Genomic DNA, 72,089 nt, shown 5'->3' with positions numbered 1-72,089 from the left:
TTAGAGCTGAAAGAGTTCTTAAAGATCATCTATTCCAACACTCTTATTTGACAGAGGTGGCAACTATGACTTGATCCAAGTGATAGGTTGAAGATCACCCAGATAAGTAGAAGTACAGCCTGGAGGGAATACAATTCTTCAGACCTCCCACTTAATGTTATTTTCTTACACTACTGACCTGTCACAATTGAAAAGTTAAAAATAATACATTCTCATAATAATAACAACAGCTAGTATTTATAAAGCACCCACCATGTGCTAGACCCCATGTACTTTATTATTTCTTTTTATTCATACAATAACCCTGAGAAAAAGGTTCTTTTATTATCCTCATTTTACATATGAGGAAATTGGGGCAATTAGGGTTAAGTGAATTGTGCAAGGTCACAGAGTTAGTAAAGTGTCAAAGGCTAGAATTGAACTCAAGTCTGCTTGACTACAAGCCTGGAGTTCTTTCTACTATAGAATAAATAGTATACATAATAAATACTATTTAGATATAGGATACATCACACACATATCTGTAGAAAGAAACACATAAATGCATATATATATATACATATATATATGTATATATATATATGGAAGGAGAGAGAGAGAGAAGATAGACAACCTAGATAGAATCAAAATAAGACAATTTTACCCTTTTAAAAATTTATACAGATAAGAAAATGCATATCACTTCCCTTGTATATTTTTACTTATAGCATTTGTAAATAGAATAAAATTTAAAATTGGAAAAGGTTTCAGAAATCAATATTACAGCCTAAAACTTACTAGGCCTCCCCCTCTAAACCATTCCTGAGAAATAGTTTTTCAGCACTAAAAATATACAATGATGAAAAATTTGTAAGGGAAGCCTATTCTGCTTTTGGACAATTCCAATAATTTTTAAAAAATATTTTTATCCCTTCTTTTCAGTCTTAAATATTTTCTTCTTTGTAGCTTTCATGTTTGGCTCTTATTTCTGCTTATTGGTGTTAAAGGTGGAGGGTTGGAGTCTAAGTCATTTTCTCCCTGTCAGAGCTTCAACTAATTCGTAGAATATTAGAATTACTGAGGTAGAAGGAATCATAGTGGCTGTCTACTTTAAAATGTTCATGAAATAGAGTCCCCTTTACAATGAACTTGCTAATTCATTATTCTGTGTTTGCTTAGAGAATTTCAGTGATGGGGGGAGCAGCTCATTATATTAGAAAGCTCTAAGAAGACATTGTCTTTCTTCTTTTAACCAAGATTAGATTTGCCCATTTGTAATATCTGTATCTTGCTGCTAGTTTGGTTCTCTTTGACAAAATGGAAAATGACAAATCTTTCTTCAAAGAGTTCCTACAAATTCTTTTTCGCTGTTGTTGTTGTTTTGCAAGGCGGTGGGGTTAAGTGACTTGCTGGAGATCACACAGTTAGGTAATCATTAAGCATCCTAAGTTATATTTGAACTCGGGTCCTCTTGAAGATAATTAGCTCTCTCAAGGCTCTTCTTCTTAGGGCCAAAGATCCCTATTTTATTTATTTTTAAAAGGTATTTATCTTTCCAATTACATGTAAGAATAACTGTCAACATTCATTGTAAGATTTTGCTTCATATTTTTCTCTCTTCTTCCCTTTCCTCCACCCTTCCTAAGACAGTATGTGATCTGATATAGGTTATAGATGTGCATTCATTTAAAATGTATTTCCATAATATTCATTCTGTGAAAGAAGGATCAGAAAAAAAGGAAATATCACAGGGAAAAAAGCAAAAAATAAGTTTTAAAAAAAGTAAAAATGGTATGCTTTAGTTTGCTTTTGAATTTCATAGCTCTTTTATTTATCTTTGGCCACTGTATTGTTGAAAAGAACTAAGTTGGGGGTGGTTAGGTAGCACAGTGGATAGTGCACCAGCCCTGGAGTCAGGAGTACCTGAGTTCAAATCCTGTCTCAGACACTTAATAATTACCTAGCTGTGTGGCCTTGGGCAAGCCACTTAACCCCATTTGCCTTGCAAAAACCTAAAAAAAAATGAAAAGAAAAGAGCTAGGTCTATCAGTATTGATCATCACACAACATTAAAGTTTCTCTGTGCAATTTTCTTCTGGTATTATTCACTTCATTTCCCATCATTTCATGTAAATATCTCCATTTTTTCCCTGAAATCCACCTGGTCTTGATTTCTTACAAAGTAATAGTATTCTATCACATTCATATACCACATCTTGTTTAGTCATTCCCTAACTGATGGGAATCCTCTCAATTTCTAATTCTTTGCCACAACAAAGAGCTGCTATAAATATCTTTGTAGATGTGGGTCCTTTTCCCTATTGCATGATACAGTACATGATAGTGGTATTGCTGGATCAGAGGGTTTGCATAGTTTTATAACTGTTTGGGCATAGTTCCAAATTGCTCTCCAGAATGTTGGATTAATTCACAACTCAGTGCATTAGTATCCAGTTTTCTTGTATCTCTTCAACAACTATCATTTTCTTTTTTTTTCATATTAACCAGTTTCATAGGTATAAGGTGTTACTTCACAGTTATTTTGATTTCCACTTCTCTAAGAGTGATTTAGAACATTTTTATATGATGATAGATAATCTTAACTCCTTCATCTGAAAATTATCTATTTATATCCTTTGACCATTTATCAATTGGAAATTGACTTGTATTCTTATAAATCTGATTGAGTTCTCCATATATTTTAGAAATAAGGATTTTATCAGGAACAGTAGGTATTAAAATTGTTTCCCAGTTTTCTGTTTTCCTACTAATCTTGATTGGATTGGTTTTGTTTGTCCAAAACCTTTTAAATTTAATGCAATCAAAATTATTCATTTTGCATTTCATAGCTTTCTCTGTCTCTTTTTTGGTCATAAATTCTTCCCCTCTCCATAGTTCCAACAGGTAATTGTTCTCCTAAGTGGCTTGAGATACCATTATTTATCGGGAAAATATGTACCCATTTTGACTTTATCTTGGCATAGGGTGTGAGATGTTGGTCTATGCCAAGTTTCTGCCATATTATTTTCAAGTTTTTCCAACATTTTTGGTTAAATAGTGAATTCTTAGCCCAGAAGTTGAAGTTTTTGATTTGATTAAACAATAGATTACTTTAGTCATTTCCTATTGTTCTTTTGTTCCTAACCTATTCCACTGATACACTACTCTATTACTTATTTAATACCAAATAGTTTTGATGACTGCATTTAATAATATAGTTTTGAATCTGGTATGTCAAAAACACCTTCCTTTATATTTACTTTTATTAATTTCCTTGATGTAACCTTCTATTCCTACAGGTGAATTTTGTTACCATTTTTCAAGCTCTATAAAATAACTTTTAGACGTTTGATTTGTATGGCACTGAATAAGTAGGTTAATTTAGATGGAATTCTCATTTTTAGTATATATTAGTTCAATGTACACAAGAACAATTGACAGTTTTCCAATTTTTTAGATCTGAGTATTTGTGTAAAAATTCTTTTGTAATTATGTTTCCAAAGTTCCTGGGTTTGTCTTGAATGGTCAATTCTCAAGTAATTTATGTGAACTATAGTTATTTTAAATGAAATTTCTCTTTCTATTGCTTACTATTAGACTGTTGGTAATATATAGTAATGCTGATGATTTATGTGATTTTGTTTTAAATCCTGCTACTTTGCTGAGGTTGTTTGTTGTTTCAAATTATTTTCAGTTGATTTTCTAGGATTCCCTATGTGCCATTATATCAGCTGCAAAGACTGATTGTTTTATTTCTTCATTGCCTATTCTAATTTCTTCAATTTCTTTTTTCCTCTACTATTGCTAAAGTTAACATTGTTAATACAATATGGAATAATAGTGGAGATAATGGGCATTCTTATTTCAACCCGACCTCATTAGGAATGCTTCTGCTTGTTTCCACTGCATATAATTCTTGCTGGTTTTAGATAGATATTGCTTACTATTTTAAGGAAAACTCCTTTATTCCTATGTTTTCTAGTCTTTTTAATAGGAATTGGTGCTATATTTTGTCAAAAGTTTTTTCAGCATCTATTGAAATAATTGTAGGAGGCCGCCCCACAGCATACCTACTGGCCTTGCAGGACATGAGATGAAGTCCCGTAGAGCAAACTCCAGGATACAGGCTAAGCCAAACCTTGGTTGCCTCAAATCCTCGGCCACAAAGAAACTTGGAGGCGCCCCCATATCTACCCCCCCATATCTACCCATCTACTTCCCTATTCCACCCATCCCTCGCTTGACAAATTTCCGCATAGAGACAGTCGACTAAGGCAACGCAAGAGGCTCAGTCCAATCTGATATAGGCCCCAGGAGATCCTCCCATATCCTGCTTCCACATATAGAATATAATATATAAGCTTACAGAAGCAGAAATAAATTTGACTTTGCCCCCTGATTGCCTGTGTGAGTTGTCTTTCTTCGGCAGTCCCTGAGGTTCCGCAGAGGGAAGAGCCCCGCCCGACAACAATAATCATATACTTTCTATTAATTTTCTTTTTTTTTAGGTTTTTGCAAGGCAAATGGGGTTAAGTGGCTTGCCCAAGGCCACACAGCTAGGTAATTATTAAATGTCTGAGACCGGATTTGAACCCAGGTACCCCTGACTACAAGACTGGTGCTTTATCCACTACACCACCTAGCCACCCTCTATTAATTTTCTTAATGATGATCAATCATGATGATTGTTTTCCTAATATTGAACCACATTGAATTTCATTTTCTTTAAACATTATTTCACATTTTGAATTTGGGATTCTTTAGTATCTTGGTTGTGCTAATCTGCATATTCTAGATCATCAATAGTCTTCATAAAATGTGGATCTATAATTAAACAGAATACTCCCAATGCATTTTTGCCAAAGAATAAAAAAGAAAGACTATTACCTTCTCAATCTTGGTAGGTTTACCTCTCTTAATGTAGTCATGTTGTTTTAAACTATTTTTGCTGCTGTGTAACTCAAACTGACAAGGACACCCAGTACAGTACATCTAAAGTTCAATATCTTAGTTACTCAACCATCTAGCTAGTTCCTTCAATTAATACTTTTATATTAATGACATGTAATGTCATTAATTATGTAATATATGACTTCAGGCTTCCCAATGTCTTGGCTAACCTTTCCTAGATGTAATTCAGTTTATCAACATCTATAGCTAAAATATGTCTTTAACAATTAATTGTAATATTCTATATAGTCTGAATTTAGCCTGTTTTCTGTTGTTCTGTATCTCTATTATTATAGTTTAATATTTCTTTTATTTTTTAAAAAAGTACTCATATTGTCAATTCTAATGATATTTGTAAAAGAAACATTGCTAAGTTCAATTTTAGGTATCCTGTGACTTTTTAAATGGGTTGTCCAAATTTGTATATATGATAATGTATATGTTTTAAAAAAACAGCAGAGTAGAGTACAAAGAATTATTGGATTTGGAGTTAAAAGACATGAAACAAATCTGAATGTCTATGTCTATGTCATTTCAACTTACAGAATGTAAACCTCTTGAAGGCATGAGTTGTTTACTTTTTCTCTTTCAATCCCTAGTACCTGGTACATAGTTAATACCTTTTGATTAATGTATAGAAATTGTAATGCATGGAGATCATAAACAATGAAATATTTCTAAAACTTAAAAAAAGATACTAATACCTTGGAATAGGTAAATTGTGCTATGTACCTCCTTCCCCCTTTTCCATTTATCTTCAATGAAAATATATAACCACATGTAATCTTTCCTTTTCTAGTGAACATTGGTGCCATACATAAATACATATACATTCATATGTACACACATGCATGCACTTAAATACATTTGTATACTTATATAACATGCAAATTCATCCATTCTTTCATCCATAGGAGTTTTCAGGCATTGGATCCTATAGGTCAGGGCTGTTGATTGTCTCCAAACCCTCTGTTGCACTTAGATCAATTATATTGTGATCAATAAACGCACTTTACACGAATAGTGATCATATTGCCTTCTGCCTAATGGCATCTGCATCCCATTTAGGATGCAGTTAAGGGTAAACTAATGATATCACTTTGAGGAATAGGAACCAATAACCTTGGAAAACATATCTGAGCAAGACAATCAGGTTTCAGTAAGACTGAAGAGATAGACAGCTTGAGAAATCAAGATAAGCTTTTTACCTTTGGGGAGACAAAGGAACTAGTGCAATTCAAGTAGGCAGGAAGACACTAAAACAAAAAAAACGAAAAGTAAATATAGATATAGGAAATAATTTTGTTTCTCCAGTATTTCAAATAGTATCCTAAAACAAATGCCCAAGATTCCAAAGAGCACAGACGAACCACAAGGAAAATTTAGATTAATAATGTCCAATTTTTTTTTAACAAAAAAATGATAATTTTAATGACAAAATAGTAATGAAAATATTGTATATATATGCACATATGATTGTATATATATATGTGTATATATGTATTTGTAAATATATATAGATAAATGTTTATATAAACAAATTTTTTTATTCTTATAATTTTACACATTCTGGTTTATCTGCTTTTCAGCAGAGGAACAACTATTCTATGAAGTTACAAAAGAATTATTTTCAGTGACAAATTCTGGCATTTGACATCCAGTCAATTATCAATTTCTTTTGATTTTATTGTATTTTTCTTTTAAGTCTCAATTTTTTTCATTTAACTAGACAGCACTTAGTTTAGTTTCTTATAGCCTCTTGCTTAGAATATTAAAATTCTTTCACTGTTTCCATTCTCCTTCTTCCTCAATCCTTCCTCTATATCACTATAAAATAATCTATCTAAAAATCTAAACCATAATACTCCTATGACTGAAGATCTTAAATGAAGATCCCTATTGAAACTTGGATAAAATACAAATTTTTTGACTGACATTTATAAGCCTTCACAAATCTGACTCCATCCTATAGTACCTGACTTATTATAATGACCCTAATTTACAGACCTTAAATTGTAACCAATCTGATCCACTTACTGATTTCTGTATTAGATATTCCATTGCTTTTGTATATAATATTATACAGGTTGTCACCAATGCTGAGATATTCTCTTACTCTGCCTTTCATATCACTTAGCTTACTTCAAGGTTCAGTGCCACTTAATATACAAAACTTCTATAACCTGCAATTTTCAGAAATGGTGATGATCATGAGCTTTTTTTATGGGGGCAAAATTCATTAAGACTATCACCTATTTCAAGAATCTATCTATCTATCTATCTATCTATCTATCTATCTATATGTATGTATATATATATATATATATATATATATATATATACTCCTTTTAATTTAAATCTAGATTACATTAATTTTTCTTGGTTATCGTATTACACTACTGAGTTATATTGGGCTTGGAGTTCATTAAAAAGTGTTTCACTTTTCAAAATAAACTGCCATCAAAAATTCCTTTGCCCATCTTTCACTTAGGAAGTTTTAAAAAATGAGCATAGTGTGCATTCAGATTCTGTGTTTTTTTTCCTCTGGAGGTGTGGATATGTATGACATTGTCCATAGAAGGTCTCTCAGGGTTGTCGTTGATCTTTGAACTGTTGAGAGGAATTGTATTCCATTTTACCCTGTCCCTGTTCAGAAGTGTGTTATATCTGAATACCATTTCCCATGATCTTCCCTCTCTTCTATCATCTACTCCCCCCCCATTACCCCTTATTCCATCCCTTTCCTCTTGCTTTTCTCTAGAGTAGGATAGATTTCTATACCCTATTAAGTGTGTATGTTATTTACTCTCTGAGCCATTTCTTTTTTTTTCTAAGCCATTTCTAATGAAAATGAAGGCTCACTCACTCATTCCCCCTCATCTTCCCCCTTCCACTCCATTATAAATGCGTCCTCTTGACTGCTATGTGAACTAACTTAGCCCCTTTGGTTTTTCTGTACTTCTCTTCTACTACCAATCACTCCTTTATTGAGTAACTAAAATTCCTATCTACAATTTTTTTATTGTATTTATTGAAATTTTATTTTTTCAATTACATGCAAAGAGAATTTTCAACATTTATCCATTTTCAAGTTTATGAGTTCCACATTTTTCTACTATCCTTCTTTATGCATCCTCATGGCAACCTCATGAAAGTTTCATCATGTTTAACATGCTTCCACATTAGTTTTCTTGTAAAAGAGGAATTAGAACTGAAGAAAAAAATGAGAAAGAAAGGTAAAACATTAAAGAAGTTTTTAAAAAGTGAATATAGTTTGCTTTTTTCTTCATTGAGATATCATAATTTTTTTTTCCCTGGGATGTATATGACATTGTCTATATCAGGTCTCTCAGAATTGTCCATGATTGCTGAATTGCTAACATCTCACAATGTTGTTGTTAATGTGTAAAATGATCTTTTGTTCTACTCCCTTCCCTAAACATTAGTTAAAGCAAGTCTTTCCATGATTCTCTAATCTCTGGTCTTCATTATTTCTATTATAATTATAGTACTCCATAATATACAGTACAATAATGTGTTCAGCCATTTGCCGATTGATAGACATTCCCTCAATTTCCAATATTTGCCACTAAAAAAGAGCTCCAAGAAACATTTTTGAACATATATGACTTTCCATTTTTTCATGATCACTTTGAGATAAATGTAATATTGATATTGCTGAACCAAAGATTATGCATACTTTTATTGCCCTTTCCAGAAGTACCAGATTGCTTTCCAGAATAACTGGATCTTAACTACAATTTTCTGATGTGGATTTTATACCATATTATTTTGTATCAAAGTTTTATAAATATGTCATTTATCTCCCATTCAAATCTCCTAAATAATAAACACTATGTCTTTATCATCTTTCTAGTGTTCTGCATGTAACACAGTCTAACATATAAACAAACCCCAACAGATGCTGAATCATTGGTTTGTCCTATTTAATAAAAATATAGGGTAGAATTAATTCTACTACTTCTTAAAATTTCAAAACTCATAAGTATTTTTTAAAATACTGTATCAATTGGGTACATATTTAGCTAAATGAAAATTTTAAATGCTTGATATATTCAAATAGAGGATATTTCATGTCACCTACACAGTTACTAAATGCTCTCTATATAGTTGTAATTTTTAATTTTTAAAATGTTTTCCAATTGCATGTATGTATATTTAGTATCTATTTTTTGAAATTTTTAATTCAAATTATCTCCTTTACTCTCTACTCTTTTCCCTCAGTGAGACAATTACCAATTTGATATAGGTTATACATAATGAGTCATTTAAAATATAGTGTCAGATTAGTTATGTGTTAAAAGAAAATAGAATTTTAAAAAAAATACAAGAAAGGGGAAAAACGTATGTTTGGACAGACATTCTTTCTTTAGAAATAGTTAACATTTTCATCAAGAATCTTTGTTATTCTCATCCAGCCTTTCTGGAGAGCAATTTGGAACTATGCCCAAAGGGCAACAAAAATGTGCATACCCTTTGTTCCAGCAATACCTCTACTGGGTCTATACCCTGAAGAGATTATGAAAAAGGGTCAAAACAGCACTTGTACAAAAATATTCATAGCAGCCCTGTTTGTGGTGGCAAAGAATTGGAAATCAAGTAAATGTCCTTCATTTGGGGAACGGCTTAGAAAACTGTGGTATATGTATGACGTGGAACACTATTGTCCTATTGGAAACCAGGAGGGATGGGAATTCAGGGAAGCCTGGAGGAATTTGCATGAACTGATGCTGAGTGAAATGAGTAGAACCAGAAAAACACTCTACACCTTAACAACAACATGAAGTGATGATCAACCTTGATGGACTCACTCATTTCATCAGTGCAACAATAGGGAACAATTTGGGGCTGTCTGCAATGGAGAATACCATCAATATCCAGAGAAAGAACTGTGGAGTTTAGACAAAGACCAAGGACTATTATCTTTTAGAAAAAAAAAAAAAAAAACTGATGTCTTCTTGTGTGATCTTGCTATCTCTTATACTATATAAGGATATTATTTCTCTTTTATCACATTCAGTTTAGTCAATGTATACCATGGAACCAATGTAAAGACTGGCAGTTTGCCTTCTGTGGGTGGGAGAGGGGAGAGAGGTAAGATTGGGGGGAAATTATAAAAGTCAAAGTAAATAAAATCTTAAAGCAAAAAAGAAGAATCTTTGTTATTCTATATCACTATATGGCTAAGAATGCCTAAGTTGATCATCATGAAATATTACTGTTACTCTCTATGATATAACAGCAGTTAGGTGGTGAAATGGATAAAGTACCAGCCTTGGAGTTTGAATCAAAACTCAGACACTTGCCACTTACCAGCTGTGTTACCTGGGGTAAGTCATGTAGCCCTGACTATTTTGCATCCAGGAATATCACCAGTCCTCCTGATTCATATCTGGACATTTTACCTGGATAGCTCTGGGAGAGAAAGTGAGGCTAGTGTCTTAGCATAGCAGCCCCTCACTGTGCTGGTCATGGCACCACCTCCCCTGATGTCATGTTCTTCTTTGACAATGAAGAACAAACAACTTCCATAAAATATATCCTGATTCTGTTCACTTGGCATCATTTCATACAAGTCAAGTAAGCATTTTCTGAAAAAATAATATTTATTATCTCATAATAGAATATTGTTTTATCACAATCATCTGCCACAATTTGTTCATTCCCTCAATTCTTTGTCATGACAAAAAGTTGTTATAAATATTTTTACATATAGATATTTTCCTTTTTTAAAAAAAATCTCGAGGGGCAGAGCCAAGATGGTGACATGAAGGGATCCAGTCTTAGGAGCTCTCTGATAAAAACTCATAAACTAAGGACTCTAACTAAACTTTCGAGAGACAGAACCCACAAAGGGACCCAGTGAGGCAGTTCTCCTACTCAGGGTAACCTGGAAAAAAGCAGAAAGGCTCTGCTCCCCAGGGCCGGAGGGGCGGCCGGCCAGAGGGGTGACCCACCAGAGCCAAAGAACTTCAGCCTCCTGGAGGCAGCCCCAGGGCACTGGGAGCCTCAGCTCACAGCAGCAGGGCAGTCACCTGAGCTGCACCCCAGGGAGCACCAGCACAAAGTGGGGGAACAGAGGGGACCTCTGCCAGAGCAAGCATGTGGAGTCTAGCCCTCAGGGCACAGAGCCAGCAGCCTTGTCTTTCCACAGCCTAGACCAGGAAACAGAAACAGGCAGAGCTGGTAAGCAGGAGCCCCCAGGGCATGAGCCCATTCAGCTGAGGGAGGGGAGTGAAGAGAGACTGCAGAACTCTGTCTTCTGCCACTGGAACAGGACTCTGGAGCCCTGACCACATTCAGATCCTGATCCCAGTCTAGGCCCCCCCCATAGAACAGCAGGGCCCCCACCCCACCTCAGCCCCATGGCAGAGGGGGGCGCTTATGGTCATTCACAGACCAGGAGGGAGGACAGAACCTCACACACTGAGACCCTTGTGGGAGTGTCCCAAAAGCTCAGGAAGCACCCCCAAAAAACAGGCTTAGGCTGGGAAAATTAACAAACAAAGAAACAAGAGGAAGACCATTGAGAAATATTTTGCAAATGAGCCCAAGAAGGATCAAAATACTCTGAAGATGAGGAAGCACAAGCTCCTGCATCTAAAGACTCCAAGAAAAAACAGAAATTGGGCTCAGGCTATGACAGAGCTCAAAAAAGACTTTGAAAATCAAATGAGGGAGTTAGAAGAAAAACTGAGAAAAGAAAGGAGAGAGATGCAGGAAAAACATGAAAATGAAGTCAGCAGCTTATTCAAGGAAATCCAAAAAAATGCTAAAGAAAATAGCATGCTAATAAACAGCTTAGGTCAAATGGATAAAACAGTTCAAAAAGTTATTGAGGAGAAGAATGCTTTAAAAAGCAAAATTGGCCAGATGGAAAAAGAGATAAGGAAACTCTCTGAGGAGAATAAATCCTTCAGACAAAGAACAGAATTCAGGGAGATTGATGAATTTACCAGAAATCAGGAATCAATACGTCAAAACCAAAAAAAAAATGAAAAATTAGAAGAAAATGTGAAATATCTGATTGAAAAAACAACTGATATGGAAAACAGACTTAGGAAAGATAATTTGAAAATTATTGGAATACCTGAAAGTCATGATCAGGAAAAGAGCCTTGACATCATTTTCAAAGAATTACTACAGGAAAATTGCCCTGATATTCTAAAAGCAAAGGGCAAAATAGAAATGGAGAGAATCCACCGATCCCCCAGAGAAAGAGATCCCAAAAAACCAACCCCTAGGAATATTATAGCCAAGTTCCAGAACTCCCAAGTCAAAGTGAAAATATTACAAGCAGCCAGAAGGACACAGTTCAAATATCATGGAGCTGCAGTCAGGATCACACAGGACTTAGCAGCAGCTACACTGGAAGCTTGTAGGGCTTGGAATACAATATACCGGAAGGCAAAAGAGCTTAGAATGCAGCCAAGAATGAACTACCCAGCAAGGCTGAATGTCCTCTTCCAGGGAAAAAGATGGACTTTCAATGAACCAGGGGAATTTCACAGGTTCCTTTTGGAATGGCCAGAGCTGAATAGAAGGTTTGATCTTCAGATGCAGGACTCAGGTGAAGCATGGAGATTGGAGGAGAGGGGGGAAATATGAGGGACTTCATGAGGATGAATTGCATGTATAGAAAAATGATACTGATAATATTCATATGACCCATCTCAGTTAATAGAGCAGATAGAGGGAGCTTTTATAGTTGAAGCACAGGAGAAAGCTGAAGTCGAAGATAAAATATGGTTTAAAAATGGAGTCAATAATAAAAAAAGGGAAATGGAATGGGAGAAAGAAAAAGGAGAGGGGGAATAGTCCAAGCTATTTCACATAATAAGATTTTTTTTTATTACAATGAGCTATTGCAATGATATGGAAGGGGGCAGGCAAGGGGCAATGAGGGAACCTTTGCTCTCATCAGAGATGGCTAGGAGAGGAAACAGCAAATATACTCAATGTGGTATAGACAACTGGAGTAAGAAGGAGGGGGGAGCTGGGGGAAGGTGTGGGGATGTGAATAAAGTAGGAGAGGATGGACCATGGGGGGACAGTGGTCAGATATAACACATTTTCTTTTTCTACTTCTTGCAAGGGGCTGGGATTGTATGGCTTGCCCAGGACCATAGGGCCAGGTGGATGCTGGACCTCAGGGGTGGTATGGGGGCTCAGGGCTTTTTGGCCCCAGGACCAGGGATCTGTCTGCTGCACCCCTCAGCAATCCTACAGCAGAGTGAGAGTGAAAGGAGAGAGAAAATATAGTACATGGTAGTGGAGAAATAAGAAAGGAGGGAGTTGCGATCAGCAATGGCAACGTTGGAAAAATATGGAAGTAACTTTTGTGATGGACTTATCATAAAGAATGTGATCCACTTAAGACAGAGTTGATGGTGTTGGAACAAAGACTGAAACACATTTTTTTGTTATTATTATTTGGGGGAGGGTGCAGGGCAAGTGGGGCTGGGTGGCCTGTCTGGGGCCACATAGCAGGGTGATCATTGGGTGTCTGGGGCTGGATTCAGACCCAGGTGCTCCTGGCTCAAGGGCCAATGCTCTGTCTGCCACCCAGCCACCCCTACTATTGTTACTATTTTATTTTATTTTGGGTCTTTTTTTTTCTTCTTTTTGTTTTTACAGGGCAGTGGGGATCGGGTGGCTTGCATGTCACATGGCTGGGTGATTATTGGGTTTATGAGGCTGGATATGGACTCGGGTGCTCATGGCTCCAGGGCTGGTGCTTCGTCCATTGCACCACCTGGCCATACCTACAATTATTACTATTATTTTTTTTAATTTTAATTGTTTTCTCCCCCCTTTACTTTTTTGCCCAAGGAAGTCTATCTATATTCATGGGGGGAGGGGCATTTTCTCTACTTGTAAACAAGTATATTTTATTAATGTAAAGAAAAACATTTGTACATAATGAGAATAAAAAAATAAATTAAAAAATCTTTTTGGGATATATATTATATATATATGTATATATATTTATATAACTAGTAGTGGTATTTTCTGAGTCAAAGAGGTTACACAGATATATAATCTCTTTTCAAAATTGAAAGTTGCTCTTCAGAATGGTTGGATCAGTTCACAAATTCAATCACAGTGCATTAGTATGGTAATTTCATGTCCCCTCCTACATTTGTTATTTTCCTTTCTTGTCTTATTAACCCATCTGATAGATATGAGGTGGGACTATAAATTGTTTAAAGTGCTTTTCTAATCATGAGTGATTTAGACATTTTTTTTTTTTCAAATGATTAAAGAGATCTTTGAATTTTTCTTCTGTAAACTAACTTCATTTCTTTTGACAATTTATCTATTAGGCAATGTCGTCTTATAAATTTGATTCAATTCTCCTTACTGGAGAACTGAGAACTATATCAGAGATACTTGCTCTATTTCTCATTCCCCATCCCTTCAGTTTTTTTGGTTTGTTTCTAATCTTGACTAGACTGTTTTTCTTGCCATTTTTTTAACTCAATATAATGAAAATTTTTCATTTTACATCCTGTGATTCTCTCTGAGTCTTGATGGTAATAAATCCTTCTCTTATTCATAGATATATCAGGCAAATTATTCCATAAATCTCTGATTTGACCATGTTATCACAATTTATTTCTAAATAATATAGTCATTTTGAATTTATCTTGAAATACAGTATGAAATTTAGTCTATATCCAGTTTCTATCAACTGTTTTGCAGTTTTTTGGACAGTTTTTCTCAAATAGTGAGTTCTTGTCCCCAAAACTTTGGTCTCTAAGTTTATCAAACACTAAATTACTATGGTAAATTACTACTGTACATTATGCAAATAATCTATTCCACTAATCCATTTCCCTATTTTTTAGATAGTACCAGCTTGGTGTGAAATTTACCACTTTTTTTAATAGTTTGAAATCTGGTCCCAACAGGCCAACTTATTCCACATTTTGTTTTATTATTTTCTTGGTTTTTTGGTCTTCCACATGCATTTTATTCATTTTGTTATTATTTTGGTACATTGATATGTCTGGCACTGAAAAAGTAAATTAATTTAAATAGAATTTCATTTTTATTGTTATTATCTCAGGCTATCCATGTGCAATTGACATTTTTCCAGGTCTTTAAATCTGACTTTATGTGAAAAGTGGTTTTTAATTGGGTCAATTTAGTTCCTGGGTTGCATTGGCAGGTATGATACCAAATATTTTATATGGTCTGCAGTTATTTTTTAGTTGATAGTTTATTTTATTTTTCAATTACATGTTGTAAAAGTTTTACAACATCCATCCACATGCATATTTATGTTACATAGTTTCCATGTAACCTCCTTTTCCACCCCTCAATGGCAAACGGTCTATTTAAACCTGTATATGTGCATTTGAGTTTAGCTTGCATAAGGAATTAGAACTAAGAAAAAAGAAGGAAAACCATGGAATAGAATGCAAAAGCATGAGAATTTTTTTTAAAAAAGTGAACATAGTGTTCATTCAGATTCTGAAGGTTTTTTTTTTTTTTATTTTGCTTGTTTGTTTTAACAACTGGATATGTATAGCAACAGGTCTCTCAGAATTGACCTAGTTCTCTGAACTGCTGAGAAGAGCTGCATCTATCAAAGTTGATCAACTCACAATGTTGTTAATGTATACGATGTTCTCTTGTATCTGCCTCCTTCGCTCAGAATCAGTTCTTTTAATAATTTTCATGCTTCTTTAAGGTCTAACTTTCATGGTTTCTTATAGAACAATAGTATTCCATACTTTCACCCCACTTCAAATATGTTTTTTGGAAAGAATATATTTTAGGTTTATAATTCTTAATCCATTCTGCTATCCTTTTCTATTTAAAGGGAGAATTAATCCCATTCACATTTACATTTGAAATCACCAAATCTTTATTTCCTTCCATATTATCTTTCCACATACACACTTTTCTTTTCTCTTACTCCTTCCTCACAAATGTTTTCTTTCCTTTTCTCTTTAACTTTTTAAAAAAATTTAACTTTGATTACTTTCACTTATATCTTTTCCTTCTCTTTTATCAATACCTTCTACCCTTTTTTACCCCTCTCCACCACTTCCCTGTAGGGTAGAATAGATTTTTAAACTCAATTGGAAATTTATGCTATTCCATCTCTGGGCCAAATCTATTGAGTAGGATGTGTTCACTGCTTTTACCCTTTCATCTTTCCCTTTAATATAATAGGTCTTTGTACCTCTCCAAGCTTAGTCCTTTTGATATTTTTATTGCTTTAACCCTGTCTTGATTAACACACCCTTTGCCAAAATGTACTCCTTTTATCTGATCTAATAGAAATACTATCCATTCAAATTATTATTAGTCAAATTGCAATAAATCAAAGATAGATTGATTGATCCCTTGCTTGACTGATAAGCTCAAAATACTATGGAAGTAAAATCAAAAGTTGATGATTGACTGCTTGGTTAACTGATAAGCAACATTGCCTCAATAGTTACTATGTCCTCCTCTCCTCTTTCTCATTAAAATACACTTCTCAAAAATCACAAATCACATCAAATTATAATCATTTTCTATTTAAACTAATTTTCAAGTAACTTCCATGGACATACAATCCTCATGTGTCAAAGCATCAAACCAAGTCAAATCATTTCATAAACCATTTGTATCCCCTCCTTCAATTGAAACCAGAGCTTCAAGCAAAGCGTATCTCTTCATGATGTTTTCATGTCCAGTGCCTGTTAAGTACACTTCCTCCCTCTGTCTCTATAGTAAATTAGTCATAGCCCTAAAACCCTACCCAACCAAAGTATACAGTATATTCTCCCCTACTGTTCCTTTAGCATCCCAACCATGGTACTAAAACCTTTTTTAGCTAAAGTATGAATTAAAATAAGGTCATTTCCTAATTTCTTTATGTCCAACACTTCTAAGTTATTACCCTCCCCTCTGTCCATATTGTACTATAAACTTCTAAGTATCTAATAAATTCAACTTACTTCTAATTCAATTGTTCATAGGGCTTCTAAGTACTCTAAGTACTGGGACATCCTGAAGATCTTTCTTAAAAACTTCAGCATTGATTGTAAGGCATGGGAAACACTGGCATAGGACCATACAGCATAGGGTGTCCTCATCATAGGATGGACTGAATTCTATGAGCAAGGCAGAATCAAAGTAGCTCAAAGGAAACATGAAATATATAAATTTAGAGTTAACACTCCAGGTGTTCACCTAGATTATTTGGCCTGAACTACCTAGAGCATTCTCAGCTCATATTGGTCTGACCAGCCACAATAGGATTCACTGCAATTTGGCTCAAATTTTGTGTTGTCATTTTGCTCCTCTTCAATAATATATAAGAACCAAGTATACCCAAATGCTCTAAGTACAATCTCTTCAATTATTTTCAACCCTTTATCTGTCCTAAAAGAAATAAATTATTCAAGAGTTAAAAGCTTTATCTTCCATTGTAGAGTGGTATACAATTTAATTTTCTTGTCAACATTTATTTTTCCTCCTTTTCCATTTATTTTTGTTTGCATCTGAGTGCTATATTTAAGATAAAATTCTGTGTTAAATTCTGATCATTTTATCAGGAATTTTGGAAATTCTCTATTTCATTTAACATCCATATTTCTTCGGAATTTTGCAGTATAGTTAATTCTAGATTCCAATTCAAGGTCCTTTGCCCTCTGAAATATCAGATTCCAGATCCTCTGATCCTTTAATGTAATTCTGATTTTGCTTCCTTTTTATTTAAATAGGTGTTTTTTGTTTGTTTTCCAATTTGCAGCGCTTTCTCCTTAAATTGAGATTTCTGGAATTGTTTATGATAATCCTTGGACTTTTTAATCTTTGATTCTCTTTCTGGAAGTATTCTGTATATTCTTCTAATGACTCTTTTGTCTTCTTGACCTAATATGTTTGGTCAGTTTGATAATTTCCTAAAATATGATTTCAAATGGACTGATTTTATTTTTTGCAGAGTTACATTCTTTTTTCCAGGTGGATATTTTTACTTTTAAAAGAGTTGATTTCTTTGTTCAATTTTTTATAATTTTCCTGCATGGCTCTCATCCCCACCCCCAAATTTCTTCTTTCTCTCTTCTTTAGATTTTAAATTCTTTTTAAACTCTTCTATGAGGTTTAGCATTTTGAGTCTAAGTCATAGACTCCTTTGAGACTTCTCTTTAGGTAATATACCAGTGCTTTTTTCCTTCTGAGATGGCATTTTTATCTGTCTAACTGCACAGTAGCTTTCTTTTAGTATTTTTGCTCATTTTGAGCACTGCTTCTGTGGTATGAGAAATATAGATCCAAATCATTTTTTTGCTGGGGTTGGTTTTATTGCAGATTAAAATGTTGCTTACACAGTCCAGACACTGTCTATACAGAGATCTGTTCCCTACTTAATGTCTAGGCTCTGCCTCTGTAGTTTTTTTCCCCCCAAAATCCAGTCCTGGGTTGAGAATTTGCCTGAGGTTGGAATCCTCCCCGCTGATTTGCTATTTAGTTGCAGTGATCTTTGCTGTGTCCAACTACCAGTACTTGATTTACACTGTAACTAAGTCTTTCATTACCTTTCCTGCTCTCCCACCTAGCCGGGTTTTATTTCTCCTAGCCCCCCAACCCCACTAAGAGACAGACCTTCACTAAAGATCCTCCACATTGTCTACCTGTGAAAACTTGTTTTGATTTTTCTTTTTTGGTGGTTTGTTTTTAGGTGTGATCTATAGCTTTAATGTCTATGTAGAGGCTTCATTCAGCTTTGTGTAGTGAAAAGCTCCAGGAACATGATCTGCAGTTATGTTAAATAGAATTTCTCTTTATAACTCCTGCCATTGGACTTTGTTGGTCCTGTATAGAAAAATAGGGATGATTTATGTGTTTATTTTATATTTTGCAACTTTGTTAAAGTTATTAATTATTGCAATCAGCTTTTTAGTTGATTTTCTAGGTACTCTGCAGAATTACAGTTTTATATCCTATAGACTATTCTAATTCCTTCTGTTTCTTTTTTTCTTCTCTTAATGATATGGCTAGCATTTCTAGTACAATATTAAATAATAGTGATAATAATGAGTAATCCATAGTCATATGAAAAATTTCTCCAAATCATTACTTATTAGAGAAATGAAATTAAAGCATCTCTGAGATACCACCTCATACCTCTCAGCCTGGCCAATATGACCAGAAAGAATAATGATCAATGTTGGAAGGGATGGGGGAAAATCTGAGATATTGCATTGTTGGTGGAGCTGTGAACTCATCCAACCTTTCTGGACAGCAATTTGGAATTATGCCCAAAGGGCAACAAAAATGTACATACCCTTTGATCCAGCAATACCACTATTGTGTCTATACCCTGAAAAGATTATGAAAAATGATAAAATTATCACTTGTGCAAAAATATTCACAGCAGCCCTAATTGTGGAAAGAATTGGAAATCAAGTAAATGTCCTTCAAATGGGGAATGGCTTAACAAACTCTGGTATATATATATGTCATGGAACATCATTGTTCTATTAGAAACCAGGAAGGATGGGAATTCAGGGAAACCTGGAGGGATTTTCATGAACTGATGCTGAGTGAGATGAGCAGAACCAGAAAAACACTGTACACCCTAACAGCAACATGGTGATGATGAGCAACCAGGGACAATTTGGGGGCATCTGCAATGAAAAATACCATCTGTATCCAGAGAAAGAATTATGGACTTTGAAAAAAGACCAAAGACTATTCCCTTCAGATTAGGGGGGAAAAACTGTTATCTTATTATGTAATTTTACTATCTCATACTTTATTTATCTTCCTTAAGGTTATGATTTCCCTGTCATCACATTCAACTGAGATCAATGTATAACAAGGAAATAATGTAAAGCCTAACCAAATGCCTTCTGTGGGGAGTGGGAGGAGGGAAGCAAGATTGGGGCAAAAATTGTAAAAACTCAAAATAAACAAAATCTTTCCTAAAAAATGTGTATTCTTGTTTCACCTCTGATATGATTGAAAAGATTTCTAACTTGCTCCCATTGTAAAAAATTCTTCCTCATTATTTTAAGTTACCACTTATTTTAAGAAAATTTCCATTTAGTCATAACCTCTAAATTCTTTTCAAGTAGAATGAGTGTGATATTTTGTCAAAAACCATTTCTACTTCTTCAGAGATAATCATGATTTTTGTTGGTTTTGATTTTAGTTTGTTTTGTTTTTCATTTTTTTATTGAACCAGTCCTATATTCCTGGTATAAAAAAAATCACACCTGTGACATTTGTCATATTGCTTTAATCTCTTTGCTAAGTTTGTATTATAAAATATTCCTTGTTTTGCATTAGGTAAATTGGCAAACAATTTTCTTTCTCTGCTTTTACCTTTCCTGCTTTAAGTTATCTGCACCATATTTGCTTTCTAAAAGGAATTTGGTTGGGGTTTACTTTGCTTATTTTTCCAAATAATTTATAGTGTAGTACAATTAATTGTTCTTAAAATGTTTGGTAGAATTAACTTATGAATCTATCTGGTCCTGGTGTTTTTGTCTTTTTTTTCCCTTAGGAAGTGCAATAATGACTTGTTTATTTTATTTTTCTAAGACAGGACTATTTAAGTAATTTATTCCTTTTTCTATTTGTCTAAGCAATTTACTTTAGGAAATATTCATAGATTTTGCTTGAGTTCTTGGATTTATTGTCATATAATTGGGCAAAATAGTTCCTGATAATTACTTTAATTTTCTTTTTTTCATTGTTGAAGAATGTACTTTTTCATTTTTGATGTAGATAATTTGTTTTTTCTTCTTTCTATTTTTAAATCAAATTTAGCAATGCTTTATCTCCTTTTCCCTAAAAAATTTCCTAGTTTTATTTGTTGGTTTAATGGTTTCTTTCTTTCCATTTTTATTGATCTCCTTTGATTTCTTAGGATTTCTAATTTGGTGTTTAATTGGGGATTTTTAATTTGTTCTTTTTCTGATTTTTTTAGTTGCTTGACTAATTCATTGGTTTGTTCTTTTTTCTATTTTATTAGTGAAAGTGTTTAGAGTTGTAATTTTTCCAATAAGTGTTGATTTTATTGCATGCTATAAATTTTGATAATTTGCTTCATTGCTTGTGAGTCGCTTTAAAAAGCTTTTTGATTTTTTCAGTGCTTTATTTTTGACCCAGTAATTTTATAGGATTAGACTATTTAGTTTTCAATATATTTTCTTCTATGTTTTTAAGATCCTTTATGTAATGTAATTTTTATTCCCTTATTATTTGAAAATTAAGCATTTAATATTTCTGTTTTTCAGAATTTGTGTGTGAGATATTTCAGCTGAGAAAAGGTTTATTTCTTTATATTCCCATTATATTTTTCAGAGATCTATCATATTTAACTTTTCTAAGATTCTATTTACCTCAACTTCCTTCTCATTTATCTTTTGGTTTTGTTTATCACATTCTAAATGGGAAAAGTTGAGATGTCTACTAGTATAGTTTTATTTTCTACTTCCTTCTGTAACTCCTTTAACTTTTCCTTAAAGCATCTGGATGATTTACCATTAAGTGAATATATTTTTTAATAGTATTATAACTACATTGTCTATGGTACCTTTTGAATCAAAATGGAGTTTCCCTGCTTGTCTCTTACAATTAAATTTATCTTTGGTTTTCTTTGGTATAAGATAGTTATTGCTATCCCTGCTATTTTTTTTACTTCAACTGAAGCAACTCTGACCTTTAACTCTTTGTCACCCTGCTTCAATTGTGTTTCTTGTTATCAACATATTATATGATACTGGTTTTAATCTACTCTTAAATCAGCAAGAATTTTTATTTCATTAACATTCAAAGTTATGATTACTGAAAAAATTTCACACTTTTCTACTTTTGGACCATTTCCTTTTTCTCTCTCTGTCCATTCCCTCTTCAACATTGTTTTGCTTCTTGACACCACCTTCCCTACTTTGCCATACCTTTTATCATCTTAGCACTTTTCTAATCCCTATTCTATCCTACTTCCCTTTAGCATAAGATAGGTTTTCATACCCAACTGAATGTGTGCTATTTCCTTTTTTATCCAATTCTGATAAGAAAATGCTTTAGTTATTGCTTGCTACACTTCTATTTCCTTCTTCACTATGAAGTATTCTGTGCTTTTTATTTTGTGAGGTAATTTGTTCATTCTTTCTCTCTCATTTTTCTTGTCCCAGTGTATCCCTCTTTCTTACCTCTTAAATTTTATAATAAATTCTTATCAAAGTCAATTCACACAAATGTTCTATGTATACCTCCTTTTAACTGCTATAAAAGTGGTAAAGATCTTAGAAGTTTCAAGTATCTTGTTTCCATATATGAATGTTTAACTTATTGGATTACTTATTTTTCTTTTCTGTTTACATTTTTGTGATTCTTTTGTTGATATGTGAAAACAAAATTTTCTCTTCACCTCAGTATTTTCATTAAGAATACCTGGGAATTCTCAATTTTATTAAAAGTAAACTTCCCCTCTTTCAGAAATTTTTCTGTTTGTAGGTCACTTTTGTCTTCCCTCCCACAATCACCTGAGCAGTTAATGTAATTTTCATGAACTGGAACACATTTTGGAAGAGTATTTCAGGACAAAGATGTGGCTGAGGGAACACACAGGTCTTAGCTTGCTTTTGCTCCACATGGCTTTTCCTGAGGGAATTAAGTATTATGGTCAAATTAATTCCTGAATTGGTAGTTTTGGTCTGCATGTTCCAAGATAAGATTCCGACTCTATAATTCTTTGTGCCACATTTGCCTAAGATATACTTTTCAAATGACGGGGTTCCCTTTATTGTGTAATCACTTATAATCTGAGGTAATTAAGCCATCCTAACATTAACTGTCCCCAATGTATATATAGCCACATGCTGATCAGACATCATATTGGTTGTCAGAATTTTAGAGAAATATTTTGTACTTACTTTGAAATGGTTATCCTTTGAAACAAAGGTTTGAAGTGTGAGTATACTGTAAGTAAAAAGTTGTGATTTTGTTTTAACAATGTACAAAAATGTATACTTCCAAATGAAATTATTACTGTTGTTTTAAAAAAAGTAAACTTCCCCTTCAAGGATTAAACTCAGTTTATACTCAGTTATACTCAGCTGAGTAAGTTGAAATTTTAGCTTCTTTGTCCTCCACAGTATCATATTCCAAATCCTCTGATAATTTAATGTAGAGACTATTCAATCTTGTATGATTTTGAATGTGGTCTCATGATATTTAAATTCATTTTTTCTGGCTATTTGCAATATTTTTCTTGACCTAAAAATTCTGAAATTTGACTATAATATAATTTGGAGTTTTAATTTTGAGGTTTCTTCTGGAGCTGAATGGTAGAATTTTGAATTTTTATTTTTCCTTCTGGTTCTAGGAAATCAGGACAATTTTCCACTAGAATTTCTTGAATTATCATATCTAGTCTCTTTTTTGTAGTTTTTTTAAGGTACTCTAATAATTCTTAAATAATAGTTATGAAATTGAAAAATATAGCTTTGCTAAAATAGCAAGATACAAAATAAGTTCATAAAAATCAGCATTTCCATTTAGTTAATAGAAAATCAAGATTGAAATAGTAGAATTGAGAAATCTTATTCAATATGATGATATAATAGACATAATATATGAAGATACATTTAACACTTGCAAGAATTATAATTTTGTCTACACAAATGATAGTAAACTTTAGAAGAGTATTTAGCTACATCTACCAATACAGTAACAGTGATAAAACTGCCTAAAGAAATTTGAATATTTGCTGGTATAATAATAAAATAAATGGTGACATTTTTAGAGGTAAATAAAATATTTACAACACTGAGTTTTTAGGGTTTTTTTTTTTGCATGGCAGTGGGGTTAAGTGACTTCCTCAAGGTCACACAGATAGGTAATTATTAAGTGTCTGAGGCTAGATTTGAACTCAAGTCCTCCTGACTCCAGGGTCAGTGCTCTATGAACTGCACCCCCTAGCTGCCCCCTACAACACTGATTTTTAAGGAACAAAGGCTTTTGAATTTCCAGTGAAATAATGGGACAAAGTCTGCATCTTTAAAAGGGAAGAGTGCTTATAGATCCAAATTATAGAACTTAGCATTAGTCATCAAAAATATTTAATATAGGTTAAGCATGGACAATAAGATTGATGAGGACAAATATAAGGATGAAAAGGCTGAAGAAGAGACAGATAATTTCATTGGTTTAGTGAATTGCCAGATGAGCAAATCCTCTCTAGCAATAAATAGTAGTAGCTACTTTGCAACTCATTTATTTGGAGAAATTTCTGGAAAACTGAAAATTTAAGTAACTTGTCTAGGGCCATTATGTGTCAACCATTAGACTTGACCCATAGGTCTTCCTGTTAGGGAAATCACTTTTCTATTTGCAAAATTTTGTTGCCTTCTAGAAAAGAAACATTAAGAAATAATTGAGCTTAACTCAGTATTCAATAAATTATTGATAAAATAATGATATGAATAGCAAAAACTGCTAGAGAAACTAGAAAATAGTTTAATAGAAATCAGTTTATACAAGAATTATTTCAAAATGAGCATGCAACTTTAATACTGTCAGTCACATAGTAGGAACCTAATAAATGCTTGTTGTCTGACTGATAACATTTAAAAAAAGTTACAAGGGAAGTAAATCAAATATTTTTCAAAATCATAGTGTTATCATTAAAAAATATAGATGATCACAAAGGATAAAAATATTTTGATTGCATCAAAATGAAATCAATACAGCTAGGGAAACTCAATTTGTAAAAGAAAAATCTTTGGATCATAAATATCTGATAAAAGTCTGCTATTTAAGATATATATGATACTAAAACAAAATATAAAGCCTAGAGTCAGTCTTCCAAAGGCAAGTATTCAAATGATAGAAACAAACAGTTCTGAAATTTTTTTACTTACATGAAAGATTTCTCCAAATCTCTAATTTTAAAAATAAATGAAAATCAAAATATTCTAGGTTTTACTATCTATCTAACAAATTAACCAAGCTTGGAATAATTATCATTCGATCGGATGTGGAAAGACAGGTACATTATGATAATCTGATGATGGAACTGAGAGTTGGTACAACCATCATGGAGACAGGGAGGGAAGGACAGAGAGAGAGAGAGAGAGAGAGAGAGAGAGAGAGAGAGAGAGAGAGAGAGAGAGAGAGAGATCTCATATATGTGTATATACACGCATTTATAGCTGTATATATGTCAAGACATATATACTTATTTATAAATATGCATAAATTCATACAGTAAAAAAATTCTATGTCCCTTGCTTCTTCTCAACCACTCCATCTCTATACACCCCCACTTTCAGATATTAATACTGGAAAGAAACTTAGACAACATATAGTATATTTCTTTTTGTTAATTAATAAAACCAAATATTTAAGCAAGTTCAGTAATATGATGAAGCTGTTTAGTGACAGAAACAGAACTGAATTCTAGGTCTTCTGGTTCATTAAATTGTTCACATCAAGGAAAACTATAAAAATGGAAGATCTTTAAAAATTCTGATTAAATTAAAATGCATTTATTGAATATCTCTTAAAAGTCTAGTATTGGGGGTGGCACAGTGAATAAAGCACCAGCCCTGGAGTCAGGAGTACCTGGGTTCAAATCTGGTCTCAGACACTTAATAATTACCTAGCTGTGTGGCCTTTGGCAAGCCACTTAACCCCATTTACCTTACAAAAACCTACAAAAAAAAGTCTAGCATTGGGAGAAGGATTACAGATAAAATATAGTTCCTACACCCAAGAAATTTATAATATTCTCAAGGGAACAAAATAATTATAAAATAGTAGCCATTATAAAATGTTTAAAATAAAGCAATATATTATATGGAACAAATTAAATTCTTTAAGATAAACAGTGGAAAGGGAAGAAAAATAAGGGTTGGAGTGGTCAGAGAAGGTTTCTAGTAATGGTGAAAATTTGAAATAGACATTGAAGAAAAGTTAGGAATTGGTTAGGCATGTGGTCCCAATAGGATTTTGTTCTCTTATTCTTCACATATTCACTATAAATAAATTAGAAATTTTATTGAATATGTGATAAAAGTGAAACAATTGATTTTTTAATTTTTTTAAATTTTCTATTTTTTAATTTTTAATTTTCAAATTTATTATTATTATTAATTTTATTATTTTATTTTATTTTATTTTTATCTTTATTTTTATTTTATTTATTTATTTTAATTTAATTTATTTTAATTTTATATATTATTTTATTATTATTATTAATTTTTTATTTTATTATTACTTAGCATTTTAGTATTTTCAATAATGTGTCAGAATATAGTTAAATTACTCAGATCTGTGATTCACTTTCTTGTGAACCTTCAGTTTTATTTTCTTTATAGTTTTTGAAAGATGAATCAGGATATCACATTTAGTTCCCAAATTGTTACTTCCTTTTTATTTGATTATCATATGTCTATATCCTAATTCAAAAAGATAAGTTGTAGTAAAAGAGAAATAAAATCTTATGAGCATATTCTTGAAGAATAAGATATAATTCTTCAAGCACATGGAAGAAAATGTATAACTTTATTGTTTAAAAATCAATCTGATTATATCAAAGATCAATTGCTTCACTTTTTCACTGGGTGATTGGTGCTGCTTCCTAGCTCAAAATGGAAAAGATTGAATATCCATACCTTATTTATTTGGTTTTGATCAGCAAATTCAACTATCTCTAATTTTTCAGATGCATTTTAAAACTCCATTTCCCACCCCCTCCCCATGTTAACTTCTAATTCTTCAGGACACCCTCAAGTCAGATCCAGATTGCCTAGGGAGGAGGAAGGAGGAGAATGAATAACAGTGATGAAGGGTGACAGCAAAGAAACTCTATCATCTCTTATTGTTATTGAGATAAGCATCTTATGGAATTTCTTTTTTTTTTTTGTTACTAGTCATTTACCCTAAATGACAAAAGGTGAAACTAAAACTGTCAAGGGGGTTTTAGAGTGTTTTGAAGTGTAAAAAAAAAAAAACCTCTCCAAAAACAAAATGATCAGTATTCACAGTTCATGTCATCAGTAAGGGAAAACATTAGATTAGTGTGGCTGCAACTTTCCCCCATTTCATGCAATTCTCCCAGTTGGAGTTGTCCCATAAAGAAAAAGGTATAAGATTATAAGACTTTGTATGGATCTCAACGTGTTCTCATAAAAATTATACCATTACAATGTAGCTGTAAACCAAAAGCAATCTTATGATGAAAAGTAAGATTTGGACTTAAGCTATAATCTCCTATTTTGAGACAGCCTTTAAAAATATTAGAAAATGGATTACAAGACCAAAACAGACTGTTTTAAATGGAATTCTTCACACAAGCTGGAAAGAATAATTCTGACATGTTTAAGAAGTAGAAAAAGTACCTGTGGAAAGAATCATGAATTTCTGGTCAAGGCTTCAATGTCTCCCTAGGGCTTTTTCACTACATCTATTCACTGGGGCTATTTTTTATAGGAAGGAGATGAATGTGGATGTGGCATGTCTTTCAGAACTCAAACTATATGAAGAATGATGGTATCATGATGTCAAATGATTTGTTCACATTTCCAAAATAATTAATGGCTTACTTGGTGATCTGTGGAAGTTTTAATTATCACACTACATGGCACCAAATAATTTAAAACCATGAAAAGGATATGATGAATCAAAAAACTGTAAGGGCTGGTTTATTAGTTTAGAAATGGGATGACAGAAACACACTAAAATGCTCCCTAAACCCCACATAAGAAACTATATGATTAGAGTGATTGAATTTAGAGTATTTTATATTAAATGACTAAAGGCAGAGATTCAGGGTGATTTCCTACAATTGGCAAATATTCACATGGTCTGTAATCTCTTTAGTTTCCGTGAATAATACAGCTGGATTTATTTCTGTCTGTCAATTCTATGCACTTCCCATCCATGTCCTTCCTAAAGTTCACTCAACATGTTGAAGGGTTTTTGTTTAATTTTGCTTCATCATGAGAATAACAAAAATAGGACTCTAGCATTAGCCTGTGATACTTTACTCTTTTCTTGTGAATAGAGATTCTCCCTCTTCTTTTTCTGTAACAAAATAATTTGAGAAAATCATTTACTTATCTCTTCTTCAGAGTTCCTTGATGGTTTTTAGCATGTAGCCTCTTCACACCTTCTCTGAACTATTCCATTGCTCTTTTTATGACATTCTTCTTTTGTTCTTTAGAGATAATGGTATTTCAGATTTTGGAGCCATGCAACAGTGTCAGTAAAATGCTTGCGTTGAAAATGGAGGCCTTTGATTTTAACAAAAGTTTGGGTTAGAAAATGTGAAATGTAATAACCCAAAAGCAATACAGCCTGCTTTCCTTCCTTTTAGTCTCAAGATCTAGCTCATTGTCCATCTCTATTTTTCTGGTGTCTGCATTCAGTATCATTTAAAAATGTGAGAGACATTCTTCATTCATTGATTCTGCCTATGTTAGTAAGGAAGCCAAGTTCTAAACATACACACACAGACATACAATATATACATATAAATATATATATATATATATATACAAATATATATACATATATATATATATATATATGTCTGTGGTAAATATTTTAGGATGGACTATCTTTATGTATACTTGATCCAAGTGAATTAATTTAACTCTTTTCTTCAGTAACACTTCTATTTCCTTCACAAGAACCTCAGGGACTATGATAATTTTTTCCCAGTGTAATAGTTCTCTTATCTTTAGAGGAGCAAATAATTTCTTGAAAAAAATTTTGAAAAGAAAATTAATTCACAATTTTTTTTTCATGAAATTGCCCTCTCCCCACCAATGCTTCCACAACACATAGACTTATAAAAAATAGCTTTATTACAATGGGACCAGTATTATTATAACTGGGTCCCAATTAATGTAAATTGGAATAATGCACAATTTGATTTAGTGTGAATTATAGAATAGTACAAGGTCACATTTAATGCAACTCAAAATTCAATTGCTCAGTCTCATGTGAGCTTCTCAAGATTTTTAACACAGTCCTAAATCATCAGTCTTTACATTCCTGTAATAGAGTTTGAATGTAATGTGTTGCTATGTACCATACTGTATTATGTTTTGATTGTGTTAACTTTTTAGAATAACCCTTAAAATGGTCAAAAGGAAGAATATTTCACATGGAAACACTCCCAGTGCAAAAGAAAAGAAAAGTTGTGCTATCACATTAGGACAAAAATGTAATGTAAATGAACATCAGCAATGTGATTATTCAAAATGTCTGAATCATGGTATAGATTATTATAAAACACAAAAGTAAAATAAAAGAAAGAGGAAAATATGCCTACTTTTTCAGTGGCTTGCAAACAATTAGAAGGAATGAGAGTGTTACAATGAGAGAAGTGCATGTCCTTTAGCCATTGTAGGTTGAAGATTGCCAACAACTCATTCCTTGTACCAAAGACATCTTTTAGAGAAAAAAAAAAACTTCCAATCTTATAAGGAAGTTAAGAAAATGACTTACACAGTAAATGAATTTATTGCAAGTGTTGGTTGTTTTATCCCTTTAAACATTAAGTTCAGTGGCCTAATGCAAAAATTAGCAGCGAGGTAACTAGTGCGGATCATACTGAGCATTTAAATGTTCTGTTTAAAGAAATGAAGAAAGTAGATACACTGATTTACAAAATTTAATGCATTTGAAATAGGCTTTTCTGGAAGTGGATACATTGTATAAAAATGTAAGCATTCAAATTAGCTAAGATATGGAAATAGCTCTCTACACTTTCCAGTAACTATATAAAGATTTAAGGAATAAGACTACAAATCAGACTACAATGCTACAATATTTTAAACAACTCTAATGATTTTTTTTTTGAAAAATATCATCATTATGGACATCTTTAGGCATGCTATTCTTTTCCTAAATTTTATTTCCTATAACTATTCTCTTTGTTAAAAACCTGAATTGGAAATATATTTTTTTTCTTTTGGTGTTGTATTACAGTAATAAACAAGTAATACTGCTAAAACTGTGCATTTGAAAGGAACAAATTATCATATTCTACATGTAATTATGTCTAATAGCATGAATTTGAATATTGCCCCACTTTTGTAGGATTACTTATTCTTATTGATCAAGATCTAACAAATTCATCCTGAGTAGACTTCAAACAGCAATTTGGGGCGCCATAAAACTTGCCAAGAGGTGTCATTCTAAGTTTGAGCTACCAATTCATTGTCAATGGTACAACTTTAGAAAGTACCATTTGGTTTCTTGCCTTCTCTTATATCTCCCTCTATGATTTACTATCTAGTCTTATAATATTGACAAATTCCAAACAAATTCATAATTGACTAGTAAGAACAAATTCATGGACTAGCTCATTGGAAATTCACCTTCATGGTTACTTGCATATACTCCTAGTTTCTTATAAATGAAACCACTCTGCCACATGGTATTTTGTTGAGTTGAACTCTGGGAAATCACTCCTGCTTTTACATAGTCTATGTACCTTGCTCCAACTTTCCATGAGAGTCAGATCTGGGCATAGACTGAAAGTGCTTTCAAGTTACCATGGTCTTGTGTCTGATAGTGTCTTTATAGTAGGTCCATCTGCTGAAAGTTCTACTCCCATGGGACAGATTGATATCCATCTTTGTTTTCCTATCCTGTGCTATCATTTTCCATATCCTTTAATGAAGCCTACTCTGATAATCAGAGCAGTAAATGAATTATCAGTACATTTGCTATATTATGATGACTGGATTAATTCCATTTCTGAAGATATCTCTCTTTGATGAACTTTTTATGCTGCTTCTTGCATGCAAATGATCAACAATATCCTGCACCCTATTTATACTTACAAAATGTCTCTCCATTGTCCTTTGAGTGATGTGCACCTTGGATAGCTTGTATGTTGACTTTTTTAAAGGCATCTTTTGTCTGAATGAGAGTTAAGTTATTGAAATAATTCACAAATGCAGCCTATTGTGTTTTCCCTCCATCTATTTAATTTTGTTAGCAATGCAATATATCAAACTTTAGAAGATTATGGAGCTTTGAAAAAGATATTCTTGTTCATTTAAAGGGTTTGATCTATATCTGCAAGAAAAAATGATTAAGAATTCCCTATTGCTCTATAGAGTTCATTCTCAATACATACAAACATATACATATATGTGTATGCATGTATATGCATCTAAATATTGGAGAAATGCTGCAGGTAACTTCCTTTTTAATTACATGTTTTTTCAATATAATTATTAGTATTCCAATAATCTTATGATCAATGTTTTTCTACTTGTCTTGAGGCACTTTTTCACAGTAGCAATCCATAGTAGCAATTATTAGTTGAAATGTAGGTACTAACTCACATTGATATGGGGAGTTACTGAACCTGAAGGTGCTTTATAGGAACAAAATAATAGGGATAGTCCTTATTCCTCTGTATTATCTTATCTATATATGAAAATTCTGCTCTCTACATAGGAAGTAGAAAGTGCTTTATTACTTATCATAAAAACCACAGACATTTAGATCTGAAGTAGTCCTCATTACATTTATAAAACAGAAAACTAAGCCCCAAATATAGAAAGTAATATCCAAGGTCAGATAGCTTTAAATGATGCTCTAGATCAATCACATAAATTTGGAAAACTTTCATTGAAGTTTATGCTTTGATGAATTAAAGGGGGAAAAAAGTAAATTAAAGATAATCTGAACATTTAATTTTTATATAGTTTATTTAGCAAGAATGAATTAAAATAGCTAGCAAAGTGATCATTTATTTAAATTCTATGATATATTACTGATCATTTTTCATTCATGTGAATTTGGTATTTAAAGGTTGTACAAAATTGTCCTCTCTTCCACTTTTATATCTATATCCTTTCATTAGTGTACAAAGAGTTAATTTATTTGGCAAGAATTTATTATGAATTTAATATATTCAAGAAACTGTAGGAGATACAGATGAGCAGTAGATTATACTTTACCTCAAAAAACTTACAGGATGAAGAAATATAAACATTTAACATTTTGCTCACATTTTATTATATCCATTGACATAATATAACAGTAGAGTGAACAGACTAATGCAGAGATTTTGCATCACTTCACTATCATATTCTGAATTTAATTCAATATTCTTTGTAGAAAAAAAAATCTATAGCTTCAAAGAAAAATCTGTAGCTTCCTTTTTTTCTCTCCAGAGGTAATCTCTCTTTATTAATAGATGATTTCACCTCTATGACAGTGAAAAAAAAATCATCTCGTGGCCAACTTTCTAGTAATGAGAATATACAAATATATGTGTCTTTTTTGACACACACATTTTGGTAGGGACCCAGCTACGAAAAACCAAAACAGCCCGAGTAGAAGATGGGAAGATTTTAACATTCTATATGAAACTATTGTCTGAAATGGTAACTTTATGAAATAAATCTGTCATTCAGAGTTAATTTGAGTTTTTCCCAAATTTAGTTGCTACCATTTTGCTTTCTTAAGTTAAGAACCAGTATTATTTCCTGTTTCCCAGCCTCACCTAGCCTTCTGAATTATTTTACCAATATGAATAGTTTATCTAGGTGTGTTCTTTTTTGTTCCACTGGGATAGACGCAATCATAACATTCCCTTTATCTTTTAAAATAATATCTTTGACTTTGCCCTTTATCCTTCTGAGGTGATTTGTTTTAAGATATGATCCTTAATTGACCCTGACCATTATCACTATTTGTCTCATTCACTTAGTTACTGGGGAATATAAGAAACTCACTTCCTGACCAAATTACCTTCCTTGTCCCAAAGGAGTAAAGTTAGAAGATGGCTGATCTTGAGATTGAATTTGTCTAAGGGACTTATTTTAAAATTATTGATAGATTTCTTGTTGCCTAAGGCAAAATAAAACTCTAGCTTAATATTAATTGGAGCTCATAAGGGTCAATGAACATCCAAATCTTGAGTGAGCCAATATATTTTAAAATTCATTTATATATTCAATTAATTTTTGCTTTGCTTTTTTTTCAATGTACATATGTGACTGGGTTCACCATGGAGGTCAGTGAAAGGGAAGGAGTGTTACATTTTACTAAACTAATGCTTTATATTTGTTGAATAGTTTTAAATGTTATTACTAAGTAAACATAAATATCATATCATCTACGTATATTTTATTTCATTCTAATCCTCAGCCTATACTAGACAAATCTGACCTAGAATATACACATAATTGTGGAGTCATTCATTGTCCAGTCCTAGCTGAAATTCATCCAGTTTTCTACATTATAACAAAATATGAACCAGCTTACTTCAGAACTGGCTTTGCAGAAAGCTTTGAGATTTTGTAAGAAGGAAACAACTGGGACAAGATATATACCTGCTGGAACTTCCCTGATGCCTTAATCAAGATAATATTCCTACTGGTGAGATAGGGTGCTCATTGTATCTTTGTAAAATACACAGGAAATAATAATTCTCTATGTGATAATGGTTGAGTCCTTGCAAGAGCACAAAGAAACTTTGATATCCCCATTGATATGAAATTGCTATCTATCATATTTGTCAACTCCAGCAGGGGAAGAGGATCATTTTATAATATTCAGGAGACCAAGACAGCATTTATTGTGGAAATTCACTTGTTCTGCTTGATAAATTTTTTAAAGTTTTAATAGCAAACTATTCATGACTAATTAATCAAAGTGAGTTAGCCAATGACTTATCATTACTCATTTGGCTATCCTAATCTACTGGCTGAGATTGCCCTTTTGATTATGTAGTTACCCTGCATTCAATTGATTTATAGATTGAAAGGTAAACTTCAAATCTAGATTAGATCTTCTGGACACTTACCAAGCTATACTAATGATGAACAATCCCTGATAATTAGGTGATTCTCCATCACTTCACATATTTTCTAGTAAATTGTGTCTGTATAAAATCCTTCTGTTAGTCACAACTGAAGCTATTGTCCTTGCAGGCTGCAGAAGAGCATGATGTCAGGTATGATAAGCTTGCCAATAAGTAGGACTAGGAGAAGGTCACATTGCATTCTTTGGAGAGTTAGAAGAATGACTTGGCTTATATTCATGTTATGCCCACCTTTTACCTATGGGGCATTGAGAACTAGAACTTCCTCCATGGTGCTAGCAGTTCCATGACCTAGTGATTCTGTGTAGGCTTTACATAATGATAAGTATTAGGAAAAGAAGTTTTGCTCACCAGATTATTGCTGAAGTTTGAGACAGTAGCTTTTAAGGAATTTTTTTTGTTTCCTTTTTTGGGAGGAAAGGGGAAAGTATCAGCAGAAATATTCATTTAGTTTTCTACCACTATACCTGTTGGGTTTTGGGTACTGCTTAAAAAATAGTTGAACTTTTGTCTTGTCCACTTTCTACTCTAATTTCCACCCTACATCCCTAAGATAATTGTCAGGCATAATACATGGATTAGTTACTTCACTAATATTACTAATATTACTTCTATCATCCAAATGACTGTATTTTTTTAACTTTCTTCAGCAGAACTTCTCATACTAGGAGTACTTTCCTCCTATGAGGTTCATTTTTATCAGTGACTAGTTAGAATTAATTTTATGTGACTGACTGACTAATCTGTTGCAGAATTTTCATTTTAAGAAAAACACCCACAACCAGTCATTGATTCACCTTCCATTCCTGACTTGCTAGAGTTTCTTTACTGTGTCTTGCTACCAGATACCTCTCTACTCTGAGTTGCTGTAAACTGAGTATTTGTGAGATTTCTTCACTTTATTCTCCTTTTACCTCTATTTCTATTTTTTTCATTCTCCTTTTCTACATAATCATCCAAATAATGTCCCTTAACTGTAGTTCTATCTTGGTGCTCTATTTTAGGACCCCTTGTATTTATAATCATTCCTTTGAGAATGCAAGTAGGAAAAGACCACATTATGTCTATTTCCACTTGTCTCTCTTTCTCTAAAGGTGGATATTATCTTCCTTTATAAGCATAACATTTGGAATATTTTTCCAAATTGATCAATTTATCATATCCCATGCCACAGCAATATTCCATTATAAAATTATCTAATTATTTTAAATGATCTAAAGTAATATCAATTGATATGCATAGTATAGTTTTTCTATTTTTCCATTTTGATTAAATATATTTTAGCTTTAACCTTGTCTGAATCATGGTTGCTGCCCCTTGTTTTTTTTTTGTTTCTATATAATAAATTCTACTTCTGAACTTTATGTTTGCATGTATCTCATTTTTATATCATTTCCTGAAAGCAACATATTTTTTTATTTCAAAATTTTAATCTTTTCTTTACATTTTATGGGTGAATTCAACCTGTTCACAATCTAGGCTATAATTTCTTACCGTTTATTTTTCTCCTTATTTTTCTCATTATCTTTCTCACCCTATTCCTATCTTTCCACATTCCTCTGCTTTACTTCTACTTGTTACTTTGTCCTATTACTCCTTAAATTCCACCCTTTCCCCTCTCCTCCCAGTTTACCCCCTTGCCCTCTTATTTAGAAGACTTTTATATCATTCAAAGTAAACTATAATATATAAATATAATATATATATATAGCCTTTTTTATTAATCTACACACCCTTCTATGCCTCCCTTATCCTATTCACCCACTCCCTTATTTCTTTATAAAGTTAGTAGACTTTCAGACCTTTATAAATGTCTATGCTGTTCTTTGTTTAATACAGATTTGATGTGAATATGGTTCCCTCTAAAAATATGTTTCTTATCCTCTCCCCTTCCATATACCTTCACCTCATATTTCTTTCTGAATTTAGAAAACTTTTATACATACACACCTATGTTTGTATTTCCCTATTTAACCCATTACCAATGAGAGTAGGGAAACAGAACTACCAATCCTCTTCTCCCAAATAATTCCTCTGTATCAGTTCTTCCTCTTGCAATGCATTTGTATAATTTCTTTTTTTAACCTTTTTTATATACCATTTTGCTTTTTAGAATCACATCATACTGAGCTCTAACCCAATCTTTCTTTCAAACTACTCAATTATTAATAACAATCATAGACATACAGTTTACATTTCCACACATCAAAGTAAACAATTTGTGCTTATTGGGTCCCTTGTAATTAGTCTTGGATGTTTGCCTAATATCTTGTATCTTATATGTTAAATTTTCTATTAAGTTCAGGTCTTTTGGCAACAAAATCCTGGAAGTCTGTCAATTCAATGAATGTCATTTTTCATTCGGGATTATATTTAACCTTTTTGGCCATGATATTTTCATCTTCAATGCTGATTCTCTTGCTCTTTCATATATAGTACCCTGCCTTCTTTTGGTGTAGCCTTTACTGGGTCTTGAGTAATTCTAAATTTGGTTCTTCCCTAATTTATTTATTTTTGTTACTCATAATATTTTCTCCTTAACTTAAGGGTTTCAGAATTTTGCTATGATATTCCTATAGGTTTTCCTCTTAAAATCTCATTCTGGTGGTGATCAGTGCCCCCCTCTACTTTCCCTTCTTGTTCTAACATTTCAGGAAAATTTTCTTTAATTATTTATAGTATGATTGCATTGAGATACATTTTTTAATTGTAGTGTTTAGTAGGTCCTATTATTCTTATGTTTTTTCCTTCCTTATGTGTTCTCCAGCACAGTTTTCTTATGGGTATGTATCATATTCTCTTCTATTCTTTTTTATTCTTCATATTTCATTTTATTATTTCCTGGTCTTTTATGACTTCAATGACTTGCCCTTACTCAATTCTAATTTTTAAGGTTTTTTCTTTTGCAAGGCAATGGGGTTAAGTGACTTGCCTAAGGCCACACAGCTGGGTAATCTTAAGTGTCTGAGGTCGGACTTGAACTCAGGTCCTCCTGACTCCAGGGCTGGAGCTCTATCCACTGCGCCACCTAGCAGCCCCCTCAATTCTAATTTTTAAGGAACTATTTTCTTTCATAATATTATTGATTTCCTTTTCCATTTGACTGACTTTCTGTTCCTAATTTTCCTCTTTTTTCTTGGATTGTTCTTATTTTTTATATTTTTCTTAATCTGTCTTATTTGATTTTTAATTTCTCTCTTGAGTTCTTCTGTGAATTCTTTTTGGACAGTTGTCCAGTTGATATTACTCTTTGGACGTAGGTGAGGCTATTTGCTTCCAGATCCTTCTCTGAAGACAAATCTTGGTCTCTATAGAAACTATGTTTGGGTTCTTTCTCCTTTGTCTATAATTTTTTTTAAAACTAGTTTCAATTTTAGTAGCTTGCTTTAAAAATCATCTCTTGTCCTGGGGTGTCAGGGATGGTGCTTCTTACTACTATTTTTGAGACATATACCGAGTCCTATTTATACAAATTAGAGTTTTCCCCCTTCAAGCTAGGACCCCTCAGCATACTATGCTGGAAATGCTTTTGCTTCCTGTGAACCTTTCATCAGCTTTAAATTTCAGTTTTCCTGACCTGGAACCAAAACCAATATCTCAGCTCCTTTGTAAGGGGCCATATCTAGCAGCTTCTCTGCCTCACAGATTCTGAACTTGCTGGACATGTGCTAATGTCTTCTCAATCAGGAGCATATATTGGCGCCACAGGTTGAGTTCACCTGGTAGACCCGGCAACACTTGTCAACAGAGACAATCTTCCGCACTTAGATACGTGGCTCCTTGCCTTGTTCTGGAAGTGAAAATTCCTGTGACTGAGGCTACCTCCAAATCCACCTGCCCCCAGGGCTCATCATTTGCTGTCTCAGCAAAACTAGCCTAGAGGTATTTACACTTCATTCATGTGGAACCTCTGTCTTGCAATCTTTTCTTCATATCTTCTTTAGTTGTCCCAGAAAAACAGCTCTTTTGTCCCAACTCTTACTTATTTATCCACTATGCCACCTAGCCGCCCTAGTTTTGATTATTCTGATACAGTTCACTGTCTTCTCTTACACTCTAAAGAGAGTCAGTTAAAGTTCATCTTCTACAAGAATCTCAATACTCCAAGCCTCTAATATTCATTAATAATAATTCATCAATAATAATAATAAAATTAAGCTCCTTGAGGACTTTATGATTTGTAATCTTATAGTGTGCCTAGCTGGCAGATAGTTGACCCTTAAAATACCTCTTGATATGAGTATAGATTACATTTAATAATGGCATTTTGAACATGCTATATTGATTTGTACATATTATTTCATTTGATCTTCACAATCACTAAGGAAAATATGTGCTATTTATATCCTCATTTTATAGATGAGGAAACATTCTCAGAGAATTTAGACACCCAGAGCCACATAATTAACAAACCTCCGAGGCAGGTTTTTAACTCAGATCTTCTCAAAAAGTGGGGTAGGTACTCCATTTTATACTTTAGGAAATCTGGGATATCCTAAACTCACAGGCAGTGGACTCTTCTTCAATCTTTAGTGGACTCATGACTATGCTTGGGTAGAGGATATCTAAAATAAAATGAAAATGCATACCCAAGTTTTCGTGGTAGGCTTTTAGCAACTGCCTCAAATTCTATAAAATTATTGGAGAAGACTGGATATGGACCAGTCCCAAAAAAGTACCATGTCAGCTGAACAAGTAGAAATAATGGTTATTCTGTTTCTATAAAAGGCAAAGTCTATTAGAGACTTTGTTTCAAGCAAACTTCATTTATTGATATTTTGCATTTTTGCTATGATAATATCTTCTTGGATTATTCCATGTTGAAATTCCTCTACCCTCAGCTACTCCTATTGTTATGCTCTGCTTAACCTTCTAGATTTGTCAACTTTAGTGAACACTTAGATTTGACACTGGATCACTATCTTGATGACCATTTCAATTAATTTATTTTTCTTCTCTTCCTCAGATTTTTTTTCTCTTCTGAATATGTTGTCCTTAAATTTTGGGGAAGGAACCTCAAAGATTGATCCTTAAATACAGACCATTCCTTGGTTCTTACTTGAGGAAAATCTGAGGGAAATTATAGTCTACAGAAACAGTCTTAGATTTGATACCAGGGGAAGACTTCCTAACATTATATTTGTCCAGCAGTGTAATAGACTACAAAGCTTAACCTGATTTGAACATCTTTAAGAGCCTGGGAAAACACTAAGTATATTTATTGATTAATGGATCTATCTAGATGTCCCTTTAGGTGTCTTTCAAGTCTCAAGTTCTGTGATAGTATGAAATTCTGAGAATGAAGAGTAACTTATATACTTGTTGATAACAGTGAGACCTCCACACTTAAATTGGAAGGTTATGGAAAAAAGTCACCACTCTTACAATTGAAAATGAATCAGTGGATGGCTGGGTGCAAGTGGATAGAGCACTGGCCCTGGAGACAGGAGTACCTGAGTTCAAATCTGGCCTCAGAAACTTAATAATTACATAGTTCTGTGGCCTTGGGCAAGTCACTTAACCCCAAAGCCTTGCAAAAAACTTATCAAAAAAAGAAAAGAAAATGAATCAACAAACAAAAAATACAAAAAAAATGTACTAGAATAAATTATTTTTCATTTTATGTTGTCACAATGATCACAAGTCTCTAAGAAATTGAGACTTTATAAAAATAGTAAGCTATTACTGCTTTTTTAAGCAAGTCAATGAAACAAATCATCCTTATGTCTATAATTTACTCCTTAATAATAAAATACAGTACATGGGTGATTCATTCAATGTACCTCTTTTACATAGCTAAGAAATTAGTGAAGGAGGCATTAAAGACTACTGTATTACAATACACAAATTTGATAGGTTTCCCTGGCATTGTAATTAACAAATAAGGGTATAATATTTTAAGTTGCTTAAAGGAAGGGACAATGTCATTCTTTATCATTTTGTCCCCAGAATTTATTATAGTCCTTTGTACGTAGTCTCAAAAATATTTTGGATTGCTTTTGTTAAAAAAAAAAAGTAAAACTGAACTTGATGTTAGGGGCGCTAAGTTTGAATCTTGTCTGACTCTACCATTTACTAACAAGTCGTTTATCCTAACTAGAACTCAGTGTTCTCATCTGTAATTTCATGGAGTGGATTTCAAGTTTAAATCTTGCATCCTCTCATCCTTTGAATTGAATTGTTAAGGGAGTATTTATATATGTATCGAGAAGTGTGGTGGTAATCATGTAGCAACCAGATCATAGGAATCACATTATTTGAATGTACATAAAAAGATGCATACGTATATATATATATATATATATATATATATATGTAATATGCATATATATGCCTGCATGTCATACCTATATATTACAGAATTTGAAATTTGTTCTGAATTATTAATATTTTCTCTATCATTGGCTTTAGTTATGTCAGTTGACCATGCAAAAAAAGATAGCTTGTGTTTTCAGCAGTTGATGATTTCTGAGATATAAAAAGTCACACTTAAAATTTAACAATTTGCTCTCAAAAGCTGGCCAGGGCTGGTTCCAATACATTCTTATATGTACCTAAGTATATATAAAACCAGATATCTAAGGCAGAATATTCTTATTTTTAATCACAAAAATGCTATTCAGCTGAAAAAATAGCATGTTCTCTCAAATATTTTTATTCAGATTCTACCACATTTATGACATCATCCAGGATATAAAAACCTTCTCAAGTGAATTTATTTTAATCATCTTCCCTAGCCATTAACTATGAGGGTGTGTTGACTTGACAGAATTTTTAAATATACATACATATACATACATACATATATATATATATATATATATATATATATATATATATATGTACTTTTTTTTCTTCTTAAACTAAACTGCTGGGGTGGCTAGGTGACATAGTGGGTAAACCACTGTCCTTGGAGTCAGGAGTCCCTGGGTTCAAATCTGGTCTCAGAACTTAATAATTACCTAGTTGTGTGGCCTTGAGCAAGCCACTTAACCCCATTTGCCTTGCACAAACCTAAAAAAAAACCAAACTAAACTGCTGAAGTAAATATTGACCAAGCATATGTTGCATTTATGTCTGCCTTCTGGTTCCTTTTCTTGTTTAACATTTGCAGATCTCTAGCAATGTGTCAACTAAATACAAATCTAAAACTTCTAAATTTAAAAATGACAAGTTGAGTGAACCAATATATTGGAGAAAAATAGAAAAGCAATTTGGCTCTAAGGTTGGTATTGAGATGATATTAGTTTATCTGTTTTGGCATGCTACTGTACACAAGTGAAGATTATTTCTACTTGGAACAATTTGATTTCAAAAGAAAAATGGCCCATAGATTAAACATGCAGACACAATTTTGGACAGTTTTCTTTCTGTGATTATGATTGACAATTTTATTTAGTCAAAAAAAGTGAAATCAGTTGTATAGGTAATGCATTTTTAGGTTTATGATGTATTTTTACTAGCATGAAGAAAGAAGTAAAAAAATTTAATCTCTTGAAAAAAAGGCACAGAGAAATTAAATGCCTTACCCAGTGGCACAACATCAGTTGGTGCCAGCATTAGGATACCTTACAGATTTAATCTGATTCCTAGTTCATTCATATCACTATATGATGTTGCCTATTATGCACTAAAATGACACTTTTTTCTGTGAAATATTCCAAAAAGATTGATGATTTCTTAAGCTTGTTTTTTAGGAACTCTAAAAATACATATTTCCATGTTACTTCTCACATCCTACTTTGTACTATAGTTATGTACTTCTTCTCAGTTATTAGTCCTTCTATATATCATTGTACACCTTCTGTCATTTGAATATCAAGCAAGTTGTTCACATAGCAAGTGAATAAAAATACTCATTGAATGACTACATTTGCACGATGCTAAGTTAGCTCAGAAATTCATATACACATATTCGTTCATGTATAATTTTTTTTTCCATGGATGTTAGTTTAAATTTTTTTCCATTCATTTCTTCTACAAAATTAGGGAAATCTATTTATTTTAACAGACTGAATCACTGAAGTTGGATGTTTGTTGAGCTTCTAAATAGAAGATATCCTTACAAATATACTTTTTTTAATGAAAAGCAGACATTATAGCCATGATTTCTTTTCATCTGCAGACCTTGCATTATTGTCATTTTCATCATCACCTTTAACTTAATTTGTACAACATACTTACTCTCTTTGGGACTACCCAGGAAGGTTTCTCAGAATACAAGAAAAGACAGACACAGAGATATGTAAAGATGCAGAATCACATATGAATTCAGTTTGAGATAACCCAAATGTTTTCTGTCTGATATGTTTATGTTTAACTGTGTAATAAATAATAACTGATCTCATCAGAATATAAATCCTAAGAGTAAAAGATCTTGTTATGAACCATGCCTAGGATGATATGATCATTCAATACAATTATGATATATGCCATTCAATGGAAACAATTTTTATGTTGAGTTAAGAGACATAGGAAGAATTTCCCAATTGATACATGATCAAAGGATATGAAGTCAGTTTTCAAATGAAGAAATTAAAGATATATTTAATCATATGAAAAATGTTTCAAATCATTACTGGATTAGAGAAATGTAAATTAAAATAATTACAAAGCATCATATCATACCTATAAGATTGGCTTAGATGTCAAAAATGATCAAAGTTGGAGAGGTTGTGGGAAGAAAGAGACAAAAATGCATTGTTGGTGGAAATATAAACTGATCCAACCTTTCTGGAGAGCAATATGGAGCTATGCTCAAAGAGCAATAAAATTGATCATAACCTTGATCCAGCAATACCAATACTAGGTCCTAAATCCAGAAGATATCATAAAAAATGAGAAAAGTTTCACATGTTCCAAAATATTCATAACAACAACTCTTTTTGTAGAGGCAAAGAATTTGAAATTGGGGGGTTGCCTATCTATACAGGAATGGATGAAATATTTATGATAAATGAATGTTATGTAGTACCATTGTTCTTTAAGAAACTATGAATGAACAGACTTTAGAGATGGAAAAAATTATAGGAACTGATTCAGAGCTAAAGAAACTAAGAGAACATTATACACATTAATAACAACATTGTTAAGTTGATCAACTATGATGGATGCAGCTCCTTTCAGCAATTCAGAGATTTAGGACAACTCTGGGAGATCTGTTATGGATAATAAAAAGAACCCCACAGAGTCTGAATGGATACTTTTTTAAAACTTCTCTTATGTTTTTCCTTCTTAATCCATGATTTTCTTTCTTTTCCCTTAGTCCTAATTTCTCATACACAAAATGACTAATAGGTAAAACATTTTTTTGCCTTTTTTTAGTGACATAAACATTTTTTAATTAAAGATGTTATTTATTTGGGTTTTTACAATTTATCTCTTATATTTTGTGTTTCTTCTTCAAGGATACAATTTCTCTCTCATCACATTCAATTTGGATCAATGTACAACATGGAAACAATATAAAGATTGACATAAACATTTTAAACACAATTGTACACAAACAACTTTAACAGGCTGTTCGCTTACTGAGGGGAAAGGGGTAAGAGGGAAGAGTGGTAGAAAAATGTGTAACAGAAATATGCAAGTGGATGAAGGTTGAAAAACTTTCATAAAGTATAATTGGAAAAATAAAATATAAATTAAAAAGACATAATAATTAACATTAAAATCATCTATGGTACTATGAAGGGCAGTTTCTTGATATGTGAATTTTACTTCTCTTTCATGAAATGGAAGAAATAATTAATAAAAACTTATATAGAATATTCTTCTTATTTTCTTTATTTTTCTTTTCATTTATAAGAATGCTGACAGTAGTGATGGTGAGTGACTAATTATCCCATCCACTTATCATACCTAATATATTCTAAACTTGATATTTCAATCAAATAATAAAATTTTCATTGACAATTTAAGATAGCTAAGCTCAAATAACCATGTTAATCAATTTGGAAGGAATAAAGATGATTACATAAAGTTAAATGATACTTTACAGGGAGTGTATTGGTATTTTTAATTGAGAATATTCAGTAGTGCTGTGTCATCTCTAAAATCACAAGTAATTTTATAATCTAGGCTTTCAAGTGTGTTTTTCAACTTAGAGGAGAGAGCAGTCTTACCAAAGCACTTGAGAGGAATGCTTGGATAGCCAGAGTACCTGTTGAATAAAACCTTTGTTTCTTGACCATCTTGGCTATATCATAATTTTTGAGGGTTAGAGAACTTGCATTTCAAATAGGCATCCTAACAGCACCCAGAAATATCCGCAACTCATGGCAACATCTTCATTGGGATGATGAGATCATCTGAACACAGTGATTAAAATCAGTTTTAGAATTGGACAAAGATCCCAAAGCATCTACATGATGCCTAAGAAGAACTTCCTGGGTATTCCAAGAAGGAAAAAATGGACTTCAAGCAACCAAAAGCCGCATGTACTTTTTAAATTAAAGTTGCCTTCCCTGGTCTCTGAGTATTCCATTAAGAAAGAGAATCATAGACTTTAGGAAAATATTTTAACTGTATTGTTATCATAAACATATCTATCTAAATTTTGTCTGTCTGAATAACTGATATCAACTGAAAATAAATAGGGGAGCAGACCTATGGCTATGTTCATGAACTATGACATTAAAAAGAAACTCCCATATTCTCAGGGTTCCCTAGACCCTTGAATGGAAAAGGAGCAGCTACCCTATAGGATTTCACACTGTCAGTAAGTGTTGTGATTGGGAGAAAGACTCCAGAGCTTGTATAAAACAGATAAAGAAAGGATGCACATGTATGCGGCGGTGGGTGGGAGGGAGTCACCTAGTCTTAAAGCATATGATATATTTATTCATTTTTAATGCATAAACCTCTAAATGAACCATGAAACTTGTTGGTATCCTGAGAGGTATTATATATTTTGCACAAGAAAATCAAGAAAATGTAGCTCAGAATGTTTCCTCAAAGTGTTTATGATCCTAGGAAAGTCATAATCTTCTCATCTGTAAAACTAAGAAGGTTGAACATGTTGAAATCTAAGATCCTTCTCAATGTATTATCTTACATTACTCTTATGACAATTGAGATCAACAATCAATAATTTAATTAATATCATTTAGATACATTTATGGCATAGAACATATGGAGATTTTTCTTAAAACTAAGAAGACTTGAATTCAAATTCCAGCTCTGACACACATAGGCTGTATGACCTTAGTCAATAACCTTTGAATATTCTAGGTGAGAAGTTGTAGGGAAGATGTTAACCTACACTGGTATATAGGAGTCCCCTTTATCAATGAAATCATAGGATCAGTCCTATGCCTATGCCAAGGAACTCTTCAATTCTGGCACTGCACTATACGCTACTGGCTTTAAAAAAAAACATAATTTCAGACAAACACAATAGCACAATAAAGCATATATTATCTACCACCAACAAAAAAAGCCGAAAAGATGGAGTACAGCCAGCAAAGAAAGGGAGAGTAAACTATTTGTGACATAAGCACATTATGGGAAACTGATATATGGTTACTAGGTTTGAGTTGAAATAAACTGAGTTTTCTCATAGAGCATTTGCCTTGGGGTTGAACTAGAACCCAATTTGTCAGATTTCTGAGGATTGTAAATGTACCGTCTTCACTAACAGGGTCATCACAGCAAGAACTGCTTGAGGTAAGTCAACATGCCCTGGGTTCCTCTATCATTATATTTTACAGCATTCTTTCTGTGTTCATGAAGAGACTTTCAAATTTCAAGTCACAACTTTTATTGCTACTGTTGAAAATAATTGAACTTTGATCAAGCAACAGATACATTCTGGTTTCAGTAGCAGTTGTTTTGTATTTAGGGAAAAATAGACAACTACAAGATATAGATGAGAGAGTAATTTGAACATAGAAGAGAAATAAATGTGATTCAGAAATAATATCTCATTTGGTTTTTAAAAAATCCATCATTTTGCAACAATTTATATTTTGATATGAAATACCTTCATGGAAGCCTAGGAAAGTTTTTGTGGAATCTGGTGCTTTATAAAATAGTTGAGAAAATCCTATGTTGATTCAGGGACCAGAAAATAGAAATAAGCCCTAACCTCAAACCAACAGAAGGAATTTAAATGATAGGTAGAAAAAAAAAAGAGTTTTGTTTGTGTTTGGTTTTAAGCTCCCTAATTGAATAGTTTCTATTGGTTCTCTTTAATTTTAATTGCTTTCCCTCCCCCCCTCTTTCTAAACCCTTTTTCATCACTAGCAGATGCCATATTAGACAGTTGTTATTTTTATTTGTCACTTCAGATACTTTATGTTTCTCTTGCAGATGGATAGGCAGCAGCTTTATCCTTTGCTATCCCTTTCTCTCTTTTTTTCTGAATGCTTCACTGGGTTGAATTAAATATCTTGCTCATATGTGCTCTGAGAGTAGAATGAAGAATACTTTATATATTTTATCATTATTACTCTTACTTCTGATGGGCTGGATAGACAAAACGCTTTTACCAATTATACTTGCAGATTATTTTATTATATGAGTTCCCCACCAGAATTCTTAAGAACTTTAGGAATCATTATTAGCAGATACAGGTCATTTTATCACTAAGCTTATTCAGCTCCCTTTTTGGCTGACATAATCCTAACTTTTTAAATTGAAATTTAACATTCAAAGTCAGTTGAATGCAATCATGCTCTTCTACTGAAAATGAGACATCCTAAGTGTGATAGCCCACAATTATAGGACGTAAATTTTTGCTCCCTAAAGACTAACTTCTAAATGTGTTTGAGGGGCAATATCATGTTGTTAATGATGATGATGATCATTTTTCATTCTCAGGAAGAACCAATGACATCAAAGGATAATGTCTTGATTTGTGTTTCAATTTGATTTGAGACACAGTTGCACCTTTGTCAGTCTCACTCTCTCCTCCAGCAGTCACTGAAGCCTAGTGGCAACACAAAGATCAAAACGATTGGTAGTGCTTCAGGATGTCACATTTGTCTTTCTTAATTAAGGTCTTTCTCAGGTCTCAGTTTGTCTGAGGCCCATTCAGTAACTGAGGCCTAGGTAAAATTTACTATCACAAATATATCAAATTGGAATGGGAAGATTTACAAAATTCTGGCAAGAATAGAAAACATTTACCTTTATACTCATTGTAAGTCATCAAAACCTAAATAACAAGTCACAGTGGCTTGAGTGGAGTCTATTATTGGCCATGTAATAAAAGCCAGAGTGGTTTGGGTTTAATGTGGAGTCAAGTAGCTACATTTTAAAACATAAAATCTTTTTAAATATCTGCCATTTCAAAGTTATATTTTAAGAAACCAAAAATGAAAACCATGCTGGGAAGATTTTACAATGAGCTTGTATTAAAGGAAGGCTCAAGTCATACTTGCTATACAATTCTGAGTAAGTAATGTAAACTCACTGCACTGAGTTTCAGTTTTCTCCTCTGAAAAATAGAATAATATTATCTGCCATGGAAATGGTGCATGTATTGAATGAAAAAGTTTCAAAATTTTCTGTAAAACTCAACTGCATAAATTTGTTTTTTTAGGTTTTTGCAAGGCAAACGGGATTAAGTGGTTTGCCCAAGGCCACACAGCTATGTCATTATTAAGTGTCTGAGGAGGGATTTGAAGCCAGGTACTCCTGACTCCAGGGCCTGTGCTTTGAAATAACACCTTCTCAAAAGCTTCCTAAAATATTTATTACATTATGTACTAAACATTCAAAGATTTACTCAGTTTTGTGATCTCATTGTAGCTAAAACTTTTCATTCAAATTCTTTCACTCAGGATTTAAAGTCTTCTCTATTTAATGTTCTGGAGAAAAAGTAAAATTCAACATGGAGTCAGGAGTATCTGAGTTCAAATTTGGCCTCAGACACTTAATAATGACCTAGCTGTGTGGCCTTGGGCAAGTCACTTAGCCCCATTGCCTTGAAAAAACCTAAAAAATATGAAAAATGAAAGACTTGAAGGAAAAAATACCATAACTCAGAAAAATTTGAATGGATACTTGTTTTGTTTTAACTTTATAGCAAAATAAATGTTTTGAAGAAGAGAAAATTTGAAAGGTATATTTGGAGCTTCAGTGGATTTTCCTTGTAGCTAGCTGAGACCATTCACTTATTTGCTGAAGAAGTACATTATATTTATTATTCATTAGTATCTCCCTGCCTGTATAATCCAGGGGCCAAACCTATAGAGACTGAAGCTAGTTTCAGAGGAGAATGATTAATAATAAATAATAACAATAATTTACATATTTCCAGCATCCTGCATATTGTGATTGTCAAATAAGATGAAGCTAAAGTCTTTTGTGAGTTTCATCAAAGATGACAGGAATGTTTGAGCCTCTCGTGAGTCTCAACAAGGACTGCAGAAGTGAAGTGCTTTGTGAATCCTAAATAAGAAGCCTCAGGTAAGACAGTGCATAAGAATGTTGGTGTCTTAAATAAGATGACTCTTAAGTTGGTTGTTGGTCTCACAGGGATGATGCTTAAGTTCATTGTGAGTTTTATATAAGTTAACTTTTAATTCATTCATGAGTTTCAGCAACTCTAGTCCTTCTAATCCAATGGGAGAAAGCATGGTACTAATGACCTTCATGGAAAGGCATAGCCTCAGTGACTCACCTAAACATATATATATATATATATATACATATATATATATATATATAATATATACATGTACACATACTATATATATGTATATATAATCTTCCCATTAAACCTATTTTATATATATATATATATATATATATATATATATATATATGTTATGTCTATATATGCAATAGTCTTCTGAAATATTCTTTGTATTTTGAAATATTTGTTGATATTAAGGTCACAATAGAAATAAAATTTAAAAAATTAATGCTGGTAATCTTGATGTTGCCACCTAGAATAATCCTAAAACTTATTAATGCTAATCAAATGGAAAATGAGTCCTTAAAAAAGGAAGGGGTTCTTAATACCACACCTGAGGGTATTTTTGGTAATGTATCTAGAAGATTAAAAGAGGAAAGAGGAAAGAGGAAAGGAGAATAAGCATTCATCTGGAACCTACAATGTGCCAGAATATATAATAAGCACTTTATAAATATTATTTCATTTCATCATCTCAATAATCCCTGTAAGTACATGCTGTTATTATCCATATTTTCCAGATGAGAAACTGAGTTTGAAGGAAATTAAGTGACATATCTAGGATCACATAGTTAATAAATGTCTGAAGCCAGATTTTAACTAAGACTTTCTTGACTTTAGCATAGCACTCAATCAAATATACCATCCATCTGCCACATAGTTATAAGAATATCAAAAACATAAAATAACCAGATTTCACAAAGTGTTTGATGTTGTTTATCATCATATCCCCATGGTTACAAAAGAAATATGGAGGGGGGAACAGCTAGGTGGTGCAGTGGATAGAGTACGAGCCCGGGATTCAGGAGTACCCGACTTCAAATCTGGCCTCAGACACTTAATAACTGCCTTGCTGTGTGACTCTGGGCAAGTAACTTAACTGCATGGCCTCCCAAAAATAAATAAATAAACAAACAAACAAACAAACAAACAAACAAATAAATAAATAAAGGAATAAATGAATAAATAGAAATTGAAAAAATTAAAAAAGAGAAATATGGACTGAATTACAGCATAGTTAATAGAGGGAGACTTGTTGAATAAAAGTGTATTTTCATAGACATATATAAAAATGGCAGTTTATGTTAGTATGCTGGAATATCCTATGCTTGTCTCTACTCTGTTCAGCATTTTTTAATTATGAAGATGTCATTTGTGTCATATCTATCATAAAACCAAGATAATATGAACTGGTAAGGTTTAGAAATATTTTAGATAGGGGTGATTAAGTGGCATTAGTGGATAGCATATTGGAACCATACCTAGGAAGATCTGAGTTAAAATCCAGATTCAGATACTAACTTGTATGACCCTGGGCTAGTCAATTTTTAACTGTTTGTGTCAATTTTCTCCTCTGGAAAATAGAAATAATAATAATGCCTCCTTTCCAGTGTTGCTGTGAGAATCAAATGGGATAATAAATATAAAGAGCTTAGAAGTGTGTTTGGCAGTAGATAAACACCTAGCTAAATATCCACTTACAGATAACAATGTTACAGACATGGAATAAAAGACCATATATAATAAACTGCAATTTGGTAGGTATAAAATCCTATACTTGGTTTAAAATAATTCAACTACTCAAATACATGGTACTAAACCATTCAGGTGAAAAACGCCTAATTTTTCTTAGTGCATAAAAAGATCAACATGAAGTAATAAGTATATATGGCAACTAAAAAAGTGAATAAATTCTTAGGTTACATTAATAGAAATATTTTACCCAGAGTGAGAGAAGTGATAGACCTTGGTCAGTTCATGTCTAGAAAATCACATTCATTTCTGAATTCCACATTCTAACAGGACAAACTACAAACTAGAGAATTTTAAACAATGGAAATGGTAAGAGATTTGGAAAAACATGCTAATTAGTTGAAGGTAGTGAAAATATTTAAGGTGGAAAAGACAACATATAATTGAGCTATGATTATGGACTTCAGATATTTAAACTTGTGTTATCTGGAATGAGTATTGTGCTTATTCTATTTGGCCCATGGAGATAATAAGAAAAGTTATAATTAAATAGATCTTAGTATGATATGGGGAAAATTTTCCTATTAATGAGTTTTAGAAAAAATCTTAACTTGGTAGATAATGATTTTCTGCCCTGACTACTATCATTAGACTACAATATCCTTGAGAGAAAGGATTACCTTTTGCTTTTACTTGCAGAAGGATTGCCCTTTACTTGCAAAAGAATTGTCTTTTACTGTCCTTAGCACAATTAAATGCTCATACTTAGATGGTAGTAGACAAAATAAGCCTTAATAAATGCTTGCTGATTGACTGATTGTATCAACTCTGGTAAAAAATGACCAGAGATATATAGAGGTTTTCCAACGTCTGTTAATTCCAAAAGTACTAAAAGTTCTCACAGGTTAAAAGCTAAAAAAAGTTTTCTTTAGTCTGCTGCAGAAGAGAAATTAGATCCATATGTCAATGCCTCCTCTATTAGGATGCCCAGAAGCAGTAGGGCTAAACCTTGATTCATATATTTGTGGTTAGATAAAGAAACAGTGTAGTGAAGCAACAATGTTAAATCACAACAGCAATAGTGAAGTAGGGTTGTCTAGTGACTAAAAGTCCATGTGTAACAAGGCTTTGTATTTGAGTCTATTGGTACTTGCCCAGGAATCATCGGGTCTATGATTTCTTTATAGTAATGTTCATCCAGAGAACAAAGAATTGTTGTTATGCCAAGCTCTGGGAAGGGTTTGCTTACTGAGACTTAGCTCTGAAAAATTGGATGACTAAAAAGAGAAAGGAGCACTTTCATTGCCAGGATAACAGAGTGACGAAGGAGCCCTCTGAATCCCTCCTACATTCTCCTCCAAACAACTTAGAAATTACCTCAGAATTGATCTTGAAACAGAGAAGCAGCTTATGGAAGGAAAAGTCTTTCTCACTGGGATGAAAGACAAGCAAAATCAAGGACATCAACAACAGTCAATCTCTCAGTAAAAGGTCTTCAGCAAGACTTCCAGCCTGCTGTAAACCATCAGCTCTCTGTGCTGGGGAGCAGTCTGTATAACTCAGCAAGGTCACATTCTAGGGACTTCACCACCAGTATATGTTACAAGGGTGATCTGGATCCCATTGGTGACCCATCATGAAGTTCCAAATTGATGCCCAGGAAAAAACAGCTTAGTAAGACAATGAGCTCCGTGGGGGGGGGGGGGGGCAACTTGGAACAGTACTGGACCAGAGACCAACTTTTGCATAAAATTACCAAATCAGAAAAAAAGGAAGAAAAATGAGCAAAAAAAAAAATGAAAGAGCTTGACTAAGAAAAATTACTATTCTGGGGTGGCTAGGTGGCATAGTGGATAAAGCACCAGGCCTGGAGTCAGGAGTACCTGGGTTCAAATCCAGTCTCAGACACTTAATGCCCTTGGGCAAGCCACTTAACCCCATTTGCCTTGCAAAAACCTAAAAAAATTATTATTCTGATGGAGAAAATCAAAATAATGAAGAAAAAATGACACAGTGTGGTCTAGTTTGGGGTTTGAGAATTTGTGAATGAATTCATGAAAGGTCCAACTCTGATCTAGATTTAAAAACAAAAAAAAGTTTATTATATAATAATGTGGTTAGAAACAGCTATGGGAGAGAGAAAATAACAGCCATAAAGGCAGTATGGAATGACTGGTCCCCTGAGGGGACCAGCAGCAGCAACCATGGGGAATAAGTAGCATAAATAGGGATATTGGGACATGAGAATAACACTACCTAAAAGCAGACTGGGTATCCAAAGGGAGATGACAATTCAACTAAGGAGAGGGTGAGTTTTCAAAGGAGTAGGAAAATGAGGTGATTAGGGATATGGCAATGAGCCAATAGCCTAGAAAACAAAAATGAGGAAATTAGGGTTATGTAGATGAAGGTTTTCAGGTTTTCAGGTTTTCAGAATTCTTTATTTACTTTATTAGTTGCTTTTATGAGTATCTCAAAAGCCCAAGTCCTTTCAGGCTAGGAAAGGGACCCACTGTTTTATGTTAAGGGATTATAAGTATGAGCAGATTCCCAGTGGCTTCCATAGTTTAGACAAATGGGCTAGGAGTAGAGAAGGCAATTAATTTCAATAGCTCCAGAACTGTGGAATGGAAGAAGGGGCATAGTTTAAATGTCCTTGAGCAAGGTAATGGAGATCATTGTTAAATGCAAGGCAAGTTCAGAGCAGATTAAATTACAACATATTTCTTTATTCAATATTTCGTCTAGAGCAAGGGCAGAAACTCAGAAGAGAATAAAAGTCTCAAAATGGCTATGTGTAAAGCCTCAAAGAAATTGTACCTTGTTTTCAGGCCCCAAAAGAATTTCTGATACAGTTTAAAAGGGATTTTAAAAACAAATTAGAAAAGTAGACAAATTGAGAAAAGAAATGAGTAACACAAGAAAATCATGAAAAAAGAACTGATAGTATATAAAAGGTTCTATAAAAATGTACTGAGGAAAATGACCTCCTACAAAATAGAATTGGCCATATGGAAAAGAATAAAGACTCATTGAAGAAAATAATTACTTAACAATTAGAATTGAATAAGTGGAAACTAATGACTATGAGATGTTAAGACATAATATTTAGTATTTTGTTTTCCTTAATTAGAGTGAAAACTATTCTAACATTAAATTTAATTCATTTTATCTCCCTCTCTCCTCACCCTCACCCCCCACCTCAACCCCACCCCCATTGGGCAGGCAAGAAATTAGATGCAGGTTATATAAAGATGTACTAAAAAAAGATTTTAATAATAGTCATTTTGTAAGAGAAAATATAGACCAAAAAAGAAAAACCTTAAGGAAAATAAATTTTATAAAAAAAATATGTATCAATCTCTATTCAGTACACCATAAGTTCTTTCTTTGGGGATAGATAGCATTTTCCCTCATAAGTCCTTCAGAGTTGTCTTGAAACATTTATAGAAAACATCTTATAATAGAACTGATATAACTCTTTATGTCCTTCTAGGTTTTTTTTCTGAACCTGCTTATCATTTCTTAAAACAAAATATTATTTCATCATAATAACATATCATAATTTTGAGTCCATTCCCCAATAGATGGGCATCCCCTCAATTTTCAAATCTTGGCCACCAGAACAGAGCTGCTAAAAATATTTTTATACATATAGGACCTTTTTTCCTTTATTTTCATATCTTTTGTAATGCTGACCTAGTAGTGATATTGCTAAGTTAAAAGGTTTTATAGCCCTTAGGGCATAGTTCAAATTTTTCTACAGAATGATTGAATTAATTCACAACTTCACCTGCAATGCATTAATTTCTCATGTTACCTATAGTACCCAACATTCAACTTTTTTCCTTCCCTATCCTATTAGTCAGTCTTATAGGAATGAGATAGTACCAAAGAAATATTTTATTTTACATTTCTCCTATTAATTGTGAGAACATATTTTTTCATACAGCTGTGGATTTTGAATACTTCATCTGATATATTGAATGCTTCATCTGAAAACTATTCACAAATTTTTATTATCATTTAGGGAAATGCTCTTATTTATATAAATTTCACTCAATTCTCTATATTTTGAGAAACAAGGCAATTATTTTCTTTTTCTTTTTTTTTTTTTTTTTTTAGATTTTTGCAAGGCAATGGGGTTAAGTGGCTTGCCCAAGGCCACACGGCTAGGTAATTATTAAGTGTCTGAGACCGGATTTGAACCCAGGTAATCCTGACTCCAGGGCTGGTGCTTGATCCACTGTGCCACCTAGCCGCCCCATAAGGCAATTATTTTCGTGAAACTTGCATTAATTTTTTTTCACAGTAACTATTGCTAACTATATTTCCTTATATCCTATTTCTTCCCCTGTTTATTCAACTCTCTCTCTCTCTCTCTCTCTCTCTCTCTCTCTCTCTCTCTCTCTCTCTTTCTCTCTCTCTCTCCCTTCACCTTGTCCCTCCTGAGAGGTGTTTATAATTCTGACTTTCTGACTACCCCCTCCTTTCATCTGCCCTCCCTTCTGTCAATCCCTTCCCTCTTCTTATCCATTTCTGCTTTCCTGTAGGGTAAGGTAATTCTATATGCAATTAAATATTGAGTCAGTTCTGATGAGAGTAAGGTTCCCTCATTCCTCCTCACCTGTTCTCCCTTCTCCTCCACTATAAATTTTTTCTTTCCTATTTTATGTGAGATAATTTACCCAATTTTACCGCTCACCTTTTTCTTTGACCCAGTACATTCCTTTCTCATCTGTTAACCCTATTTGTTTAGATATCATTCCTTCATATTTCCTGCTCTATGATGGCCATAAAACCTGATATGCTAGTGCTCCTCCTTGTACTGGGACTGCCACCCACAACTGTGACCCAGATTTGAGTATGGGCAAAGTAATAGTGTCCTGTTTCCCTGCTAACAAACAGATCCCTGCAGTCTCCTTCTGATCAGTGGCTCAGTCACTTTATTGTCTGTAGGATAAGAGCACCAAAAGCAGCTGAGTCTGCTATTAATTCAGTGGTTCTCTAAGCCTGTTCTAGGATCTTCTAAATTATCTTTGACATTTGTGGGTTGAGGGGTCTGGAAAACTGCAACTGCTGCCGCTGATTCAGAGCCCTGCTTCTGGTTGGTTGGGACTCAGTCTGCACTGGGATGGACCTGGTTATACTTAACTCTTCTCTCACTCTGGTACAACAGACTTTCCTGTTGACCTTCTAAATTCTCATGGACTGGAAAAATTGTTACAATCTGTCATTATTTAAAGATGCTTGGAGATGTTTTGGGGAGAGCTCAGGTAAGATCTTCCCTTTAATCCTCCATCTTGACTTCACCCAAAGACATCATGATATGATAAAATAAAATTTAAAAAGTTAAAAAAGAAGAAAAAATGTGAAATTTTTCAGTGGAAAAACAACTGACCTAGAATATAGATTCAGCGAAGCTAGCATATGAATTATTGGACTACCTGAAAGCCATGATAAAAAAATTAAGGTTGAGCAACATCTTTCAAAAAATAATCAAACTGCCCTGATATATTAGAAATCAAGGTAATAGAGTTGAAAATATCCATTGTTCACTGCCTGAAAGACAATCCAAAATGAAAACTCATCGGAAATCATAATCAAATCTAGAGCTCATAGATCATAGAGCAAATACTACAAACAGCTAAAAGGAAACAATTCAAATATCATGGAGTTATAGTCAGTAATATACAAGATTTGGAAGCTTCCACATAAAAAAACTTAAAGATTTGGAAAGTGATATGCCAGAAGACAAAGGAGTTAGGATTACAACTAAAAATTATCTGTCTAGTAAAACTGAATATAATTGTTCTTAGGGAAATGGACATTTAATGAAAAAGAGAAATTTTAAGCAATTCCTAATAAAATCATGAGAACTGAATGAAAATTTGACCTCCAAACACAAGACTCAAGGGACACATAAGAAGGTTAAAAAATAGAGAACAGACATAAAAAATTCATAGCAAGAAAATATTTGTAAAGTAAGAACTTTATTACTATAAGAGAAATTTGGAGGAATATAAATATATAGATTAGATATAGGTATGATGTGAAAATATAGTGATTTTGATGAGATATCTCAAAAAGAAAAATAAAGTGGTAAGAAAGAAAATTGAACTGCAACAAGGATGGGGAGATTGAAAAGGGTAAATTATTTCAAGCAAAAATACAGAGACATGAAAAAGTCATATAAAATAGGAGGAAATGTATGCATATGTGGGGGTTAATAGGCAAAGCATAAATCTTAGTTTCATCAAAATTGGCTCAAATAGGAAATAACAGTTGGAAATCAAAATCTATCTTGCCATATAAGAATTTTTTTTTAAAAAAGGATGGGATTATAGAAGGAAGATGAATGATTGATAAAAAGTAGAGAGATAAACATAGGCTAAAGGTAAGGGGCTGAAACAGAATGTATTATGCTTCAGCTGAAGCAAAGCAAACATAGGTAGCTATCATGATCTCAGACAAAGCAAGAGTAAAGATAGATCTAAGAAAAAAGAAGGAAATTATATCTTGTGGAAAGGTACCATAGATAAAGAAATCATATCACTAGTAAAAAAATATATACTCCAAATGGTGTGGCATATAGAGAGGTGCCTCAACTTTCTACTCTCAGAATAGATAAGTCTTACCAAAAAGTAAGCAAGAAAGAAGTAAAGGAGGTGAATAAAATTCTGGAAAAGTTAAATATAATGGATTTCTGGAGAAAACTGAATGGGAATAGAAAGGAATATATCTTTTTCTCAGCAGTGCATGGCACCTTGACAAATAAAGAAGATATATTAGGATATAAAAACCTCAAAATTAAATGCAGGAAAGTGGAAATAGTAAATGCATCCCTTTAAGATTATAATGCAATTAAAATTATATATAACAATCCATAATGGAAAGAGATTAAAATTAGAAATTAATGTTTTATTCCTGGGGCAACTAGGGTATACAATGGATAGAGTACTGGTCTTGGAGTCAGGAGGACTTATGTTCAAATTTGATCTCAGATACTTAATAATTGCTTAGATGTATGACCTTGGGCAAGTCACTCTTAACCCTATTGCCTTAAATAAAAAAAAATATTAAAAGAATCCCTAAAAATTAATTTCTAAATACTTGTTCCTTAAAAAGTGGATTAAAGAACAAATTATAGAAAAAATCTATAATTTCATTAAAGAAAAATGGCAAAAATTAGACAGTATAACAAAATTGATGGCATGATATCAAGACAGTCCTTGAGGGAAAATTTATATCTCTAATGGCTTGCATCAATAAGACAAAAAAGAAGGTCAATCATTTGAGCATGTAAGTAAAAAAAAACTAGGAAAAGAACAAATTAAAAATACCTAACTGAGCACCAAGTTGCAAATTCTGAAAATAAACTAAAAATAATAAAACAATGAAAATAATAAATAAAACTAGAAGATAGTTTCATAAAAAACAACAATAAAATAGATCAAATAATAATTTGATTTAAAAAAAGAAACTACAAAAATGAAAGGGATTAACTCATGATACATAAATATTTTTGTTAATAAATGTTTTTAAAAGATGCACATAATTGGAATAAAGATTGAAAGAATAACAAAATATTAGGAGGAAAAGGGCTTTAAAATCATTTTGAATCTGAATCAATTGATTGTATTTCATTTGCAAAGCAAACCATAAAATCAGAGAAGTGATATCATGGCAAGCACATGAACTGGATTTTAGTGAAGGGATGCTATGCTAAGTTCACCAGTTTCACTTTCTCCTCCAGAGCCATCTAAATTCAGTGGCCTAATCAATTAAGCTAAACCTCATATCAGTGATTTTCTTCCTTTGTGTATCAAGATTTTTCTATGTGCTATCTGATCCACTTACTGCTCCACAAAGCCATTACACTCCATAAGAAAAGGAAAGAAAAAACCATAGTTTCCTCATACTTCTATATTACGATAGACAAATGAATTCCTAGCATCTGTATGACTTATTAAAGGAAAATTGGAATTTAAGATTTAATAAATATAAAGTAGATTTAAACATGTCAGAGTTTGGTAAATGTTTATAATTTTTTATCCTATTATACTAAAAAATGACACAATATTTTCCTAATGATTTTACCACTGAAAATTATCTCTAATATTTTCAAGAAAAAAGTATCTTTATTTTTCTTCAAGAGTTTGATGAACATATGTTCTGAAGGGATTATTCAATTTAAACAGAATATTTTCCCCTTAGGTTACAGCTGTGACTACTGTCATTTTCCAACTTATGTTTGCTTTTAATGCTGAAGCTCTTTCTCTAATTTTTAAATAATTTGCTCTAGTGAAGTAGATGATATTTTACTAGTGAAACATCAAACATTTCCTCACAATAGTATATTCAGTTAATTAATCCACCTGCACTGCATAACAATACTTTATGTATGTAATATAAAATTATTTGACTTATTTGTGGGATTGGGAATGAGTGGAGGATAAATAAATAATAAATATGTTAACTGAATTCCAAGGATGGAAACTCCCTTATTGATTCAGACCAGTAATTCCTTTGTATCTCATGGTCTAAAATTGTTTGAAGTTACTAAGACGATGAATGAGTTGCCCTTGGTTACATAATAAATATGAGGTAAGAGCTATGAATCTATTGAGGTCTTGATGATTCCAGAGCCAGCCTTCTATCCACTATGCTCTCCTGCCTATCTTCATTTTTCATTTAACTAAAAAAAAATACCCAGTTTTTCAGAGTGTCAAATGAGGCTTTACCCTGAGTAAGGTCAGTAGATTAAAAAACAAATCAGTTAATGGAAAGTGCCATTGTCATTTGTCATACAGATAAAATGAACTATCAGAATAACTTATCCATTTCATAGATAAAATGCTAAATTAAATAACCTTATTTTTTTCTAAAATATTTTTGACCCCTGGTAAAAATCTTGTAAAGAGATCAAATTCATACAAATTCTAATTGACTTTTTTTCTTTATATTTTTTAGAAATTCTTTCATTTTTGGTGGCAATCTAAATGCTACAGTACTTACGGACTTGACAGCCGTAACACAGAGGAATTGCTCACTGGCATGACCACCATTTCAGGGTACTTTTCTGACATGATTAATTTAAGAAATGAGCATGTAACTTGCATACTGATTGAGAACAGTATTCTATCTCCCTTAAAACTTTATCACCTTCAGTAAATAACTAGAGTTTGAAGGTGTGTGATGAAGTTTTGTAGTCCAATGGGAACCCTTAGAGGATCTATGAGAAGCTCTTGAGTATGAGCTTTCTAAACTCTGTACTCTCTACAATCAGATATTCTGAGGTAAGTGTGTGTTTTAGAGTTAATTTGATTCACTGTCTGGAGATGATGGTGAAATTCAGGAGAGCAGTCAGATGGAAAAGGATCCCTGATCCAATCTTATTTTATATTGATTCCACAACAGTGAATTTCCCCTCAAATAAGATTGGCTCTTCATTTGCCCACAGAAATATTGTGTTCACACAAGATACTTTAATATTATTCATTTTGTTCCAGCCATTAGAGTGACCTAATTTCTCCTTTCTGTTGATCTGGATAAATGCTCTTTGTCCTTCAAGTCTCACCTCTTTCATAAAACCTTTTCTGACTATCCTTCCTTAGTCTCTTTCACTTCAAGATTCCTACAGGAGATGGTGCCACATAATTTAGCACATAGTTGTAACTTTTCTTCTACCATGTACTGCTTTGTGCATGTTAATATTGATTTATCAAACAGATGAATTTCTGGTAGCAAGGATAGGCTTTTCTATAACTGATATATCTACCAAAGTACCTGGTTTCCAGGCATTTTTCTCATTTTTATCTTTTACCCTTGCAAAAGTTTTTTTTCGGTTTTTGAAAGTCCACATCGTACATATTTTGTGATTTCATTTTTTAAAGGTTTTTTGCAAGGCAAACAAGGTTAAGTGTCTTGCCCAAGGCCACAGAGCTAGGTAATTATTAAGTGTCTGAGACAGATTTGAACTCAGGTGCTGCTGACTCCAGGACAGGTGCTCTATCCACTGTGACACCTAGCCACCCCAATTTCATCCTTTCCATATGTGGGGAGAATTTTACCCTTAGCCAACACTGTGAAAGATAAATAATTTCATTTTCTCTGAATTTTTAATGATTTTTTTTAAATAATGAGGTTTTATATCCATTGAATTTATTGTGTTATTCTGAAGTTATTTCTTCATTTTTTTTCCCACTGAGTTGATGCTATATATGTTTTTTGAAATTCTCCATAGGGTTGTTTTCATCTGTTAGAGGTGTCTTTAAGCTGTAGAGGCCAGTTCTTTCTCAAAAGGATGCCATTTTTTTCTAAGATTGATGCAAACAATTTTAAGAATCTTTTTTTGATGCCTAGCTACCTCAGAAAAAAAGTCATTCATTTAAGGATGTTTTTTTCTATTCTTATGCACCAGTTGTTAGCACATATTTTTCTTCTTCCTTGTATGAAAAAAAGAGAGATTCCCATAATCACTTAATATGTAGTTTAGAGTACGGAAAATAATTTAAACTCTTGACATGTCCCTACTAATTTCACCAAGAAAATCCAAGGTGCCTTAGGGATGCATTTATCAGCCAGGTTGGGAACACAGTATAGCTTTCCTTATTCCTAATGCTGTACCAAAGGAATAGTGTATCTGATATTTTAAAATTCAATCCTCGTATTTTCAGAAAGAATGTTTTGTTTAAATAGATCAGAGTAGGCCTGCCTACTATATGCAAAATCTTAATCTCAGTTTTACAATTTTCTTCTTCTTAACTTTGAACTTTGCTCTAACCAGCTGATAATCAGCTTCTACATAGATAAAAAAGATTTTGAACTATGTTGGGGGAGGGACATCTATCCTTGCATGAATTGGGAAAATAATTGAGTGGGAGACCATGTTTTGGAAGTAATATGATTATTTTGAATGGAAGATATTACAATTTATCCATGAATGGACTATCCTTGTTTCACTATCTTAAGAGTGATATTTCCTCAGATCTTTGTCTGTTGTACAGCCTTTTAATTTCTAATTTGATTTAATGCTCAAATTCTAAACACACCACCCATGTCCAAATTGATACAGAAAGTACATCTGAATTTCTTAGTAAATAATCTTGAATTATCTATGCCCATATTCTTCCTTATTGAAGAAGTTGACACTGGTGATGTATCATTAAGACCAATCTTGTTCCAGACCTGGTATGCATGTGCTTACTTTTGGAAAGATAAGTTATGATGATGATGAATTAGAATAAGAGGGACAGAATTAAAAAATAGAAAGATGGAAAATTTATTTACTTCTTCAAATACCTGATTTCCTTCAAAACAATTTAGTGAAAACCTCCATTCTAATCTTACTATTCTATCTCCTACTCTCCTTCCTCCCCAAATTATCTTCAATTAATTTTACATATTTCCTTTACATTCCCATGTATACAAGTGATATCTCCCATTAAAATGTAGATTTTTAAGGGCAGAAGGAGTTTGTCTTTTATTTACCCTTTTATTTATTTTTATTCTTTGTTTATTTACAACATAGTGTCCAGCACATAGGATCATGAGAAAAGTTTATTGATTGGTCAAAAACTACACTTTCAAGGAAGTCTGGAGGAAAGCATAAAATTTAGAATCTGCAATCAGATGACCTGTGTGAACTTTAACAAATTGTTCTCTTTTTTCTGAATCCAATTTTCTTATCTGTAAATTGAAGGAATTGAACTCTATGACCTTTAGAGTTCTATATACTGATATATTAAATCTCGATTACCAAAATCCTGGTGTTATAACATGAAGAGAGCCAAAGGTCCATTGTTCTGTTCTTATTAACACAATCTTTAAATACTTCAAATATCTTTTTAATACTTCTTTTATTGCTGTTTTCTTATTTTCTTCTCTCTCTCTCTCTTTCTCTCTCTCTATTAGTTTTTTGTAAGGTAATGGGGTTAAGGGGCTTACCCAAAGCCACACAGCTAGATAATTAAGAAGTATCTGAGGCCAGATTTGTGGCAAAGCTCCTTAAAAAGGTTTGTCTCTCCTCTCTTCTTATTTCTTTACAAGCTGACTTCTGACTTTACTATTCCATAAAATCCTCTCTCTCCATAGTTATCAGTGATCTTTCAACTGAAAAATACAATGAGCTTGTCTCAATTCTCATTCTTCTTACTATTTCTGCAGTCTTTGGCATTGTTGATCCCCCTCTTTTCCTTAATACTCTCTTCTCTCCAGGATTTTTAAATCACCACTTTCTCTTGATTTTCTTCCTCTCTCACCACATTGTCTCATTTCCTATACCCTCATCCATAATATGGATTGTTTTTTAAATATCCCTTAGGGTCTTGTCCTAGATCCACTTTTTTTCTTCTCTTTATAATAATATTAGCATCTTGGATTTAGTTGCTATCTATGGTTGTTGATTCTCAATTCTAACTATTTTGTGTTACCTTCTTGGTTGAACTTGAGTTATCTATTTCCAACTGCTTATCAGACTTCTCAAATTGGATATCTACTAGATGTCTTTAACTCGACATGTCAAGATAAGTTTAGACAAATCTAACTACTTAGTTTTTTTTCTTAGTACAGTTAATTAATTTATTTATTTTTACATTACCACAATAATCTTCTTGTAGAAGTAAGCATAATCCCCCTCCCCCCACAAAGCCAGAGAAACATGAAGAAAAAAAAAATTAGTGCATTTCAATCTATGTTCAGATACCATAAACTCTGACTCTGGAAAGAACCAGAGAAGTTGCTTCAATTTTTTTTTTATTTCCCACCATAGTTATTTATAGTTGTATTTCCCGCCATCCTATTCCTCCCCATATATTCTATTCTCTCTCTTCTTTCACCCTGCCTCTTTTCAAAAGTGTGTTGTATCTGACTAATCTCTTCCATGATCACCTACATCCCCCATCTCTCCTCCTGTACTGTTTCTCCCATCCCTTCCCTCTCCTTTTTCCCTCTAGGGCAAGATGGATTTCTATACCCTATTGAGTATATGTTATTTACTCTCTGAGTTATTTCCATTGAAAATGAAGTTTCAATCATTCCCCCCCCTCACCTTCCTCATTTCCATTCCATAGCAAAAGCTTTTTCTTGTTTCTTTAGCTCATTCTACCTCTCCTTTCCCCTTTCCCCTACTACTTCATTCCTTTTTTGTCCATTGACTCCATTTTTACAATAGATTATTACTTCATATTCAGCTCCCTCCTGTATCTTATTTATATACTCTCCTTCTAATTTCTCTAATAAATGAAAAGGTTCATATGAGTTATCAATATCATCATCCCATGCAGGAATATGAACAGCTCAACATTATTCAATCCTTCATCATTTGCCCTTCCCATTCACCCTCTTTATGCCTCACCTGAGTCGTAAACATGAAAACTAAACTTTCTGTTCAACACTGGTCACATGAACAGAAAAGTCTGAAAGTGCCTTATTACAATGTATTTCCATTTTTTTTTCCCTGAAAGAGGACATTGGGTAGTTTGTTCTCAGTTGTAATTCAAGCTCTTCTACCTTCCGGAATATCATATCCCAAGCCTTATAAAATCTTGCCATAGGAACTACTAAATCCTCTGTAATTATAACTGTAGTGCCATGACATTTAAATTGTTTCTTTCTGGCTACTTGTAACATTTTCTCCTTATCTTGGGAGTTCTGGAATTTGGCTATAATATTCCTGGGAGGTTTTGGTTGTGTGGGGGCGTGGAGTGGGAATCTCTTTCAGGAAGTGATTAATAGATTCCCTCAATTTTTATTTTACCCTCTGCTTTTCGGACATAGGGGCAAATTTCCTGGAGAATTACTTTAAAAATGATGTCTAGACTCTTTTCCTGGTCTTGACTTTCAGGTACCCCAATAATTTTTTAAGATATCTCTCCTGAAACTGCTTTTTGAATGACATAGTTCACATTTTCTTCTAGTCTTTCCTTCTTTTTTTTTTTTTATGTTTCTTCAAATCTCACAAAAGCTTCAGGTTTACTTAGCTCCCTTCTACATATGGAGGTATTATTTTCTTTGGAGAAGAAAATAGGCCTATTTGAACTAAAAAGGTATTTAATATATTATTTTCTGAGATATTACTCCTATCTCCTTCACCAAGCTGCTGACTTGGTTTTCATGATTTACCTGCATCACTCTCAGTTTTCTTCTCTATTTTCCCTCTACCTTCCTTACTTGATTTTCGAATTCTTTTTTGAGCTCTTCCAAAGCCTGAGGCCAAATCCTAATTTTCTTGGAGTCTTTGGAAATAGAATCTTTGACTTTGTCATCTTTGAGGATGTATTTTGATCCTCCACGGGACCAAATTAATTGTCTATGAACAGATTCCTTTTTCTTCTGTTGTTTTCTCATTCCCCAGACTCTGAACTAATTTTAACTCTTTGTTAAGGTGGGACTCTACTTCCAGGGTGGAAGTACACTCTCTGAAGTGTTTGAGGGGTTTTGAGACACTCCCTCAGGGCCTCAATTCCTCCATATTCTTTTTTTTTAATTTATTTTTTATTCTCATTTTGTACAAATTGTTTTTACATTAATAAAATAGTCTTGTTTACAAGTAAACAAAATACCCCTCCTCCCCCATGAATATAGATAGACTTGCTTGGGCAAAAAAAGTAAAGGGGAGAGAAAAAAATTAAAATTAAAAAAAATAATAGTACTAATTGTAGGTATGGCCAGGTGGCGCAATGGACGAAGCACCAGCCCTGGAGCCACGAGCACCCGACCCCATATCCATCCATGTAAACGCAACAGTGGCCCAGCTGTGTGACATGCAAGCCACCCGATCCCCACTGCCCTGCAAAAACCAAAAAGAAGAAAAAAAAGACCCAAAATGAAATAAAATAATAATAATAGTCGGGGTGGCTGGGTGGCAGACAGAGAATTGGCCCTTGAGCCAGGAGCACCTGGGTCCAAATCCGGCCCCAGACACCCAAAGATCATCATGCTATGTGGCCCCAGGCAGGCCATCCAGCCCCACTTGCCCTGCACCCTCCCCCAAATAATAATAACAAAAAATGTGCTGGAGTCTTTGTTTCAACACCAACAACTCTGTCATGGGTGGATCACATTCTTTATAAGTCCATCACAAAAGTTACTTCCATATTTTTCCACCATTGCCATTGCTGATCGCAACTCCCTCCTTTCTTATTTCTCCACTACCATGTACTCTATTTTCTCTCTCCTTTCACTCTGACTCTGCTGTAGGGTCGTTGATTGGCTCAGCAGAGAGATCCCTGGTCCTGGGGCCAAGAAGCCCTGAGCCCCCATACCACCCCTTAGGCCCAGAATCCACCTAGCCCTAGGGTCCTGGGCAGGTCTTCCAATTCCAGCCCCTTGCAAGGAGTAAGAAAGAAAATGTGTTATATCTGACCACTGTCCCCCCATGGTCCATCCTTTCCTCCTTTATTCACATCCCCACCCCTCTCCCCTGCTCCCCCCTCCTTCTTACTCCAGATGTCTATATGCCATTGAGTACATATGCTGTTTCCTCTCCTAGCCATCTCTGATGAGAGCAAAGGTTCCCTCATTCCCACTTGCCTCCCCCCTTCCATATCATTGCAATAGCTCATTGTAATAATAAAAAAAAAAACCTTATGTGAAATATCTTGGACTATTCCCCCTCTCCTTTTTCTTTCTCCCATTCCATTTCCCTTTTGTTATATTGACTCCATTTTTACACCATATTTTATCTTCGAATTCAGCTTTCTCCTGTGCTTCAACTATAAAAGCTCCCTCTACCTGCTCTATTAGCTGAGAAGGTTCATATGAGTATTATCAGTGTCATTTCTCTATGCAGGAATATATGCAGTTCATCATTAAGTCCCTCATATTTCCCCCCTCTCCTCCAATCTCCATGCTTCACCTGAGTCCTGAATCTGAAGATCAAACCTTGTGTTCAGCTCTGGCCATTCCAAAAGGAACATTTGAAATTCCCCTGGTTCATTGAAAGTCCATCTTTTTCCCTGGAAGAGGACATTCAGCCTTGCTGGGTAGTTCATTCTTGGCTGCATTCATTCTAAGCTCTTTTGCCTTCTGGTATATTTTATTCCAAGCCCTACGAGCTTCCAGTGTAGTTGCTGCTAAGTCCTGTGTGATCCTGACTGCAGCTCCACGATGTTTGAACTGTGTCCTTCTGGCTGCTTGTAATATTTTCTCTTTGACTTGGGAGTTCTGGAACTTGGCTATAATATTCCTAGGGGTTGTTTTTTTGGGATCTCTTTCTCGGGGGGATCGGTGGATTCTCTCCATTTCTATTTTGCCCTCTGCTTCTAGAATATCAGGGCAATTTTCCTGTAGTAATTCTTTGAAAATGATGTCAAGGCTCTTTTCCTGATCATGACTTTCAGGTATCCAATAATTTTTAAATTATCTTTCCTAAGTCTGTTTTCCATATCAGTTGTTTTTTCAATCAGATATTTCACATTTTCTTCTAATTTTTCATTTTTTTGGTTTTGAAGTATTCATTCCTGATTTCTGGTAAATTCATCAATCTCCCTGAATTCTGTTCTTTGTCTGAAGGATTTATTCTCCTCAGAGTGTTTTCTTATCTCTTTTTCCATCTGGCCAATTTTGCTTTTTAAAGCATTCTTCTCCTCAATAACTTTTTGAACTATTTTATCCATTTGACCTAAGCTGGTTTTTAGCATGCTATTTTCTTCAGCATTTTTTTGGATTTCCTTGACTAAGCTGCTGACTTCATTTTCATGTTTTTTCCCCGCATCTCTCTCCTTCTTTTCCCAGGTTTTCTTCTAACTCCCACATTTGATTTTCAAAGTCTATTTTGAGCTCCGTCATCGCCTGAGCCCAATTTCCATTTTTCTTGGAGTCTTTAGATGGAATAGCTTGTGCTTCCTCATCTTCAGACTGAGTATTTTGATCCTTCTTGGGCTCATTTGCAAAATATTTCTCAATAGTCTTCATTTTGTTTCTCTGCTTGCTCATTTTCCCAGCCTAGTTTGGGATGCTTTCCTGAGCTTTTGGGACACTCCCACAAGGGTCTCAGTGGGAGAAGCTCTGTCCTCCCTCCTGGTCTGTGAATGACCATAAGAAACCCCCTCTGCCATGGGGCTGAGGTGGGGGGGCCCTGCTGTTCCATGGGGGTGCCTAGACTGGGATCAGGATCTGAATGTGGTCAGAGCCCCAGCGTCCTGTTCCAAGGGAAGAAGACTGAGGCTGCAGTTTCTCTTCACTCTCCTCCCTCAGCTCAATGGGCTCATGCCCGGGAGGCTCCTGCTTACCAGCTCCACCTGCTTCTGTTTCCGGCTCTGGGCTGCAGAAAGACCAAGCTGCTCACTGTGTGCCCCTAGGGCTGGGCTCCACGTGCTCTATCTGGCAGAGGTCCCCCGCTGTTCCCCCACTTTGTGCCCGGTGCTCCTCGGAGTGCAGCTCAGGAGACTCCCCCACTGCTGTGAGCTGAGACTCCCAGTGCCCTGGGGCTGCCTCCTGGAAGCTGAAGTTCTTTGGCTCTGGTGGGCCACCCCTCTGGCAGGCCGCCCCTCTGACCCCAGGGAGCAGAGCCGTTCTGCTCTTTTCCAGGTTACCTTGAGTAGGAGAACTGCCTCACTGGGTCCCTTTGTGGGTTCTGTCTCTCAAAAGTTTAGTTAGAGTCCTTAGCTGATGAGTTTTATCAGAGAGCTCCTAAGACTGGATCCCTTCTTGTGGCCATATTAGCTCCACCCCAAAATCCTCCTCCATATTCTTAAAAGAACCTCTGACTACTCTCCTGGCCTGTGCTCTGCTCTGTGGATGAGCACAAGCATACCCTTCTGCCTATGAGGAAGGTCCCTTCTCAGCTATGGCAGTATGGGGTTGCAGATCATGACATGGATTCAAGTATGAGCAAAGCAACATGGTCCTGTCCCAAGGATAGCAGAGAGACCTCTGTTGTCTCCCCCAAATCCCCTTACCATCACTAGGCTGAGTGGTATGAGGGCAGCTGCTAGGTGGTTTCACTGATTTCTGGGTAGGGGCTCTCTTAAGGCCTTCACTGGCCTGGCATCCCCCCCTCACCTGGACTCTGAATTCTTTCTGGTGTGTCAGTATTTTCCTACTGGCCTTCCAAGCTGTACTTGGCAATCCCTGGGTTGTAAAGTGTGGAAATCACCCCCAGTGCTATGGATCCAGGTGCTCCCAGGGACCCAGGAGCCACTCAGGCTGTTCCTAGAAGACTGAAGCTCCTTTGCTCCAGAGTGACCAGGCTGGGCTGCGGCCTTTCCCAGTTATCTTGGGCTGGAAAATTGTTTCACTTAATCTTTCTATGGATTGCACCAATCTACATTTTGGCCAGAGTCATAATTTTAAGGCATTTGGATTGATCTGTGAGAAGCTTCTGGGAATGCCTGCCTGTCTTCTGTCTTCTTGGCTCCTCAAACTCAACTAATTATCTTTTTTTTCCCCTAAACTCCCAACTTCCTTAATAGGGAGAAATGTCACTGTCTCAGTCTATTAGACTTGTAATCTAGGAGTTATTCTTATCATCCATATCCAATTTATTACAAAGGTCTATCATCTTTGCAACATCTAATGTTTCCAATTTTCTCCTCTGATTCTGCCACCACCTTAATGAAAGTCCTTATTACCTCATGCATTGACTATTATAATATCCTGTTGGTTGGTCTGCCTGCCTCAAGTCTCTCCCCACTCCAATTCATCCACCATTAAACTTTCATAATAATTTTTAACTACAGTACAGGTCTGCTCATGTCACACTTCCCCATCCTCTAATCAATAAACAATGACCTCCAACCACCTTAAAAATCAATTTTAATTTTAATCCTCTATTTGATTTTTAAAACTCTTTATAACTTAGACCCCTTCCTACATTTTCAGTCTTCTTCCACGATATTTACCACATACTATCAGATCCACAGATACTACACTCCTTGCTATTACTTTTTATTTTTTAATTCTTTTAAAAGCAATGGGATTAAGTGACTTGCCCAAGGTCACACAGCTGGGCAATTATTAAGTGTCTGAGGTCACATTTGAACTCAGACCTGTACTCTATCCACTGCTCCACCTAGCTGCCCACCAACTCCTTGCTATTTCACAAACAACATACTCCATCTCTCATCTTTGTGCATTTTTCTCTTTGTTCCTTATAACTGGCTCATTTTCCTCTATATCTATGCCTCCTACATTCCCTCATTTCCTTGACATTTAAAAAATAAAAAAATTCTGTCTTTTACAGGAAGTCCCTTCTAACCATTCTGAATTTGAATAATTTACCTCTTTTTGATTTTGTTTAGTTGTTTATCATCATATCTGATTCTTTGTGACTGCATTTGAAATTTGTTGGCAAAGATTCAAGAGTAGTTTAATATTTTCATGTCCAACACATCTTACAGATGAAGAAATGGATGCAAACAAGATTAAGTAAATTGTATAGGATGATATAGCTAGTGTTTTGAGTCCCGATGTGAATTCAGAAAATTAAATCTTCCTGATGGCAAGCCTCACACTATATGCACTGCAACATCTATTTTGCATATAATTTATTTGTATGTATCTTTTTATTTTCATCTTCATTAGATTGTGAACTCCTTGAAGTCAAGGACTGTATTGTATCTCTTTTTGTGTCCTCAGCTAAGTCCTTAGTACATAGTACAGTGTCTGTTACAAAGCCAGTGAATAATAAGTGTTTATTGATTAAATGATTAAGATTGACAAAGAACAATGAAAATGAGGCCATCATATCTTTATTCAAATAATGATTTTGACATTCACTGTCATGAGGACTTTGCATAGCTCACTGAACTTCTCTGACCTTCAGTTTCATCATCTGTAACATGAGGGTTTGGGCTACATGATCTTTAATGTTTGTTCCAACTTTAAGTCCTATGATGCAATGACCCATATTTATCCTATATGTCTTTTGGATGCAAAATATTTCAGGTCATAGGACTCAGGGGACAATGTTCTACAACAACATTTGAATTTATATTATAAGAAGAAACAAAAGAATTCACATCCTTGCCCCATGACAAGGGAACCGTATTGTTGTTTAGTTTTAGGTAAATCATTTATTATTGGAAATCAATAACAGAGTTGTGCCATTATTCCAAGTAATGCTCATCCAGTTTTGTTTTGAGTTTTTCTCATATCACTTTTATTTTTCCTTTCTCATTGAGATGCAGGATATTGCAATTCTTATGTCAGAATAAGTTATCTATATTGGTTTTCTACTATAATGGGAGTACATTAAAGTAACAAATCATATAAATTAATTAGCAAATATATAGACAATAACTATCCACAACACCATCTATTTGGTAGATATCATACTTATCTCTATGCTATATAGATAAATATACCAAACTATTCATAATGCCTATTTTCCCTGGGGAAGTACTCATTGTTAGATAGTCTTCTACTGCACATCAAGCATAACAAAAAAAACCCATACATACATATATACCTACATTTACACATATATGTGCATATATACATACGTATCTATACATATATAGATGATATACAAGTTATATATATATATATATATATATACATATATAATATATATATATGTAGTGGTTTCTAACCATAGTAATACTATGTCGAAACTGAACTAAAAAGTTTGAAAGGGAAGGTACTTCTCTCCTCTTTAAATAACTGTAGTAGAACCTTAATAAACATTGCCATGCTTTTCATATAGTGCATCACTAATGTTGGATAATATTTGAATATCTGATATTTTTTCTGAAAGCTGATTTCAATTAATTTCACACTTTGTATGAAAGTTCTTCCCTAAACTCAGATTTAAAGTGCATTTATCCTGAAATTACCATGTAAAGTTCATATAAAATATACCAAGTATAATACTTTCAGTATGATAATTAAGCTCTATTCCCTTCATATAACAGACTATACATAATCTGATTATTTATTATTGCTATATATACCTTCATACAGAACAGTGACTAATACAATTTTGAAAGAGATCACTATATATCCTATTTTTCAGCATCTTTCTCACCATTATCAATAGCATTATCTCATAGATTTCCAAGGATTCAAAACCAAAGAAAATAACCCTCTATACACAAACTAAAGAAGCTTACAATGTCCAGAGAAGCAATGAAATAGAGTGAGTTGAGTGCTGAATACAGAATCAATGGGTTAAAATCTCCCCTTTGAACTTTTTAGATGGGTGATTCTGGGTAACTTGAAACCTTATTGATGCTCAGTCTCTGATTAGTAAAATGAAGGATTTCAACTAGATGAACTCCAAGTTCCTTTTCAGTTCTGAATTTATAGTCTTTGGGGATACAAGGGTTTCTTTATCCTCCTATACTGCAGTCAAAATTAGATTTAAGCCACATCTTCTATTCTTCCTGCTGCTTGCATTTGTATTCCCCCTCAAACTTGACTAGTTTCATTAAACATTTGAATTTGCTCAATCAAAGCCTAGCTTTTGTCTTGAATAGCTGTCTTCTGTCCTGTTAATTCATAGCTCTCTTCTGACTTCTTTTTACCTTTTCCCACTTTCCTCCGACAGCTCACCTTACTATTCTATCAGGATTTGTTTATTTGCTAACTCTACTTTAGCTTTTTTTCTCTTTCTCAGTCCATTTCTATCCAGGGATTAATCCAGCATTGGCAAATATCTACTTTCATATTTGATATATAAAACATTGTCTTGTCTACTAAAAATGAAATTCATATAATTCAAATGGAATTGGGGATGGGATTATTTATAATACATAGAAAACAGATAGTGAAGATTCTTTAACAACTTGATATCCAGGTTTTGATTGAAGTGAGTAAGCAATTTATGATATTTAAATTTATGCTGCTCATGTTTTAAACTGTGATATCAAAGTAAATGCTGAGTAAGCAATGGAGACATTTGCATTAGAACTCAGAAAATTGCTTTCATTGATATCTGGTCTTTTCCTGAATAGTGTGATAGCTTTTTACCCAAGAGCTGTGTAGAAGTAGTGTGATTATATCATTCTGATAATCTCAGCCTTGCCTCATTCCAATTGGATATGGATTGTCTGCTTAAGCCCCCACAGTAACTACCCTTTACAGCAGAACAATACAGTTTAATGAATTTTAGTCCCAATTCACTGAAATACCAAATTATAATCAGCTGAAATAATAAAGGCAAAAATAGCATTTCCAAAACGAAAAAAAAAATTTATCAACAGAGGAAACCTACAGGCACTATAACTGAACAAATACTGTGATATGAAAGGA

The sequence above is a fragment of the Macrotis lagotis genome, chromosome 5 (genome assembly GCF_037893015.1).
Source record: "Macrotis lagotis isolate mMagLag1 chromosome 5, bilby.v1.9.chrom.fasta, whole genome shotgun sequence".
Taxonomy (NCBI): domain Eukaryota; kingdom Metazoa; phylum Chordata; class Mammalia; order Peramelemorphia; family Peramelidae; genus Macrotis; species Macrotis lagotis.
Note: the sequence above shows the minus strand (reverse complement) of the source record.